The sequence below is a fragment of the Callorhinus ursinus genome, unplaced genomic scaffold (genome assembly GCF_003265705.2).
Source record: "Callorhinus ursinus isolate GAN/ISIS: 27379988/994484 unplaced genomic scaffold, GSC_fseal_2.0 scaffold1, whole genome shotgun sequence".
Lineage (NCBI taxonomy): Eukaryota > Metazoa > Chordata > Mammalia > Carnivora > Otariidae > Callorhinus > Callorhinus ursinus.
Window position 1 is genome coordinate 102,650,680 of NW_027397063.1, and position 67,251 is coordinate 102,717,930.

Here is a 67,251-nt window from a genome sequence, read left to right on the forward strand (position 1 = left end):
GCACCCTCCACATGTGGATTTTTAAAATCAGATCCCAGGTATTTATATCATTTCATTTATATTATTTCATCTGTCTGTGTACTTTAGTATAGAGTATCTAAAGACTGTAACTTTTATATAATACTGTTATCACACCTATTAAAATCAGTAACTCCTTAATATAATCAAATACCCAGTCAAGTCTCCTATTTCTCTGGTTGATGTATTCTGTTTGAATGAGAATCCATGTGAGATCCTACATCGTTACTGATGAAATGGTTACATCTCTTTTAGTCTATAGATTCTCTCTCCATCTCTTTTCTTTCTCTCAAATTCTTTATTCAAAAACCCAGATCTCCTATAGCACTTTCCTGTAGTTTCATTGCATCTCCAAACGATCACTTGATATAATCTTCTGCACCTTGTATTTCTTTTAAATCTGTGGTAAAGACAAGAGGCTTGATCGAAGTCAGATTTGACTTTTTCTTTTTTAAATAAGGCTGCTTCATAAGTGGTGGGGGTATTATGTCCTTCCATAATAGGAAGGACAAAATCAATCAATCAATCTCTATTGGTTATGTTATCAGCCGCTGATAGACCATATCCACTTATTAGGGATTAGATAATGATATTCCAAATTCATCACTCAGTCTTTATTGGCTGGAAAACTTCTATAGTAAGAAACTTCCCCTTTTCAACTATTTGAAGGTACATTTTTCAAGGGAAAGGTAAGATAAATGCTTATTTTCCTTCATGAGTTTACAAAACAGTGAGATGATTTCTTAGCATCCTCCAAAGTAACCAATGAAGTAACATTTTTTCAAATACCATTATGTATCATGGATTTAAGCATTTTTTATGTATTTCAATCTATTGCAGTTATTATCCTTATTGACGTTCATACCATTTCATCTTGGCCTGGTGAATGCTTATTCAGCTTGATTCCTGGGTCCTTTTCATATGGCCTAAATAGTAGTCTTTAATGTTCCAGGCTCATCTCATTCTTTTCCTGCCTTCAACCTAGAATCAACTATGTCTCTGAGGAACCTTCAATTCTTTTAATGGGAAATAATAATTCAAGACCACAGCCTAACGTTCACTGCAGCATTACAAGCATACCTCAGAGATATTGCAGGTTCCGTTCCAGACCACCACAATGAAGTGAGTATCACATTAAAGCGAGAAGAATGAATTTTTTGGTCTCCCAGTGCATATAAATGTTTATACTATACCGTAGTCTATTAAATATACAATAGCGTTATGTTTAAAAAAAGACAATGTACATAACTTAATTAAAAAATAGTTTATTGCTAAAAAAATGCTAACCATTATCTGATCTTTCAGCAAGTTGTAATCACTGATCACAGATCACCATAACAAATATAATAATAATGAAAAAGTTTTAAATATTGCAGGAATTACCAAACATAACACAGGGACATGAATGAGCAAATACTGTTGGAAAAATGTCACCAAAAGAGTTGCTCAACGCAGGGTTACCACAAACCTTCAATTTGTAAAAAAAAAAAAAAAAAAAAAAGGCAATATCTTCAAAACACAATAAAATGAAGCCAATAAAATGAGGTATGCCTGTATTCACAGTAGCTAAGACGTGGAAACAACCTAAATGTCCATCAATGGATGAATGGATGAAGGAAATGGGGTGTGTGTATGTATATATACATATATATATATATATATATACATACACACACAACGGAATATTTATACAGCCATGAAAAGGAATAAAATCTTGCCATTTGCAACACCATGGATGGAACTTGAAGGCATTATGCTAAATAAAATAAGTCATACAGAGAAAGACAAGTACATATGATCTCACTTATATGTAGAATCTTAAAAAAAAAAAAAAAAGCTCATTCATACAGAGAAAAGATCGGTGGTTGCCAGAGATGGGGGTAAAGTGGGTGAAAAGGGTCAAAGGCATGCATTTCCAGTTATAAAATAAACAAGTCATGGGAATGTAACGTACAGCATGGTGACTATAGTTAACACTACTGTATTGCATATTTGAAAGCTACTAAGAGTAAATCCTAAAAGTTCTCATCATAAGAAAAAATAGTTATATGTAACTACGTATGGAGACAGATGTTAACTAGACATAGTGGTGATCATTTTGCAATATATGCAAATATTGAATTATTATACTTTGCAGCTAAAACTAATATAGTGTTATATGTCAATTATACTTCAATAATAATTTTTTTAAAGATTTTATTTATTTGAGAGAGAGACAGAGAGTGAGAACACGAGCTGGGTGAGGGACAGAGGGAGAAGCAGACTTCCTGCTGAGCAGGGAGCCTGATGCAGGGCTCAATCCTGGGACTCCAGGATCATGTCCTGAACTGAAGGCAAACGCTTAACCAACTGAGCCACCCATGTGCCCCACCTCAATAATAATTTTAATAAAATTTATTATTTAAAAATTTTAAAATTTAAATTTAAAATTTTAAAATTTTAAATTTTAAAATTTATTATTATTTTAAAAAGTAATAATTTTTTAAAACTAAAATGTTTTTTAAAAAATCACAATCTAGGCAATAGGAGCATTCCCTTTATTCTTGAACCAGTTTGTATGGATTTTATGCCAAATAAACTTTGACTAGAATTTTCAATGCTTCCACCAAAATAAATGACAAAGAAGCCAATTAGATCACACAAATCTGATTTAAAATCTTCCCCTCTTTTTAGACAACGATGCCAAGACAATTCAATCGGGATAGAATAGCTTTTTTAACAAATGGTGCTGGGATGATTGTATATTTACATGCCAAAGAATGACTTTTGATCCCTACCTCACACCACATGTTAAAATTAACTCAAAATGGATCAGAGACCTAAATGTAAGAGCTAAAGCTATAAAACTCTGGACATCATCAAACTGGACATCATCAAAGTTTAAAATGTGCTTCACAGGATACCATCAAGAGAGTGAAACATAGCTCACAAATTTTTTTTTTACAATCTTACATCTAATAATGATCTAGTATTCAAAATATATAAATAATTCTTTTTATATATATAAATAATTCTTACAACTCAACAAAAAGACAACCCAAATTTAAAACATTGGCAAAAAATCTAAGTAGACATTTCTCCAAAGAGGATATACAGATGGCCAATAAGCACATGAAAAGATGCTCAACATCATTAGCCATCAAAGAAATGCAAATCAAAGTCACAAAGAGGAATCATTTCACACCTTCTAAGAAGGGCATAATAAAACAGACAGATACTGATGATCATTGGTAAGGCTGTGGAGAAATTAGAAATCTCATATATTGATGGTGGGCAGTTCTCCAAAATGTTAAACATAGAGTATCGTATGACACAGTTCTACTCCTAGGTATATATCCAGAAGAAATGAAAACATATGCCCACACAAAAACTTGTACATGAATGTTCATAGCAGCATTATTCATTACAGGCAAAAAGTAGAAAAACTCAAATGTACATCAACTGATGAATGAATAAACTATAGTATATTCATATAATGTATTATTCATCAGTATAAAGAAATAAAGCATGAATACATGCTATAACACAGATGGACCTTGAAAATGTTACCCTAAGTGAAAGAGCCAGATAGAAAAGGTCACATATTACATGATTCCATTTATATGAACTGTACAGGATAGGCAAATCTACAGAGACAAAAAGTAAATGAATGGTTGCCTAGTGCTGGGGATATTGGGAGCCAGTGAAGAGTGACTGCTAATGGGCATGGAGTTCTTTTTAGAGTGATGAGAATGTTGTAAAAGTGATCTTAGTGATGGCTGCACAACTCTGAATACACTAAAAACCATTGAATTGTATATTTCAAATGGGGAATTGTATGGCATATGAATTATATCTCAATAAAGCTGATATATATGTATATGCATACATATATACACATACATACATGTGTATATACACATATACATATACGTACCTATGTATACATATATATATATTTTTTTTTTTTTACATCTCCCCCTGGTGACTTTGTGCCTCTAGGCTTGAAGCAATATTCATTCATTCATCTGTTTATTCAATACATATTTACTAGGCATCCACTATTGAATCATTCATTTATTCAACAAATATATATTGACTACCTACACTGTGCCAGGCACTGTTTCAGACACAGAGGATTCAGCAAAACATACAAAAAAACCTAGCCTTTTCATGGATAAAAACAGGCAATAAACAAAATATACAGGAGGATTTTATACAGTGTAATACATAGAAGATAACTGATGCTATGGAGGAAAGTAAAGCAGGGAAGGCATAAAAGTAAAGCAAGGTCAGTGGGGAAACAGCAGAGGGGAAGGGTTGCAGTTATAAATACGGTGGTCAGGAAGGGGTTCACTGAGAAGATGAGACATTTGAGAAGATTTGAAGGAGGTGAGGGAGTGAATCATGGCAAATTTCTAGAGGAAGAATATTCTACGCAAGGAAAATAGCCAGTGCTAAGGTCCTGGGGTGGACGTGCCTAGTATGTTAGAGGAATATCTGGGGAGCAGAGTCAGTAAGAAGGAAAGTAGACTATGAAGTTAGAGAAATAAGGAGAGAGACAACCTCTACTATTCTTTTGAGGTAGAGCTGGGTGGAGTGCGTCCATCTAAGAAGAGCAGAGATTATTCTGGACACTGGTCCCATGAGGGGTGCATATGCAATCACTAAAGTTACAATCACTGGTGTACTGACACACTTTTTGAGCGAATTTTTGAGGAATCCGGAGATTCAGTTGATAGACACAGCTATTATTAAAAATCAAATTTATAATAAATTTACAATTAAATAAATTATGTTAAAAACAGAAGCATTAAGTACTCCCGCTTTCCCAATTATTTTTCTACATTTAACTATTATCTAGGCTGCTGAGGTTATTCATGTCCATTGTATCTGTATGGCGGAGATACGGAGATACTAGGAAGGGTGAGCTATGTAGTGCTTCACCTCTCAACTCGGCATCACGCTCAGTGATGGTGCATTAGCTCACTTGAAACGGGTCATGGTAGGAGTATTTATACCACAGAAATCAGCAAACGCTCCACACTGTGGTTTGATTTATTGTTTTGTTTTGTCTAGACTTTAAAAAGTGAGGGAAAAAATGCTAGTAGTACAGCTTTAACAAAAAAGTATGTCATATTAAGAATCATTACATAGCAACAGAACAAAATAGTGAGGAAATATTTTTCTAGTATTTTGAAAACTATTACATAATTTAGCGAAGAAGTCACTCACATCATTGATGACATTGATAAACTAGTGAAATTCTGACATGTGTCTTTGTTTCTTCACTCTGACCTTACTATTATCAACCTATACTTAAGTTGTAACTACACTAGCTCCTCAATTTCAACCTCAGCTTGGTACAGATAGGTGAGCTCAGCGAAGAGCAATGAAAACATTCTGAGGGAATCAACTGACTATATAGAATTTACAGTAAAGAATACTGTATATTGGGATGTCTGGGTGGCTCAAGTAAGCATCAACCTTCAGCTCGGGTCATGATTCCAGGGTCCTGGGATCAAGTCCCACATCGGACTCCTTGCTCAGCAGGGAGCCTGCTTCTTCCTCTGTCTCCCACTCCCCCTGCTTGTGCTTGCTCTCTGTCTCTCTGATAAATCAATCAATCAATCAATCCTTTTAAAAAAAGGGAAGAAAAAAAAATTCCCAGGGAATCAATCAACTATATTGAATTTACAGTAGAGTACTATACATTTTTCTTTGTAACTTGCGTGCTACAGGTCATTGCTATCAGTAAGATGTGTACTAAGTGTGTGTGTGTGTGTGTGTGTGTGTGTGTGTGTGTGTGTGCGCGCGCGCACATGCTTACATTTATTTTTGGAGAGCTGGGTGTTAAGCATTTACCAGCTACCAGCACTGCTCTAGCTCCAATCCAATGTCAGATCGGTGATTACAGATCTTAGGAGCCCAACAGATAGAGGGAAGACAGGCTTCTCAGGACAACCAATCAACTGAAAGGGATGGAGTTATTTTGAAATCCTTCTGCTCTGATATTCAGTCTGCCAGGCTGGAGGCCAGAAACTCCTTTGCATTTCTAGGGATGGTTACCTTATTTACGGTAGGTGAGTCTCGCTCTCCATTTATGGTAGTGATACAGTTTCCTTTTCAAAAGAAAACTGTTTAAAGTACCAGGAAAAAAAAGGTCGATTTCCAAAAGGAAAACATTCAGTCAATGATACAGGTAAAACACAGAAGGGACAAAAATTCATATGGCGGCCTGCAGTTGACCACACTTTGAGCAACGCTCACTCAGTGCTGAAGAAGAGAGGCTGTGAAGAGCTACACCGCGGCTCCTATTCAGGCATTCCTAACGACCCCTGGCTTTTTGAACTTACAGCCTCCATGTCCTGGTCTGGACCACAGGGACCTGAATCGGTGAGAGGCGGGAAGCCCAGGGCCTGGCACCCATGCAGCTGACTACAGAGGGGCCCCAGGGAGGAGCCTGGGCTGGGCCGGGCCTCCTCCCTGTCCCACACCAGGCACCGCCTTCCACCTCCTCTCCCCGAGCTGAGCTGCGAGCTGCGTAAAGTCCATATTCACACACACACAGCAGTTTTGCTCCATAATCGGTGATGGCCTGGACACAGCGGCCGACGCCCTCTGGCCGTGACTCAGCATGCCCAGCCCAAAGCCGCCTTTCTGCTCGGGGCTGTTCGGGCAGCCGGCTGCCCCCACGGGGCAGAAGAAAACTCCCACTACCCCAGTGCACTCTATGAGTCTCACTTTTTCATCTTTTTTTTTTTTTTTAACTTCCCTAGGTGGGGGATTAGGTAGTCTTCAAGTAGCTAAAGTAAACGTTAATAGATAAATACAGTTAAACATTGGTTGTAAGAGATTTCATCCCTCTGTCTGGGCTTTAAGGGTGGGAGACATTGCTTGTGGTTTAAATAAAAAGGCCTAATGCTTCTCACGGGTTCCTTCACTGATGGCCCATCAGAGCCCTGGGGGACGCATGCCCGGTCCCATGCCAGGCACTGAGGATATAAGGCCCAAAGGCCTCCATCCCCACCCGCGGAGTTTTGGCCAGCTAGGGAGGGGACCAGCTGTCGATAGCACAGTGCCATCTGACTGCCGCCAGACCCGGTCTCCCCTTTTTGCTCTCTGCCGGCTCTTCTCCGTGCTGGGCAGTTTGGCTTACAAGGAAGGGACATCAGTCGAGTTCTGAGGTGACAGGCATTTGCTGTCATCATCATGATGGTGGCAGCAGCCGCGTTAGTGGGCATTTGTGCCAGGTAGACCCCACCGTCTCCCTGCCCTTCACCCCCACCCCCACCCCCTTCCCCCCCACCCCCGCTCTGGGCCCTGACAGGCAGACTTCTGTATTATGCACCCACCTCCCTGCCTCGCGCTCTCGCCTCCAATTGGATTGGTCTTTGGGTGGCATGGGCAGGAGATGAGAGGGAGGGAGGAGAGGGCTTGGGGGTCTGTACCCCCTCCACTTCTTCCCTGGAGGGCCGACCGGCCCAGCTGCACACTTGTCTAGAGCCCACGGTTCCTGTCTAGAGACTAGGTGTCTGGTAACTGCCCCTTCCTCCCCCCCTCAAGCCAGGGACGGTAAGGGCTCCTGCAGGGGCTGGCCCCAGGGGACTCCGCCACCCCTTGCTGCTGTCCCTGTACCTCACCCACACCGTTTGTCAGCGGTCCCTTCCACTCTCCTCAATTACCCAGCGGAGGGTCCCGCCCAGACCCAGACTGCCCCCTGCTTACAGAGAGCTCCCTGGGCGCCTGGCTCCTCTCTGCATGCACTTATCCTTTAATTCACGCAGTCGCCACAACCACCCCGCGAGGTGGACACCCATATTAGCCCGGTTCACGGAGGAGGAGACTGAGGCACAGAGAGGGCAATTAACTGCCCGAGTTCACACAGCAGCAGGCGGCAGGGCCGGCACCCAGACCCAGGCAGTGCAGCTCCTGACGCCATGCCGGGTCAGCACGTGTAAGGGGGCAACAGCGTAGGCGTCTGGCTTTGGCCCTGAGAGCTCAGGGCCAGCCAGACGCACAGGCTGCTGGAGTCCGGGGCGGAGTGCAGAAACGGAAAGATCCTCCAGGCCACTCTGCGGGGCCCTCCCTATCGCACAGCCCCCGGGACTGCCGCATCACTGGGACTCAGCCACATTGCCTGGGCCCACCCTGTCACCAGCACCCTGCTCCTCTCCGCTCTCCACTCTTGTTAAGATTTTATTATTTATTTATTTATTTATTTATCTGAGAGAGAGAAAGTGCGTGGGGGGGGGGCAGAGGGAGAGGATCTCAATCTGCCCCCCCACCTCCGCCCCCACGTGTGGAGCCCGATGCAGGGCCCGATCTCAGGACCCTGAGATCACTACCTGAGCCCAAACCAAGAGGCAGTGCTCAATCCACTGAGCCGCCCGTGCACACCTCTGCTCTCCTTCTCTTGTCCTCACTGCTTCTGCCCAGGGCCTTCTCTGTGTGTCCTTCAATTTCTACCCTCCACCAACTGCTGCTGACACTTTCAGGGGAGGGTCTGCTTGATTGGGCCAGTCACCAGTCTGTTCCGCTCCGAAAGTCATTGGCCTGGCCCTGGGCCAGAAGCTGCGTGGCTACCACAAGGGGATGGGGGTCCTGTGGAAAGCCACCAACAGCCCCCACTGCAGGACTGCTGCACGCAGAGAACACAGAAACATACACAAGCTAGAGTCTGCACAGCCGGGGCCGGGGCAGAGATACAGGCTTCTCCTGGGGGAGGAAGAATAGACCTTCTCACCACTCCCAACTGTTCCAGAGGCCCTGGCTTCGTGCTGGCTCTCCTTGAGAGCGAGAAACTGATGCCAAATAACCCTTGCACATTACCACGAGCTAGGTGTGGCAAGACTCAGCTTCTCAGAGCACCCCAGCAGACTTAGGCCTCAGGCCTGTCCCAAGTCCATCCCTGTAGACATCTACCCTGGTTGATGGCTATGGCCAGAGTGGGAGGGTCACCTAGTACTGAATGACAAAACCAGGCCGGTCACACATAAGCAGCCACTCCGGGGCCCTTCTCAGACCTCTCCAGGTGTAGCAAGCACCCAGATCCCGACAGACTCCTCTGGGCACATTCCTCATGTGCCCTCCACTCCAGTCTCCCCGAACTTTCCACAGGTTCTAGACATAAAGCATTCATGACTCGGGGCGCCTGGGTGGCTCAGTCAGTTAAGCATCTGCCTTTGGCTCAGGTCATGATCTCCGGGTCCTGGGATCAAGCCCCATGTCAGGCTCCCTGCTCAGTGGGGAGTCTGCTTCTCCCTCTCCCACTGCCCCTCCCTGTTCCCCTGCCCCGCTTGTGCGCACTCTCTAATAAATTAATGAAATCTTTATTTAAAACAAACAAAAAAAAAGTATTCATGAGTTCCTGTCTGCCCAAACCATTCCCTCAGCCCCAAAGGTCTTCCTCAACTTACTTCCAGCAAACTACTTTCTATTCAAGAAAACTCCCCAGATACCCCAAACTGGATCAATTGTCCTATCGCCTGTGCCCCCACTTCTTGGTTCTTTGGAATAGCACTCACCATGTCCCACCGCCAGGTTTTAGCTGCCTGTCTCCTCTCTTAAACCACGAGCTCCTCAAGAACAAGGCTAGTGTCTGATTCATTTTTATATTTTAGGGCCTTTCCCCAGACCATGAACATACTAGATGGCCCCCAAGTGATACTGATAAATAAGTAATAAAGATAGATAGATAAGTGATATTAAAGAAATGAAAAGATGAAGAGCCAGGATCATAACCAGAAAGTAGCAAATAGGAGGCTGACTGTTATTTCCCTGCAGGGAATAGTGGTGAGGGATGGGGAGGAGCGGACCAGGCAAGGAGGGAAAGCCAGCGCAGGGGTACGAGATCAGCTGGTCACCACGTGGGCCTCAGGGGGCCTCATCTCGCTGGAAGCTTCTGAGGAGCCACACAGAAGGACCTCACAATTGCCCACCTAACAGACGGGGCGGGGGGTCTTCACCCTTCAGTCCCATGCCCCATTGATTGAAGTTTGCCCCACAGCATGGCGGGTCCCTCACACATCCAGAAGGCAACCAGGAGGCAAGTGTGTCCACGCTGCAGGGTCGGGGAGACACCAGGCAGCAAGTGAGTGATTCCCAGCACGGCTAAAGTGAGAGCTGTTGGGCCGCAGGTGCAGAGAGCTGTCTGCCACAGCAGTGGCTAGAGCAGCAGCTGGGCCAAAAGGAGGCAAAGCATCCATGCGGGTCTCCGGAAGGCATAGATATTAAGGCTGGAAAGGCTGGGTGAAGGTTATACTGCAGAGGGCCTTGAAAATCAGTCCTTAAGGCTTAACTGGGTAGGCTTCCCAGAACCGCTGTGAATTTCTGTGCAGTGCAGAATATAAATGGCAGCACCAAGGGGTGGCTTGAGTCATTTGTGGTACCCTCCCTCATAGGCCAATCTGCCCTCTCCCCAGACCTCGCCAAATAAACCTAGAAGTTAGTGAAAACCAGTACAAGTGCTGTACCCTTACTCCCATCAATCAATAGCCATGCCTGAGCCCCTCGAGGAGACAGAAATACTAAGCCCCAGTTGGAACTGCTGCCTCCCCACTCCCATGAGGAAATCCCTATATTTTTAAGTACTGAGTTCTCTGTGTACATCTTCAAGATCTAAAGAAAGAGGAGCTTGGGAACCTTTAAGAAAAAAGCCAGTCACGAGAGATTCCTGGTTGCACCCCACCAGGGTCGTTAGCTGCTGAAGAAATAGTTCCATTCTAATTTCCAAAAAGGTTTAGAGAAATGATAGATGAAAGGGAAAAAAACAAAAAACCTTCAAACTGGTGAAGAATCAAGAGGAATGCACCTGGAAAACACCATGACATTAATTTTTCAACTTCTTAAACAACTCTATTAGGACCTATACAGTGAGAGCCGGCCTTTGGTGCACCTAACACTACGCATTCCCCTATCCTGGCTCCGGACTCTGGTGGCACATTCATCTGAGTCTCCTCCGGAGCAGCCTTCTTTGTCCTTTCTAGATAAACTGGATTTTCCTGAACAGTCCAAGATCAAAGGGAAGAGGAGAGATTAAGATGTATTTTCTTGTGTGAGACATCGCCTGGATCACCAAACACAGAGTTCACCAAATGTTTTGAGTGGTGATGACACTACGCAGACAAGATTACAGAGTTCTGGTGTGATGTTTAATTAAAACTTTCCATCCGATCAAGGGCACTGTCACTGTTGGTGACAATGTAAATTACCCATCACCCAGAAATCCTGCTTCTGGGAATTTATCCTAAGGAACTAATAAAGAATGTGGGGTAAGATTTAGCTACAAGGATATTCACTAGACGGCTCTTGAGAAGAAAATTTAGAAACAACGTAAATTCCCAAAAGAGGGGGATTAGCTACAGATAGTGCCATCATACAGTGGAATTCTATGTTCCCTACTGCCATCAATGTAAACGCTGTGTGTGTGTGTGTGTGTGTGTGTGTGTGTGTGTACATACACACAGAGACACGTTTATAAATTATGCTCTGACACAGAGTGAAAAGAATCTGTGGTATTCCCCAGATTTGGGTAGATGGGATTAGGAGCATGTTAAATGTTCTCTTTGCTTGATTTTTTCCATTCTGAGCATGAACTGCTTTTGTACTAGAGAAAGAATCATTGAAGACTAGTCCTACTCAGGGGAGTCCCATTGCTCGTGGACAAGGTGGTCAGAATTTCCCTCTTTTTCCAGGCTCAGTTCAAGGACTAGTTTAGTCTAATAGATATTTAACCAGCTTCACTAGGTCATGCCAAGCCCTGCAAATTTCTGGGGACACCATGGTGCAGGTGAGATATGGTTCCTGGCCTTGAAGGACTCCGGTCAAGTAGGAGCACATATACCTCAACAGAAACTCATCAGCAACCTAAGGGGAGCCTAGGATTTGAAGCGCAACCGCGCCCTCCAAACCCCAAGATCAGATACTACCGTAGAGTGCTTTGAAAGGCAGCACTGTACTAACATAGGCTCCCAGACTCCTCCTCCCATCAGAGCCTCCCATCAGAGGGACCAGCTCGCAGGAAAAGCTAAGTGTTCTCATGAGATATAGTATATAGAGTGTATATAGAGTGTACCCCATGTGAGGAAATGGTTATAAGCCTCTTTTTGGCAGCCATATGTAGGTAGAATTTGAGTAATGCTGTGGTCAGCCTTCTAGCAGCAATACCCTTTGATATAGTAATATTTCCCTCCTATAGAAGAATACTACAAGACACTATGTTAAAGAAAGATATTCCACTTTCCTTTATACTAGATGTTTTAGATCTGGTCTGAGTTTCAAATGTGCCATTTTTTTTTTTTTAATTGCAGTTGCATGTTGCCCCCTCGTGTTCATCTGTATTATTGCACCCTGCTGTAAGGGTGAGGAAGAAGTGGAGGGAGGTCTGGGCCCTTGACTTCCCAGAAGGGGAAAAATAAATGTAGTGGATATGTGACAGGGCTTGCAAAAGTACACAGATAATAGCCACTTAAACTGTAAAATATAAGCCATGGCTCTATTTTTTTCTGTAACAACATAAACTGTTCCAGTTTTTGGTCGGAATAATAAGAGGTAATATTTAGTGTACACTTACAGGGTGGTCGAAATAATAAGAGGTAATATTTAGTGTGCCAGGTGCCAGGCACGATATTAAGTGCATTGCATTTGTTAACTCACTTAATGCTCACAACAATCCTGAGAGGGGAGACCTATTAGTTGCTCGGAGCTCACAATTCAAGGGAGGAGACAGACATAAAATGTCACATCAAAACCAAGCAAACAAAGCCAAAGGGCCTATGATCTGCAGAGAGAGGACTGGAATGGAGAGCCAGAAGCAGATGGCAGGGGCTGTGTTCCATAATCTTGTTACATTCACTATCGTGGATGATGCCTGGATGATGTGCTTTCAGTCTACCCTCAAAAGTAAACCATCTTGAGGCGCCTGGGTGGCTCAGTCGGTTAAGCATCTGCCTTCGGCTCAGGTCATGATCCTGCAGTCCCAGAATCAAGCCCTGTATCAGGCTCCCCCCTCTGCTTCTCCCTCTGATCCCCCCCCCATTGCGCTCTCTCTCTCTCTCTCTCCCTCTCTCAAATAAATAAATAAAATCTTTATTTACATAAAGTAAACCATCTTTTCTTAACAGCTTTACTGAGATATAATTCACTTATCATACAATTCACCCACTTAAAGGAGACAACTCAATGGCTTCTAGTATGTTCATAGAGATAGGCAACACCACAGTCAATTGTAGATCATTTTTATCACCCCTAAAAAAAACCCATATATCCATTAGCAGCCACTCATTTCCATAAACCCCACTGATCCTAGACAACCACTAATCTACTTTTGTCTCTATAAATTTGCCTATTTTGCCTATTCTCTATTCTATAACAAAGGAATCACATAATACAGAGTCCTTTGTGACTGGCTTCTTTCACTCAGCACATTTTCAAGGCTTAGCCATGTCACAGATGGGTAAGTACTTCATTTCTTTTTACTGCCAAATAATATTCCGTTGTATAGATATACCACATTTTATTTTTTTAAGATTTTATTTATTTATTTTACAGAGGGAGAGACAGAGAGAGAGTGAGTGCACAAGCAGGGGGAGCAGCAGGCAGAGAGAGAGAGGGAGAAGCAGGCTCCCTGCTGAGCAGGAAGCCCGACGTGGGGCGCAATCCCAGGACCCTGGGATCATGACCTGAGCCGAAGGCAGACGCTTAAGCAACTGAGCCACCCAGGCACCCCGAATATACCATATTTTAATGATCAGTTTACCGGTTTATAAACATTTGGATTACTTCCATGAATAACGCTCATATGAACATTCATGTACAAGCTTTTGTGTGGACATGTTTTCAGTTCTCTTAGGCATATTTCTGGGAGTGGAATTGTTGGGTCATATGGTGACTCCATGTTCATCATATCAAGGACCCGCCAGACTGTTTTCCAAGGTGACAGCACCACTTGCATTCCCACCAGCAGTATACACGAGTTCCAATTTCTCCACGTTCCTCCCAACACGTGTCTTTTTGACTACAGCCATCTTAGTGCGTGTGAGGTAGTGGCTCGTGGTGGTTTTGTTTTGTATGATGGCTGATGATGTTGCATGTATCAAACCATCTCCTTTTGATACCGGTAATATGGTAGCCACACAGGCCAAATTCACATAGTCTAGTCTGATTTTTATGAAGAGTCTCAACATATTGGTAAAATAGGAGTAAGGAACAATCAGAAGAGATGGAGTTGAAAATTCTAAAGATGACAAGTCATGAATTCATTCATTGATATGAGCCCCTGTTAGAGAGAAGAGACTGTGTGGGGTGCTGGAAACAGGGCAGACAGCCACGCGGGAATAGTTTCTGCCCTTGTAGAGCTTCACATTCCATCAGAGGACGCTGACCAAGCAACTATCTACATAAGGAAGTGATTACAATCATGAACAGCTCTGTGAAGGAGAAGTAGCAGAGGCTCTGAGATACAGCAGAGGGTCCTGACCCCGTCTAAGGGCTCAGGGAAGTGAAGTCTGAGTGGACATCTACAGGATGAGTTCAGGGTCAGAAGAGGGGGTGGTGGTATAGGCTGAAGTGGAGGGGGCCATGCAGGGTGGGGAAGCTGAGCAAGCGGGAGGGACAAAAAGGTGGCCCGTGTGGCCTGTGGCCGCAGTACAGACATCAAGGAAAGGAGGCCGGAGACACAGGGCAGATCACAGGAGGTATTACAACTTGTGTTCAGGGTTTGACCTTTCTCCCAAAAGCAGTAAGAAGCCACTGTTTGAAGGGTTTTAAGTTGGGGAGCTAGATGATAGGATTGGATTTGCACTTTTATTTTATTTTTAAAAACCTGAATTATTTTATTTTCATTTTTTTAATTTAAATTCAATTAATTAACATATATTATTATTATTTATTTCAGGGGTACAGGCCTGTGATTCATCAGTTTTATATAATACCCAGTGCTCATTACAACACATACCCTCCCCAATGTCCATCACCCAGCCACCCCATCCCTCCAACCCACCTCCCCTCCAGCGATCCTCAATTTGTTTCCTATGATTAAGTCTCTCATGGTTTGTCTCCCTCTCTGGTTTCATCTTGTTTTATTTTTTCCTCTCTTCCCCTATGATCTTCTGCCTTGTTTCTTAAATTCCACATATGAGTGAGATCATGTGATAACTGTCTTTCTCTGACTGACTTTATTTCACTTAGCATAATTCCCTCCAGTTCCATCCACGTCATTGCAAATGGCAAGATTTCATTTTTGCACTTTTAAATGATGACTCTGGCTGCAATCTGAAGAATGCAAAAATAAGAAGGAATGTAAGCAGATCTTTCAGGAAGGGATGTTAACTAATCCAGGCCAGAGACAAAGGTAATTTAAGTCTAGAATTGGGGACACTAGAGAGATTTGAGAAGAAACTAGGAGAAATTTTGAAGAAACTTCGTGAATGATTGGATTCAGGGGCTAGGAAGTGGAAGATGTCAAGGATGACTCTGCGGTTGGATACATAATGGCACCACAGATTTGATAATGTGGGGGAAGGAGCAGGTTGCGGATAAGGGAGCTCCTGAGTTCATTCCAGAGAAGCTAAATTTAGGTGCCTAGGAAACACCGAGCGGAGAGGTGGAGTGGACAGTCTGATATACAACTTTGGAACTCAGGGGATGCTCAGGGTGCAGATGGTAAATGTGGAGCCTTGGGTGGAGATACGCTGATTTAGGGAAAGGGTGTGGAATTAGAAGAGAAGGAGCCTATTGATGAAGCATGAGTCACTGCAATATTTAAAGTCACATAGAAGAGAATTCACCAGCAGAAGAGGCTAAGGAGAGACGAAAGAGGTAAGATGAGAATTGGGAAAGTTACTTGAGTCAAGAGACAAGAGTTTCAAGGAGAGAGTAATCAACAGTATTAGAAACAACACGACGACCACTGGATTTAGCGACAGAGAGGTCACTGGTGACCTCAGCAGGACCTAATGTGTTGAGTGGGAGGGGCTGAAGTCAGGCTGGAGTGAGGTGAGGAAATTGAGAGGAGGTGAGTAGGCAACTCCTTTAAGAACTAAGTGGGTAGGGGCGCCTGGGTGGCTCAGTCGTTAAGCGTCTGCCTTCGGCTTGGGTCATGGTCCCAGGGTCCTGGGATCGAGCCCCGCATCGGGCTCCCTGCTCCGTGGAAAGCCTGCTTCTCCCTCTCCCACTGCCCCTGCTTGTGTTCCCTCTCTCGCTGTGTCTCTCTCTGTCAAATAAATAAATAAAATCTTTAAAAAAAAAAAAAAAAAAGAACTAAGGGGGTAAAGGGCATAAGAGGAGGAACAGCCAGAAGGAGATGTGCAGTCATGGGAGGGTTGCATTTAAGACGGCAAGCTGAAGCATATTTAAATATGGAGGAGAAAGACTCACCCTATTGATAGAAACAAGAGGATGAGGTACAGAGGCGACAAAGCTGAGTGACAAAGATCTCAGCTTCTGAAGCCAGACCGCTTGGGTTCAATTCTGGCTCCTCTAGCTGCGGCCTGTGTGGCTTTGAGTGGGCTCTTTGGCCTCCCTGTGCCTCAGTTTTCTCATCTCTAAAATGGAGGAAAAAGGGGCACCTGGGTGGCTCAGTTGGTTGAGCATCTGACTCTCAGTTTTGGCTCAGGTCATGATCTCAGGGTGATGGGACCGAGCCCCACGTTGGACCCCGTGCTCAGTAGGGAGTCTGATTGAGATTCTCTCCCTCTGCCCCCACCCTCAGCTCACGCATGTGCTCTCTCTCTCAAATAAATAGAGAAATCTTTTTTAAAAAAGAAAATAAAATGGAGGGGGGAAAACGGGACTACTGTTGGAAGGGTTAAATAAGAGAGCATATGGAAAGGGATGAGATTTGGATAGAGTCACTTTGCCAGTTCAGGATTCCAGAACCACACTGATCATCTTCACCAGTCTCTGGAGCTTTGCTCTCAGATAACCCCCTCTTGCTCCCCCTTTAAATTCTGACAGCAACAACCAGCTTCTGATTCAAAGGGGGTGATGGTAAACTATTTCTACAATTAAAAACAAAGCACCAACAGAATGTGAACATAGGCTCACCAGAAGTCGTAGACTAGAAAGTTCAGAGCAGCATGATTCACAATAGCCTCAAGTTGGAAGCTATTCAAATACCCATCAACAGAATAATCAATAAACTGGTATATTCAGACAATGAATACCGTATGGCAACAAGAATACACAATCTACAACCACACACAGCAATACATGAGAGAAGCCAGATGCAAAAGTGTGTGTGTCGTATGGTTCTATTTATATAAAGGACAAAAAGAGACAAAACTCATCGTCACTGTTAGAATAACAGGACAGGGATTTCCCTTGGGGGTGGGTAGAGACTAGAAGTGGGGGAGGTTTGGACAAAAGGGAGTTTCCTAGGGGGTTGCTAATAATAATAATACTTTTTAAAAAAACGTTAAATAAAGGACATATTTGGAAAAATTACTGCTTGATGATGCTCTATAGCCATCTTTCAAATTCAAGTTTCTTTAGCGGGTTGGTGAAAAAAATACATCCGTTCTGAAATGCAAAGCGACACAAGTTTTTGCATTGTTCCCACAAAGGCAATGACCCCAGACTCTATAAAAGGTGTTCAAGAGGCACCACTTTACAGAGGAGAAAAAACAAAACAAAACAAAAACTTCCAGATGAGTAGCTTTAAAGGAAGCATCTTCCTGACTGAGCCTCAGGGAGAGTCAGTATGTCTGGCCAGGCAGTCTCACCCATGGGTTTGAACCAGCGTCTAACTGCTGACCTTCTCTCTAGGACATGCTTGCCCAGAAACTAGGAGTTCTGACTGACAGTTACTTCTCATCCGACATCGAAATCCCTGGATGTTTCCGAGACAAAGCTGAGTTGCAGCTGTAGCCCTAACCCTGACCTTCTCCTGAGTCTCTTGATCTTATTTTGCTCTTCATTCAGAGCTTTTGCCTGGACTTCTGACAGAATGACTGGAGTGACCTAGCTCTGAAATTAGTATCAAACCTTTGCCAAATTTTCTCTGAAACTATACCTTCAGCTCGTTTCCATCATACTGGATTCCCTAGGATTTGAGAAAATAAGAACTGCACTGGGTAGGTCACATGCTGCTTGGGACCCGACCTGAGTGATGGCCTCTTCCCTGGGCCCTGCTTCTGTTCCTACTTGTCCCTTATTTCTTGTTCTCTTCATATTTGGGCTCCTTCCCATTTTCCCAGGTGTGTCCCCTAATGTCCTGCTTGGGGCCAACTGTGATACTACAGGGTTAAAAATTTCCCCTTTCTCTTTCCTCCACCTGCCTGCTTAGTGCCGAGGCCTATAAATAGATTCCTTCCAGTTTTTGGTAATTGCCTCAGGAAACATAATTCCTTTTTCTTTCTTTCTTTTTTTTTTTTTTTTTTAGAGAAAGGGGGAGAGAGCATGTGGGCAGGGGCTGAAGAAAAGGGAGAGAGAGAAGAGACCCATGCAGGGCTCAGTCTCATGACCCTGAGATCATGAACTGAGCTGAAATCAACAGTCAGATGCCTAACTGACTGAGTCACCCAGGTGCCCCAACATAATTATTTTCAAATTGAGCTGCCTTTGTTTTTGACTTCATTCCATAAATTAGTATTTGGAAATTCAACTACCTCACTTAGCCAATTCAAGAAGGGAGGAAGTAACTAAATAAATCACGTTCCATTTTGTCCTGAAGAACCAAGGCCTATATTAATAAAGTTCTCATTAAAATATGAATAAACAGCTATAAAAATAACACACTGCACATATCTTTGTGAAGTAAACACACAGTGAAATCTGCTTATCAGAGATGCTTCAAGTGAAGAGGTTTAAATGGCTTTGCAAGATATGCTATCGGAATTAGCCTGGAGAGAGAAACAGAATATTAGGAAATCAAAAGTAGAGTGGTTGTGCTCCTTTATGGTGAGCAGTTGATCTAGTCTAAACTGCAATCATCTCCTCAATAATATAATGGTGAAGGATTCCAGAACTTCACAACTGAAAATGTAGGGCTCAATTATATTATTATTGGTATACGAACCCGTCTTTGTTAATTCCTACAAAACCAATCCAAGCATGTTGGCGCAGAGTGCTCTCAATGTTTGATCCCCAGACCAGTAATATCAGCATCATCCAGCAAATTGTTAGGAACAAAAAATTCCCAGAACCACCTCTGACCCACAGAATCAAAACCCCAGGGAGTGATGCCCACCAACCTATATTTTGACAAGCCTTCTAGGTAATTCTGACGCACACTCAAGTTTGACTCGAACCCATCTTCCCCTAGCACACAGAAACACCAGGTGCCCCTCCTTTTGTGTGCAGTCATACTGGTGTCTCTCCTCCGTGTCCTATTAGCCCACCTGGGTATGAGACTTCATTCTCTACCTCTCTTAACCAGGGCCATGATAGAGACTGCTGTCCTCAGGACCCATTCATTCCTTATCCGTCTTACAATTACAATCATCACCTACCCCATTCCACAACTTTTAACAGGTCACCGGGCTTTCCAGCAAGAAATTACATATCCAATCCTCTCTTACCTCTAGAGATGACTATGCAAATAATTAGTCTGGATCAAGAACACATGAATGGAAGTGATGCATTCAACTTCCAGATTATATCTTTTTAAAAATCCCAAACAACCTGGTTACCCTCCCTCCTCCCCCTCCCCTCTCCCCAACCGGAATGCTAATATGGTTATTTGGCCCTGAGGGTGAGGACCACTTTGCTCTGAGAGAGAGCTGCAAGATACAGGACACCTGGGTCCTTGGATGCTCCTAGACCAGAGCTGCCCCAAGAACCTCAACTACATTCTTCTGGATTGTTAAACGAGAGAGAAATAAATACACTGTGATTTTACTGCTATCTCTCTCTCTGTTACAACCTAGCCTATTTCTTTAGTGGGCAGAGCTTCCTTCCTAGAGCTTCAATCCTATTTCCTTTCCTAAGGCTGAGATTTCATGCCTCATTCCCATAAATCCACCTTTTATATACATTCCCATCCAAGACAGTTGGCACTTTACATAAAGGACTTCCAGTCATACCTGGGTTTGGTAATTTGGACCAACTTTCCCACTGAGGACCTCTACAAAAGCCAGACACATCTACTTAAAGTCATTGAAGAGGTAACAAGGCAGTTTAGATAGCTAAGCTGAGATAATGGAGAAGAGGGAAATCCAAAATGGTACATTTGGGCTTGCTTTTTACCCAGGCATTTGACAATTCTGGAAGAGGTGACTGAGAGGCTGAGCAAGATTTCTGACAGCCTTGAATGGGCTAAGGAAATTTTTAAAGAAAGAGAATCAGAGTCCACCAACTACGGGAGAGAGGTGCCGCTAACCCCCACACTTGAGACGAGGACACTGAAGGCTGCGTTCCAGCATAGGATGAAGTGGAAGTAGAATAATCCTCGTAGGGAGGCAATCTAGCTTTGAATCACGGTAATCACCCGAAATTGGATTAAGGTAATCCTGGATTACAAGCCTTTCTAGATTCCTTCTTAAAGCAAATGTAATTCCTCTCCAGAGAAAGCTAATATTTTATAAATCTCAAATTACTTCTACAATTTTTCCAAATAACAATGTCTGGCACAAGATTAAAAAAAAATAAATAACCAGGTGTCACAGTGACAGATACACTTGTGGTGAACAGAGCATAACATATTGAATCACTATGTTGTACACCTGAAACTAGTGTAACATGTGCGAACTATATAAAAAAAAAAAAACAAAAGAAAAAAACCCATGTGTTTAGAGACAAGACTACATGAATAATAATAACAACTACAAAATGATCAGAAAAAGAAACAACAGAAACATACCTGGAGCATTCTGGATATTGGAGCTACCGGACATAGGCTTAAAAATGACTATGCTCACAAGGTTAAAAGAGACCAAAGACAAGACCGAATTTCAACAGGGGATCTGAAAATATTAAAAAGGACAAACAGAGTCTTTTTTTTCTAGAATTTCTAGAATTCTAGAATTTCCAAATAGAATTAGGAATTTCCTAGAACTAGGAAACTGTGGGCTGACTCCTGTTCATGGAGAGAGATTTTGAGGTCATCCTCATCTAAATCCCATGAACTGGGTTCTCCACAAGAAAGGTGAGTAGAGAGAAGGAATGCTGGGCCACCAGGAACAATCACTACCCACCAGAGGGATTTATAATGACAGGGACAGAGAGTGGATAGCTAATAAAATTAAACAGGGAGACATGTCAACTTTCAGAAAGTTTCCAAATTAAACCCATCCTTAGTAAAGAACTTTAGGGACCTACAGTATCCTCTATGCTCAGCCAGGTTTTCTTTCCTGCATGGCCCCTGCTTTTTGTTTTTTTTGTTTCTGGAAATCCCAGACCCCATCTGCTCTCCACTATTCTGCATTCAAAACCTAAGCTCCCACAACTTTCCCACTGAGTCATCCAGTGGAAGGAGCTTCTGAGTCAGCAAATGGGCTTATGGAACAAGCCCCTGGGCACTCCCCCCGCCCCAACCCCTCCAAAGACCTGAAGTTATTTCCTCTCCTCTAGAAATAACAGAACAGGTCTCCACTTCCTCCTCTTTCCCTTTCTCCCTCACCTTCCCTCTACTTCCCTGTACCCACCAATGGACACAAGGACTGAAAGAGGGCAGAGAGCTTCCCAGGGCTGCCGTGAGCCTCTAACATTTAGGCTTACAAAGAGGATCTCCTCCCATCTCCTGAGGGAAGGAAAACCCCACAGGGCTGTGTTGAGAGGGAAGGGGACTGGGTCCCCCAGGCCACAAGTTGGGGACATAACAGAAGCTCCTCAGCATGATGTCGATATTTATTTAACCAGTGATTACGTACAATCCACCAAGTGTAATCCGTCATGGTGAATCTGCATACAGTTTAAATGTATTCAAATATTTTGTATTCTGGAACGCCTGGGAAGCTCAGTCAGTTAAGCATCTGACTCTTGATTTCACCTCAGGTCATGATCCTGAGGTCCTGAGATCAAGCCCCTCGTCAGGCTCCATGCTGGGCGGAAAGGCTGCTTAAGATTCTCTCTCTCCTCCCTCTGCCCCTACCCCCTCCCCGCCTTCAAAAAAAAAAAAAAAAATGACTCAGGTGGTATTGTGAATATATATTTACTGCAAAAACATCTATATAGAGGTGTATACAGAGCTAAAATTAAAGGGCTTCTTCATTCCCCCCACCCCTAACTCATTCCTATTCCCCAGGGGTATTTGTTACTAACATTAAAAAAAAAAAAAGCCCTCTCCTCTACGTATGTGTATACACGTGTATGTATCTCCATCCGTACCTAGGATGCTACCGTACCTGAGGGGTATCAAATGTGTGTTTATTCATTTTAGAGAAGTTCCAGCTACTGCACTATCTAGGCTACAACAGAAAAATCACTTTTAACTCTGTCATCTAGTGCCATACAACAAACCACCGCAAAACTTAGGGACTCCAAAAACAAACCAAAAAACTCACCATTTTATTTCGTTCACGATTCTGTAGTTCAGCTGTGCAGGTCTTCCGATCTGGGCCAGCTGGTTCATCCCTGTGGCCAGTTGGAGGGTGAGCTGGAGCTCTCCTTCACGTTGGGCTGGTTGGCAGCCGGTAAGTGTAAGGCCCCTCAGCCGTCCCAGCTTGCCCCGGCTCCACGTGGTCTCACACCCTGCAGCAGGCTAGCGCAGCCTCATCACACTGCGATCTCAGGGATCCCAGCAGCAACAGCTGCCGAGTTTCCCAGCCCGTGCTCTGGGCTTCCGCGCCCACGTCACGTTTGCTAACGCCCCATTGGCCAACGCAAATCACGTGACCAAACCCAGCTTCTGGAGCGGAGAGGTGGGCTCCCTTCTTGATTGCAGGAGGGAAACTACATTGCAAAGGAGTGTACGGACGGGGGTGGGAATTTGCAGCCTATTTAAGCCGCCAGACTCCTTGAGGGCATGGGGAGGGCACCTGGGAATTCCTAGGGACGTCTCTCCTAGAAGCCGTATCATTTGGTCAGAAGCACAAGTAGCTCCGTTGTCTTCTCAGACCTTTTGGGCTCTGGATATTTAAGGGAAAGGTCTTCCCTCAGGTGCACGACCTCAGGAGAGAAGGCTGACGGGACTCCTGGGTCTGAGAGGTGGTGGATCCTGGGACCTGGACTGGGGCAGCTATGATGGGAACAGAGGGGGGCTAAGAGCTATATCTTTATGATCCTAAGAGAGGGGCACTTAACGACGAGAATGGATGATCCTCTCTGGAAAGTCCAACACAGCTGCCTCAGCAGGTGAGTTACTTTAGGGGCTTCAGTGATTAACTGGGAAAAGAAAATGTGACTATTTCCCACCAAGTTTATGGAGTTTATACTAATTATACATATTTTAGCTAATTGCGAATCATTAAAGCTTGTCCTAATGTGTTTACTTTGAGAAATTTGCCAAGCTGTACACTTATAATTTGTACACTTTTCTATGTGTCTATTTTAATTAAAAGTTTGTATTTTTAAAAAAATTGGCCCAGGTTGATCATAACAGCTAGAAGGACACGTGGACCTTTTGTGGTGTTGGGCAGACAACATTTCCTGGGAGCCAGATGACTTGAGTTGTCATCCTCACTACTCCTGGCCTGAGACAAATCACTGAGCTTCTCTGAGCCCAAGTAGTTCACCTGTGAAGTGAGGGATTCTAACTTATACCTAAAACCCATTTAATTTTCCGTGATTCAGCTCCTTTTATTAAGTACCTACTAGGCCTTCTGGACACACTGGAGGACAACATAGAAGCATTTCCTGCCCTGGTGGGGCTTACAACCTGGTAAGTACAGACAGACAAATAGACAAGCAGAACCTGTCTGTGATCTGTGCCATCCCCTGAGAGGAGTCACAGAGGGGCAGTCGGGGTGCTGGGGGAGCCTTGTGGAAATCACGAAAGATGTGCGTTAGCCAGGTGAGGCACAGGGGAAGGGTACATGGGAAGCAGGAACAGCATGCCTCAGGTCCTGAGGGAAGGATGGCAGGTGCATTTAAGGAGCGCAAAGACCTCGGGTAGACCCTGAACACAGGGGTGGGTAAAGGTCTCACGTGACATAGCAGAGACGTAGGGGCCCACAGGTTATTAAATCCGCCTGCACCTGAACCCTGGCTGAGCCGTTCACCAACAGAAGTCCCTGACAGGGCAGAGTGAACACGTAGACAGTTTATAATCAACCTGCCACTTCCTTCTTGGGCCATAAATCTATTGAGATAATAGATTTATTATCTATTCCTGACCTTTAGTGCGGGGCTAAAGTCTGCATGTTGTCAGGGCTGGTTCCTTCTAAAGACTCTAGGGGAGAATTTGAAAAAAATAAAAGAGGATGATGTGTTGGAGGCCTGGGGGTGGTTCCCTGTGAGGAAGTGCCACTTGAGGTAAATAATAGATTTATTATCTCTTCCTGACCTCACTTATTTTTCAGATCACTGACTGAATGTTTGTGCCTTCCCCAAATTCCTTATATCGAAGCCCTAATTCTGAGGGTGGTTATATTTGGAGATGAGGCCTCTAAGAAAGCAATCACAGTTAAATGAGGTAAGAGGGTGGGGCCTTGGTCCAATGGGATTAGTGTCCTTATAAGCAGAGACGCCAGAGAGCCCACCCCCACTCCCCTGGGCTCATGCAGCAAGGAAGAAATGGCCAAGCAGCCGTCTGCAAGCCAGGAAGAGGGCTTCCACCAGAAACCATATTTGCTGGCTCCTTGGTCATGACTTCCAACCTCTATAGCTACAAGAAAATTAACTTCTGTTGCCTCGGCCGGCCAGCCTGTGATATTGCGCTATGGAAGCCCTCGCCAACTGATAGAGTGGGAAAACCTAGCCCTCCACCTGCCCTCCACTGCTTTGTCAGTTTTCCTTTCTCCTGTGGTCAGAAGTCTGCCATGAGTGCGGGGCTAAAGTCTGCATGTTGTCAGGGCTGGTTCCTTCTAAAGGCTCTAGGGGAGAATTTGAAAAAAATAAAAGAGGATGATGTGTTGGAGGCCCGGGGGTGGTTCCCCGTGAGGAAGTGCCACTTGAGGTAAGAGCCCCCTGAGGAGGAAGCAGGCACGTAGAGAGCTAAGGGGAGAGTGAGAGCGAGAGCCTGGAGGTGGAAATAGCTTCGTGTATTGGTTTCCTGTCGCCACTATAATAAGTTACCACAAATTTGGTGACTTAAAACAGCACAAATTTACTATCTTACAGATAGAACTGCTTATTTATTTGTTTCCTTCTTTGATGTCTTTGTGTAACTTCCTTCCAGAATATAAACTTCATGAAGCCAAGGGCCTTGTAGGTCTCACTCCCAGCCATATCCTCCGAGACTAAAGCACTGAGGTCAAATATTTGTTGGATAATTCTCTAACCGAATGCAAAAATTACGGAATAAACTGCTTGATGTGGCAGAAAAATTAAATGATTAGAATATTTATGATGTTATGTTCAAATGAAGAAAAGCATGGTACAAAATTATATATACTCACAAGATGTAAAACAAATAAATATTCAGAGAAAGATGACTCAGAAAATACCTCAAAATGTTAATAGTGTTTGTTTCAGGATGCTAGAAATATGGGTAGGCTTTTTTTCCCCCCTTTTACCTTTATTTCTGCATTTCCAGATTTTCTGTAGTGAGTGTGTATTACTTTTTAAATGTCTGGAGCTCTGGGTTAGAAATAATCTACCAGGTCACACCAGGTAATGGCTGCCTCCTTCCCGAGTGTCTCCTGATTCCCCTCCCCTTGGTCCCTACCCAGGAGCAATCTCGTCAAGCTCCAAGACATCCTCTGTGCCTGTCTGGCAGCCGGCCACACGTTTCATCTTCTGTTACAGTTATCAAAGAACTTGTCACATCTCCCCTCCCTCTCGGCTTCCTTATTCATCTCTATATTCCCAACAGTATTTCTTTGGCCCTAGGGCTGCACTTCAAACATACTGCCCATTACCATAACCTTTTATCTCTATCCTCTCTGATCCTGCTCTCCCAAAGTCTAGTGAGTCTAGCAGAGCCTAAATGTAACCACACCTTGCCCAAAGCCTCCAATGGCTCCCCGTCTTCCCCAGAGGAAAAGCCAATATCCCTCCACAATTGATCACTTGCTTCCTCCATTCCAGCTACACTGCCCCCCCACCCCCGCACTCCCTCCCTGTGCCTAGAATACTCTTCCCCAAGATCCCCCGGACCAGCTCCCTCACTTACCTCAGGCCTCTGCCCAAATATTACCCTACTAGAGAGGTCTTCCCTGCCCCCCCCATCAAAAAGCAAGTATTCCTGCCCACAACTCTGCACCCCTCCTACACACATTCACTTTATGTTTCTCCATAGCACTTAGGACCTTCAGACACACTATCTATGGTGTGGTCTTCCTCCAATCTAAGCACCATGAGTGAGAGCAGAAACTGTGTATGCCACTGCTTTCCCAGAGCCTGGAATGGTGCCTGCTATATAGCAGGCGCTCGATAAGTATTTTTTGAGTGAACAAATTACTGAGTGTACTAGATGGATGGATGCACGGATGGAGGGATGGAAGGAAGGGAAGTCATGTAGGAGGCAGGAAGGGGAGGGATAGCCCTCAGTAGTTAGCTTCAGCAGGGATAAAGAGCATCTACTTCTCTGTAACTGTAGGGACAGTCCAAAGACAAGAAACAATAAATAGAGTTAGGCTTACAGATTGAAAGGGGTGGAAGCAAAAGGGCTATAAGGCCAGGCCTGACCTCAAAAGAACTAGTGAGAAGATAGGAAACCAGGGCGGAGAGGGAAGGAGGATTTAGGGACTTCGGGCAGAGACAAGTGTTTACTACAACGCCTTTCCAAGGCAGTCTCTGCTTCACACATAGCAATCAGGGGGAGATAGCGTTTGATATAAAATATTAAAGGGAAAGGGAAAGTGGATGTCACTGCTAATTAAGAGGCATTAAACATGCTTTCAGAAATCATCTTGTGAAACGAGCTTGTGGGAAGGGGGGGGTCTGACATTTAAAGATGCCTCTCATAGCTAATTGTTATGGTCTGAATCCTTGTGTGCTCCCAAAAGTCTCATGTTGAAATATTAAATAAAGCCCAACGTGATGGTATTAGGAGGTCGGGCCTTTGGGAGGTGCTTGGGCTCTCCTAGAGCCCTTGGGAATGGGATTCCTGTTCTTATAAAAGACCCCACAGAGCCCCCTCCCCTGCCATCACCTGAGGACAGAGTGGAAAAAACAGAGGTCTATGAACCTGGAAGCAGGCTCTCACCAGACACCCAATCTGCCACCACCACATCTCCAGAACTGTGAGATATGAAGGCCTATTGTTTATAAATAAGCCACCCAGTCTGTGGTATTTTGTCATAGCAGCCCAAATGGACTAAGACACGAACACAGCCAGGCTCATTCTTCATCAGCCCTCATCAGGGCTGTGGTTCTTGCTATTGTTCCTCCACTATGAATGAGAGCAATGCTTAGCCACAGCATTCTGAAGGGACCCTGTGCCTTCCTTCTGAACTGAGAGCTAGCTACCAAAATATTCTGCGTGCAAATAGTGTTTGCACTGGGCAAAAATTCTCTCTCTCGCCTTTCTCAAAGTGGACGTATCCATGTCAGTCTTCTGAGAGACAATGGTAAATAGAAAGAGAAACAATATACCAAATGATGACAACAGAGAACAATTATATAGGACTATATACTTTTGATAGGAAAAAAAATTTTAAATCGACTTAGCATTGGAAGCACCTAAAACATTTACAGATTATAAAAGTAACATTTTCTAAACAAAACTGTGTGGTTGGAAAAGTAAAACACAAGGGGCACCTAGGTGGCTTGGTCGTTTAAGTGACCGACTCTTGATTTTGGCTCAGGTCATGATCTCAGGGTCCTGGGATTGAGCTCCACATCCAGCCTCCGTGCTCAGGGGGGAATCTGCTTCCTTCCTCCCCCTCCCCCATCGGGTGCACACTCTCTCTGATAAATAAATCTTTTAAAAAATAAAAAATTAGTTCTCAGTAAGAAAATGTTTTAATAACATGTATAATATAATAAAAATAATAAATTGTGTCTCAAGGTGTTCCCGTGAATTAGATCAGAAATCTCAGATCCAGGGACTGAGGCTGAACAAGCTCAGAGTCAGTTAGTGAGGGGTGGTGCCTGGTTCTCCAATCCCAGGCCCCCAATTTCAGAGAGTACCTGGACCAGGGGAGAGGAACAATAATGGCCCAGTGCCATCTTGTCTCTGGCCAAAACAGAGAATGATGTTCCATTAGGGGAAATAAATTTCTTTGTAAATGGATCCAAGGGAAGGGATTCCTAAGACTTTCAAAAAGGCCTTAACAAAGGTCCTAAATAAGGCTTACTTAAAAATGAATTCACTACACAATTGAAAAAATGCTGGAACAGTCACTGAACCGAGGTAGGGGCGGGCAACTCAGAATAAGCACAAGGACTTTCACCCTTGCTCTCTCCTTCCCACCCCCCACATCCTCATTTCCATTCTGCTCTCTGAGGACCTTGGGAACAAACAAGCTTGCCTCCCCTGGAACAAGTCACTTCCCCACCTACAAGCAGCTGGTGAATTGCATGACCTCCAAGGGCCCTTCCAGCATCAAAATGCTTTTATTGCCCAAAAAAGGGTTGGGCTGGTTTTTTTCAAATACCACTTATCTTATTTGTACCTCGACCTCTCTACCGCACTTCCCTGGGCCAGCCCCCTTTCCTGCCCTAAGCCTGTTGGCATTTTTGACTGCTTTTCACCTCCTCTCCTAACACCCACATTTTACCCTGCCTTCCAGAGCAGCTCATCTTCTCTCATCTGTACCGACTGTTTTGCTAGCCTACGAGAACTCTCCTTCTTCCAACAATATTCCGAGTATCTTTCTCTCTGATTTTCCGGAGTGCCTGGGCGGTTTTGTGCCTTCACCTGCCCTGTCCTGCCCCAGTGCCCCATAACTTGCCGGGCCCCTGCCAAGGCGCAGGCGCTGTCAGTGCGTGGTGAGGGCAGGGACAATGCCTCTCCTCTTCGCCGCCATGGCCCAGCACCCAGCAGAGGGCTAGCTCCTAGTGCTCATTAAATATTTTGACAGTCATATTGCTTGTGATTCCAGATACCTAACTTCTCACTTCCTGCTCCCTTGAGAGCCCTGTTAGTACAAGTCTTCGGGCCTGGAAAGCTCATAAATGGGAGTCCCTGATGCCAGGAACTGACCAGATATTCACAGCTAGCTCTCATGATTATTACAAGCTGGTCTGACACAGCCAGGCCACTTTGTTTTCCTGTTGGACAGAAAGATTCTGGAAGAATAATAACCTCAGACAAGATGCTATAGACTAAATGTGTACTCTTAAAATTCTTATGCTGAAACCTGATTTCCATGGTGATGGTATTTGGGGTGGGGCCTTTGGGAGGTGATTAGGTCTCAAGGGGAGAGTTCTCATGAATGGGATTAGTGCTCCTCATAAAAGAGGCCCCAAGGAGTTCCCTTGTTTTCTGCCACATGAGGACAGAGCCAAAAGACAGAGGTGTATGAACCCGAAGCGGATTCTCACTAGACATCAAGTCCACCTGACCTTGTTCTTCCCAGCCTCTAGAACCATAAGAATAAATTTCTGCTCTTTATAAACCACCCTGTTTATGGTGTTTTGGTATAGCAGCCCACACTAAGTAAAACACAAAGTGACTCTGACACCATGATAAAATGAAATAAAACAAAGCCATCTCATAATTTTGTCTAATCATAAAAATAAGGTCACTGAGCCACCACAAAATACTCCATCATAGAATAGCCCCCACTTTCTGACAGCGTCCAATTCAGAGCAAGAGCCTGCTTGCTTAGACCCTCTCCCAAATCATATAACTGAAGGCTACACCCTACCATGCTCTAAGACACCTTGCTGTCATTGGTGATAAGGTATTTAACTACATGTGTGTTCCTAGGGTGGTCTTTGGCTGAAATGCACGGACAGTTATAGGCTGTCATTTCACATTCACTGATATCCACAAACATCTTAGGGGTAAAGTATTATTATTCCCAATTTACCCCCAGGGAAACTGAAGCTGAATGAGGTCAAGCGATTGAACAGATATCATACAAGGAGACTGCTAGACCTAACCCTGTTCACTTAATATCAGGATCAGTCCAGGCCCTTTTTACAACACCCAGATGTCCTCAGCCACAGAGAATCTCAATTTGCTTCCTTTACCTTAGAGGTGAAGTCAAACAGCAAAAACACAACTCCTCCCACCAGGAGCATTTTTCAGACTTAAGAGGCCTTTAAAAGGAAGCTGAACTCTACAGTGAAGATGAATACTCCAGTCTGGGTGGTAAGTAAACGGATGTCCCTTACCTATGTTGTCTACCTCCTTGTGTGTATACAGATATTTTACAAAAAAAAAAAAAAAAAATACAATGAACTGAAAACAAAGCCCCCCGGAAAGACACAGGTGGTACTTAGCGTAGCAAAACTGCGACCCAAAGGCCGGCGCCTGTTTTTGTAATAAAGTTTTATCGTAAGTTCCAACAAGCATGTGTCTACTCAAAAACCAAAGTCCAGCATCAACAATACCAAGCGGCCTCGCAGTGTCACTAGTAGTAGTGGCTCTCCCTACCCCACTCAAACAAACACTCTTCAAAGGAGCTGAGAGGAAAGGGAGGTCAGTTCGCCACAGGCTGCTAGGGGAAAGCAGGTGAGAAAGCTCCTGAGCAGCTCTCGGCCCCGCCGCTCCTCTCCCCGCACCGCGGGTCCTGCCGCTTTAAATCACAGGGGCTCGGAGGCGCGCGGCGGGCCGTTGTCCAGGGAGACAGACGCACAATAGCGCGCACGCTCCCCGGCCCGGACCCGCGGCCGCGCTGGCCACTGCGCTAGCGGCCTCTTCCTCCGCTCCCCGCCAGCCGTGGCCAACTTGTACGCGCGTCGCAGCTTCAGAAAGCCCGAGATGGAGGAGGACAGGCAGGAGGAAGAGGAAGAGGAGGTGTTGGTAGAGATGGAGGAGGAGGAGGAGGTGAAGGAGGAAGAGGTGATGGAGGAGGAGAAAGAGGAGGAGGCGGCCGGCGACGCGGAGAAGACGTTGGAGGTCCATGGGACGTCCAGCGATGAGTACTTCTGGAAGGTTGTGGACGTCGGTGATAGCAATGGCGAAAATTCAGAGCCCTTCCTTCCCCGCTTAGCCAGCATCGTCAGCCCCAGCCTGAGCCCGACCCCGCCGCTCAGCCAGACGTCGAGCCCGTCGTGGAGCGAGACCCCGAGCTGGAGCTCACAGTGGAGCACGTCCTCCCAGAAAAGTACAGCCCCTGCTCGCCCCTTCCTCTAAGGCTTCCCGGGCCCTAGGGGCCGCCGGTCCCGCGACTCCAGAGCCTTGGTCTCCTCGCGCGTCTGGTTTCTAAATACATGCACCACTCCACACACAACCCAGTCTACCTCCGGCCCTTCCGTCAAAGGCGCTGAAATCGGCTGAGCCTTTGTGATGGCTCACAATTTCGGACATCGTTGAAACGCTTGGTGAAACTGGAAGCTTGGGTAGTGCCATACGGAGCGCATTTGTAGTACTCCTTTGTGCATTCACGCCCTGACTGTGTTCTCTCCCCACCCCCGTTCTCCTCTCTCTCTTACACACACACACACACACACACACACACACACACACACACACTCCTGGAAGACTAGTGCCTTCAGTGTTGTGCTACTAAGACAATCCTGCGAAAAACTCATTTTTGTGTTTAAGTTCCTGTGCTAAAACCACTTTAGTCACTTCCTTTAAAAAGAGACGCAGAACAGTTATTTAGAGTAGGAATCTCAACCTCCCAGTATTGACATTTCTGTCAGGATCCTTCTTTGTTGGGCGGAGGGTGGGAGGGGGCTGTCCTCTGCATTATAGATGTTTAGTCGCATCCCTAGCCTCTAGCGGGGACTATGCCATTAGCCCCCACTCTTAATGATAATCAAAAATGTCTTTAGACGTTGCCAAAGGTCTCGTGGGGCGGGGCGGGGGGGGCATAAATTGTTCTTTTGAGAACCACTGATATAGAAGGAGTGGCTAAATTTTTTAATGTTTCATTCAACAGGTTTTCCTAAAATATTTCAGACATTTAGGAAAGACTTGTCTGGAATGAATTTAGATAGGTAAGAAAGGTTTTCATATTATTTTTGGAAGCTTATGATGTTTACCTCTTGGATAAACATGTCTGGAAATAGAGTAAAATAATCCAGAGCACTTACAACTAATTTATTCAAAAGGTTTTTTAAAAAATCATACTGTTAGACACTTTGGAGATAGAGAGCAGGTCCCTGTTCATCTACCTGCAGAGATGGCATGTCCTCTTAATATAACATGAAATAATAACACCCTGCCAGGTGGGCAATAGCAAGGGCTCTGAACGTTTAGGACACAGGTCTCTATTGGCTAAATGAGAGACCGTGATTATAGACACCTTCTGTGAAGGAGACTGGAAATTATGGTCTTTTTTTTCTCTCTCTTATTGTTGTTATTGCTATTAGTCTTCAAGCACAGGAAGACACCAGAGAAATACCTTTTGGAACATCTTTATAAATCTTCCCGGAACTCTCACACCAAACCTGAGTCCACAGTCTTGAATTACTGTTCACCAAAGCTTTGCTTTTACAAGCAACTTTTAAATTCCTAAGCATCGGGAGGATTGTTCTGTCCCATTTTTACATTTTTATTTATCCTTTTAATTCAACTTTTTAAGGAAAGAATAATGTGTACATGGCTAAAATATTAAAGTATACAAAGGTATAAAATAAAAAATCTCCATGCCCTTCTTCATCCCCACACTCCTACTCATCAGTTAACATATTGTTAATGATTTGTTTCTAATATAATTTTATTTTTATTTTTTTAAAGATTTGATTTTTAAGTAATCTCTTCACCCAGTGTGGGGCTTGAACTCACAACCTCGAGATCAAGAGTTACATGCTCTACTGACTTTGGCCAACCAGGTGCCCCTTCAATATAATTTTAAATAGCATATTTTCATTCCCTGATTTATCCATTTTTGACATGATTATGGGCTTCCCACCCATGAAAGATGAGGAATATAACTCATACTATTTCCCTCCTCTTCATTTTTGGTAATTATGTTATTTTTAGTTTTTCTAGCCTTTAGGACTTTAAAGGTATTCAAGTCTCTACTATCAAATTTATCAACTTTAGTGACTACCTGTTAACTCTTATTATGAGAAGTTAACACACTAATGCACTTGTGCTTTCTTCTATCCTCTCACCCCTTCCTCCTCCAATTAACAACAAATTATATACATTTTATAACTATATTAATGTGTAATATATATTCATATAAAGTCATTTTACTTTGCCAAGGTTTGTTAAGTTCATATTATGTTTTATAATCATAATTAACTCAGTACAGGTTAATTCTAAAAATTGAAAACCAATCAACAATATAATTTCATGCTAAGAACCCAATAATGTGATTGGATTCGTGCACCAAAAAAAAAAAAAAAAAAATCCTTTGTCAGTAAAACTTGGCTCCTAAAAGGAGAACTTTTCAACTCTCAGTTGTTTTTAATTGTCTTCAGTTTTCCTGAGTTGGGTGCAGTGGCCACACTTTCTTGATTCCCATATTACTTGCTTGCTTCTGTTCCTTTTCCCTTGCCTGGAGAAACTCCTCAGGTAATTCTCTCATGCAGATCTCATGAGTAGTCAGACTTCTGAGTTCTTGCCTGTCTGAAGATTTCTTCATTTTACCCTCATACTTAATTAATAATAGAACCTGGCATAGAAGAATACATTTAAAACCCTTTTCCTCAGAGCTCTGAAGACATTGCTTCTTTGCCTTCTAGTACCCAGTATTGCTGATCATTCTGATTCTCAGACACTAGTGATGATACGTGAGTACTTCCTTCATTTGTCTCTGCCCTTTCCTTTAGGACTCCTACTAGATAGCTGTTGGGCCTCTTGGATATCTTCAAGATTTGGGGTGTTGATATGATAATATGCAGCCCTTGAGCAAAAATTTTTATTTTGGTATTCATTTTTGTCATTTCGAGGAGCCAGATCTTGTTCTCTTTTGCTGTTCAAATAGTGGTTGCTTTTAACTCTCTTTTGAGAGTACTCTTTACCAAAGTTCTTTTTTTTCAGGGTTAGTTCTGTTTATCTTGGTGCTTCTCTTCCGTACTATTGATTGCCCTTAGGTTACTGATAATCCTTGGTTATCGATTTGTATTTATAAATGAATGGCCAGTAGGTAGCCAAAATGGCATCGTTCTGCAGCTGAGTAGTTCCTCACAGGGCTTGCCTGGAAGGTTAGCTGTGAGTCCTATGTGGGTGGATGGGGGGATATCAGAGCCAGCCTCTTGTGGAGTGTCTGCAGGAAGCAGGCAAGCTGGATGCTCCACTATTACTAGATAAGGACATGTCACTCTGTGGTTGGAGTTCTTCATGCATTTCATTTCTGGATGGAATGTCCCTTCCTCCTTTCTCATCCAGGTCTATTGGGCAGGTCCTCTGGAACCTCATACTGTGCTCTGCTTCTCTTTCAGACCTAAAGCCTCCCCAGAGAGGCTGCCCACTCTTTGTAGGAAGCAGTTCTTTGGGCTTCTTCTGGAAATAAAAACAACTGCCCTGTGTCAGGGGAGAAGAAGGGGACCTGCCTGCCTGCCCAGTTGCTTTGGGTTGACTTCTTTAACTCCTCCAATGGCAGTCCCCAGCTCCCTCCTCGCTCACTTGGTTGAGTCTGAGCTAGGAACTTCCCAGAAAAATTTGACTTACCTCTTTTGTCTGGAGCTGTGGTGTTCTCCACTGTGGTTTTCCATCAAATGAAAGCCATTTATTTTCATTCTTTAAGGACTTCAATATTACTTGTCTACTGATGACACCTTTCTTATTTTAAAGGGCTATTTTTGTATTTGTTTGTTTGTATTTGTTATTGCAGTAAGATCTTGGAAAGGAAGGGAATTGGGTGCTCAACTGCCATCTTGACCTGAAATTCCTAATATATGGGAACATCTCTTTACTTGATCAAACTCCTAATTGCTTCTCATAAATCTTCCTAAGAAGGTGCTTCTTTTATATTTCTAAGCATTCTCTGGTGAATTTGGTGAGACTGTGTTTTTAAGGAAATCTGTTCTTAAAAAGTCAAAAAATGCAACCAATACTGACTCACCTTCTATTCTGAATTGCTATTCTCACATTACTATTCTGGTTGAAAACGGGGCCAGCTGTAGATGGCAGATGAATGTGGAGAAACACAGGTTTTGAAGCCAAACAGGTCCGACCCCATCTCCATCTGCCCCATGCAATGTTTCAGAAGTTCCCTAGAGCCTCAGTTTCCTTGCCTAGAGAAAGGGACTATTAATACATGCCTTGATTGGTTTTTGTTAATATGAATGAAATAACATGAGTAAGGCAAGTACTGTGAAAGTACTACTCCACAGTAAGTTCTCGGTAAATGTTAATTTTGTTATCCTCAGTCACCTGCCATCTTTACACAGAATTTCAGAAACAATCTTTGGGGTTGGTTTAAGGAAGGCAAAGAGACCTTGATGAATAATGTATTGATTTTGCTAACCATTGAATTGGGGGAAAAAAGCCAAACATGAAATGTTGTGTAGGGATTGCTCTTTAATAAACCCTTGGTCCCTATAACTTGTTTCTCTGGGGGGTGCGATAAACAGGGCTCCCCCAGAGACTTGCACGGGTGGCTTTGGCAGAGTTATTCATCACTTATTACAAGACACGGTCATTTCAGAATTATAACACCCCACTGATGCAACATGCCAAGGAACCAAGCATCCAAAAAGGAAGGTAGAGACATAAGAGAACTAAGAATGGGGGTGGGGGAGAAGGGACAACCTAAAATTGACTCAATTATTTAAAAAGATTTGATAATTTTAGAAGATCCAGCAAATTATTACAAAAAACTGAAATTCAAAGAGGCAAAGGAACTTGAAGCAATAGTTATTTACTTGTTACCGATAACGGTCATTTTAACTAATAAAAATCAATAAATTTCTGCCTTCCTATCATGTCAGTGATAAGTAACTGAACTACTTGTAGAAAGAATAAAAATTGTTTGATTACGATGCAATTAACTTCAAACCTCTTAAAAAATTTTGGATTATTTTTAAGCTATTTAATTGGGGCTCCTGGCTGGCTCAGTCGGAGGGGCACAGGACTCTTGATCTCAGAGTTGTGAGTTTGAGCCCCATGTTGGATGTAGAAATAACCTAAATAAATAAAATGAACAATATGTCTCATTTAAATTCAAGTAAATGCTTAAACACACACACCGTCCCTGCTGCCCCCAGCACACACTCACAGATATAGTGGTAGTAATTCATTCCCCAGAGCAGGGGGCAAATACGGTATTGGGAGCCTCTGGGACTTAGGAGCGCTTTTCTACGATGCAAACACACTGCCTGACTTTACTGAGACATAAGAATGGAAGAAAATATTTCAAAGAAAATAGAAACCAGAATCTTCTCTGTACATGCATTATTTGACTGTTAAAATGTGCTATATTTGGAAGAACTGCTAACAAGTATTTAGGTATACTCAAAACCAACCCTTTGTCTAAACTTCAGGACTATGTATCACACTTTGTATCCAGGAATCCCAACATCAGTACAAACAGAAGAAAGCTGGCTTCAAGAATTTTCTGGCAAAAGGCAGAGGAGTGAGTAGTTTATTTCTTAGCCTTTGCTGGGCTATAGGCTTGCACACTGGAAAGAGCGTGGCCGGAGGTGGTGGGAGAGCCAGGTTTGAATCCCAGCCCAACACAAACTGACCTTTGCCCCACAGAGTCTTAGGCTCTTCATGGGCTGGTAATAAGAATAATACTTCCATCACAGAATTGTTAGGAAGATCAAAATGAGATTAAATCTTTAAACTCTCTGGCACCTAACCTGTGATAAATACCAACGTTTATGTTCACATCAAGAGAAATAATCTGCCTTTATGTTTTGATACATATCTTAATTTTTTTATTAAGAAGTAACACGCATGCTGTTTCTAAATGCCAACCATTAAGAAATATGTAATATAAAAGTAAAAATTTTAATTTATCTCAGTATAAGGAATTATGAATAGCTTTTCCTTTGAACTTTTCTATTTTATATTATGTCACTTATTCATCAGATGCTTATTGAGCACCTACCACGTGCCAAGCACCCATCATAGTCCAAACCCTGTTTTAGGGAAATGGCAATGGAAAAAAAAAAAAAAAAAACCCCGTCTCAGTGATCTGGTCTTAAAGTGTGCAAGGTGTGCGGGGTGGGGAGATAGGTAATACACACAAAAAAGCAAATATGTGGTACATTAGGCTATAGACGTGCTAAGAAGAAAAAGCAGAGGAAAGGACAGGAAATGTTGGGTGGGAAGGGTGCGAGGTTACATGGGGTGCCGAGGGAAATCTTCACTGAGAAGCTAAAATACTTGAGCAAAGACCTCAAGGCTGCAAGGGAGTGAGCCAGGATGATCCCTGGGGAAAGATGTTCCAGGCACTAGGACTAGCGCCTCCTCCTAGAACAAGGGGGCAGTCGGGGTGGTTGCAGCGAAGTAAGCGGGAGGAGAATCTGAGGGGAGAGGGTCAAAGGCACAATTGAGGACCAGATCTTTTCCAGTGGGAATGAAGTGGAAAGACACTAGAGAGTTTGCACAGAAGAGTGACACAGTCTGACATAAAAACGGACCAAATACTAAAAAGATGTTAATAATTCCCAAATTAATCTGCACAGTCAGTGTAACTCTGATGGGATTTTTCAACGGAATGTGAAAAGTTGATTTGTTGCCCTGGCTTAGCAGTGTTAAAAGACAAACTGAGGCATTTTCAGATTTCTGAATTTGAGCAAACATGGATTGAAATGGACCAGTGCCCAACAGGAGATAATGAGGAGCGCTCCACAGACAAGAGCGAGGGGAGAGGTTCTTACAGAGAAGACACCGGAGCAGAACAAGAAAATTTTTTGATTGGCTAGCTTACGGGCTTGAGTTATTTGGAAAGCCTAGTTGGCTGTTCTTAACCTTGAGGCATTTACAGGAATTGACTGGCACAGATCTTGGTTTGCTTACCCAGGCTACCAAGGAAGGCTTTAGAGCTACCTCATCTGATGGCCGCTCAGTCTGAACCAAGCAGGAACCTAGTGAGCCTACGTGTGCCTCTCCATTTCTTTCAGATCTTCCATAGTTTTATGGGGGTTTTTTCCCCATAAAGGATTCATACAGCTCTTCCTAGTTTATTCCTAGGTATTTTATAGTCTTGTACTGATGTAACAATTGGACACCTTTTTCCTGTTATATTTTCTAATTATTGTCAGTGCATAGGAAAATTATTGATTTCTATATATTAATCTTGTATCTGACACCCCCCCTTGGTGAAATTCCTTATTAATTGTAATAGTTTATACGTTGAAAGCCTATGAAACAATTAACATTTCCTGTGAGTAATGGCAACTTTATCTCTTCTTAAGCTTTTTTACTTAGCAGTGCATCATGGACATCTTTCCATGTCATGAAAGATTGATCTAATTCATTGAAACAACAGCATAGTGTTCCCTTTTATACCATTATTGTGGGTTATGTAATAAAGCTGATTGCTAGATATTTCAGAGTTGGGTTGGTTTGGTTTGATGTTTTGAGCTCTTCCCCTTAACAACTAAATGCCTTAATAAAAATCTTCGTGCATTCGTTTTTTTTTTTTTTTTTATACCTGTGCTGGTATTTCTGTTGGACAAAATGCCTAAAACGTACTTAAAATTTTTTTCAGATACTTCATATAGGAAGTGCATCATTTTCTGAAGCCCACTTCTTTCTCCAACAGCAGTCCTTGCTGGCCCTGGCTCTGTGAGCAAATGGGCCAGCTCCCTCCCCTTACCTCTGTCCCATTGTAGGTTGATCTGGTTGGTTTTCATCATTCCAATTCTATCCGTTTAAATCTTCTAGACATTTATTCAAAGTTGCTGATGGTCACCTTCCCCATTTCCAGTACTGCCATGGAATCTGGGAAGGGAATAATCCTCATGGTTGAGTTCAGTGTCTTAAAGGAGGACCCCCAGCACCCTTTGACCTGAAAAGTCTTTTACAGAATACCAGGCATAAGATAGACAAAGTAGTACTTTAAAAAAAGCAGAAAACAAAAGAGTCTGCAAACCATGTTTATAATCAAGTACAGTGTGCATCTCCATAGTAGTCTAGGACCAGAAAGGAACAGGGAAACATTTTTAAATGTGATCCATCAGTGGTGGTTTTCCTCTGTTCCCCACTGTTGATAAAAAGTTATTTGGAAAAGGCAAAAAAAGTAAAAAGTAAAACAAACACAAATAAGCGTATTTGTTTTTCCAAAGGGCATATTTTCTTTTACATTAAACTTCCTTCCTACTTTGTCAGTATTGATGACAAATTGTACATTCATTTTACAGGGAAGAAAGCATCCTCTGTAATTAAAGAAACTGAACATGAAAGTCTGGCTTCTAAGTTAAGAGGTAAATGGATGTTTGGAGACCTTCCCTTTGCCCACGAAGGCAAACTGCCACTGGGGAACAAGCTTTGACTGGGACAGTGCCCACCCCCTCTCGAAAAGCCCTCCCCTAAGAATCTATATGAGGAGGTGGTGAAAAGGCTTCAGGGCATTGTAACTGTGTGTGTGTGTGTGTGTGTGTGTGTGTGTGTGTGTGTGTGTGTGTGATGGGTAGTAGGTGCCAAGAAAGTATAAGACCCTGTTATGAAGGTTTTAAACTTTATTGATGCTTTTCTCTTCAGAAAAATGGGTAATTAATCCAAAAGAGCGAAGACTGAGCATTTTATGTGAGCTGGAGGTAAGAAATGTTTATCAGTCCAATAGTACACAGTGTTCGTGGTAAATATCATTTATTCAAACTTCAATTCTCTCTCTTTCTAAAAATGTAGTTTAAAGAAGACTTCATAACCCTGTTTGAGCCTTCTCTGAGAACATTGCCTAGCATCGGGCCACCGTCCATTCTGACGTTCAAACAAGAGAGTTCCAGTTTAGGCATTAACTTCAAGGTGATTTTAATGCATATTATTTTAAAATTTTGAAATTTTGTTTATTAATGAATGATGTAATAAGCCACACGACGATTTGCACAGAAGACTTGAACATACTTTAAAAAAAACAAAAATAGGTGAAGAACTCTTCCCTGGAACAGCACTTAGGGTGGCTGTGTCCCTCTGCTGGGGCTGCTAGAACAAAGTACTGCCAACCGGGCGGCCTAAAACCACAGCAACTTGTTGTCTCATGGTTCTGAAGGCTGGAAGTTCAAAGTCAATGTGTCAGCCAGTCCAGCCTCTAGGGGAGCATCTTTCCTTGCCTCTTCCTAGCTTCCGGCGGGGCCATCGAACCCTGGCCTTCCTTGGCTTGTGCCTGTTCCACTCCTTTGTCCGCCTCAGCTGTCCTGGCATTCTCTGTGGGTCTGTGTCCCAGTGTCCCTCTTCTCCAAGGACACCAGTCATGTTGGATTGTGATCTGATCACCTCATCCTCATTTGATGACATCTGCAAAGACCCCATATCTACATAAGGCCCCATTCCCAGGTACCAGCAGTTGGGACTTCAAAATATCTTTTCAGGGGACACAATTCATCCCATGACAGTGGCCACAGGGCCTGGAAACAAAGGTGAATGTTTGCCATACTTGAGCATCTTAAGTGACCGATTAATGCCTCTGCCTGATGGGCAAGGGAAGGGCCGCCCTCCTAATTCCAACAGTACCGCACACCGTCCTGCGGCACCAGAGCTGTGAGGGACTGATTGGTGGTAGGATTATTTCCAAACTCAGATGGCCTGGCCATGTGGAGAAAGCTGCACGCTCCCCAGATCAGAGCCCCCTTCATTATTTCCTTCGGGGTACGCTAAAGGTGCAGGCTTACTCCCTGGAAATAAGAGCCAGCAACCGTGGGAGACGGCCTGCGGCAGGTGTGTGTGCGGCGTTGCTGGGAATGCTGGGTGGGCGCACTCCGTGCTGCTCATGGCCGCCTTGGGCAGTGCATTAAACTATACAAGTCTAAATATGCCACGTAATGGAACATCAGTCAGTATTTGCTGCTTGTATTTGTCCTGGCCTTTCTAAACTTTAGGGTCACCCTTTAGACTCTTCAGGCTGAAATTCTTTATTCAAACATAGCTCCTTCCTCTTTCTGAACCACAAAGGCTTGTACCCAAGGAAGTGTCTATAGAGTTTTCTTCTGCTAACACCCAGAGATGGTCCTGAACATAAGGAAAGCCTGGTGGCCTTTCTTCCAGGGGAGTTGTCCCTGTGCTGGCCCCCAGATCTTGGGCAGATCTTTCAGGCCCACTTACATGGGGCTTTGACAGGGACAGCGGTAGCTGGCCTGCCCACTCTCCTCTCCAGCTGCACCCTCTTCGGGTGCAGATTCTGCCCTGCTCATGGTCTTTGGAAGCATCCCCGCCTTGCTTCCCCTGCAGGTGAAGGGGTGAAGGGACTGTGGGCTGAGGAGCTAATTACCAAGACCCTGGTAGGGAAGTGGCCTGGCCTCACCACAATTTTTGTGCTGTCACCTGAGAGACAAACTAGATGTTTCACCACCATCTCTCCAGGGCAGGTCTTTACCCTCCCCCTCACACCCCATGGTTCCACTTTCAGCCATGTGCAGTACTGATTATCGGGTAGTTTCTTTCTTTCTTTTTTTTTAAGATTTTATTTGACAGAGAGAGACACAGTGAGAGAGGGAACACAAGCAGGGGGAGTGGGAGAGGGAGAAGCGGCCTTCCTGCTGAGCAGGGAGCCCGATGTGGGGCTCGATCCGAGGACCCTGGGATCATGACCCGAGCTGAAGGCAGACGCCCAATGACTGAGCCACCCAGGTGCCCCTATCAGGTAGTTTCAATAGCCTCAGGATAGTGGCCATCACTCCAGAGTGGTGAAGGCCTGGCTGCACTGGCCACTTCAGCCACCCTTTGGCCCCACAGTGGCCATTGTGCCAGTCCCAGAGAATGGCAGATACAGCTGGCCTGGTAGTGTTCATGACCTGCGAGTCACACATGAGTCACACACGAGGTGGGTTTCTCCTGGAGGCCTATGCTGAGACTTGGCTGCTTGCCTGCCCAGGAGCCCCTGCAGTCACAGTGGTGACCTCAGGCCACTCACATGACCATAGCGCCTCAATCCTTGAGTCCCTGACTCCAAGTCTCCTGTTGCTTCCCTTGGCCTCCCACACCCCTTCTGAATTACCCTCACCGCACAGACAGGAGAATTCAGAGCCCCAACCTGGGGCTCGTGTGTGTTATCCTTTGCCTCCTGCATCTAGTCACATACTGTAACCCCCCTCCCCCACAAGGGACTCTGATGTCAACAGTAAAGTCAATTGTGCAACTTTCTTTCTTCACTGAGGAGGCATCCTAAGGACCCACGAGCTCCTGATGGGCTCAGCTGCGCTCTGGTGAACCAGACAGAGGCCCTCAAAACACCACCCCTGCCTCTTCAGGCCTCCCCAGCCCCTGAATAGAAATAATGTCTCCTTACTGGAATATACAGATCTTGCTGGCTTGGTGCCTTCTGGTATAGGATCTCAGCCCCCTGCAAGTTCCCCACCAACTATTTCAGCCCCCAGGGATTCTGACAGGTTGGCACAGCCCCCACCACCCCTTGCTCCCCTACTGGACGTTTGCTGGCCCTGCCCAGAGCCCTGGATCCTACTGCTCCCAGAGGCTGTGGGCCTCCTTGTGGGCACCGATTCATTTCTGTTTTCCTTTCTCTGAAGGAAGAAGAGGAGGAAATATCACCCCAGTGTGAATTTTGTGGGTGCGATCTAAGAACATTTCTTTCCAATATGGATATTTTCTCTGATGATGATAACTCGGAATCAATAGAAGAAGTAAGTTCTAAAGCGGGTTTATGGAGGAAATTGTATTATTTTTCAATGTATGAAGTATGTTTGCATCTTCCCCTGCACTTCAACGCTTAAAAGAGTTACATGTTAGCTGGTGGGGAAATATAAATCATAGTCACAATGGGATACCGTTTCATACCCACTCCGATAGCTATAATCAAAAGGATGGATAATACTAACAAATGTCGGCAAGGATGTAGAGAAACTGGAAGACAATATGGTGTAGCCACTTCGAGAAACAGTCTGGCAATTCCTTGAAGAGTTAAATACATGGTTACCTATAGCCCAGCAATTACACTTCTAGGTTTATGCCCAAGAGAATTGACAACCTCTATCGACACAAAAACTTGTACACAAATGTTCATAATAACATGATTCATAACAGCTGAAAAATGAAAACAACCCAAAATACCCATCAGCTGATAAACAGGTAAATAAATGTGGTGTATCCATACAATGGAATTTTATTCAACCATAAAAAGAACTGAAGTACTGATACATGCTTACATGCTACAACATAGATGGACCTAGAAAACGTTATGCTAAGCAAAAGCCAATCACGAAGTACCACAAGTGTATGATTCCACTTATATGAACTGTACAGAACAGCAAATCCGTGCAGACAGAACACGGGTCGGTTGCTTCCAGGGGCTGAGAGGAGAAGAAGGCGGGGGGTGGGGGGAAGGGTTAAGGGATAAGGGTTCACGTTCTAAAAAGTGGCTGAGGTGATGGTTTTGCACAACTCTGTGAGTTCACTAAAAACCATTGACTTGTACACTTGAAATGGATGCGAATTACGGAATGTGAATTCTATCTCAAGAAAGCTGTTACCAAAAAAATGTACCATAGATCATTATCCAAAGTTCATTAGCCATTTTGGGTTTTCTCCCCCCCTAAGTATCTTCTTCGAGGACTGGTGAGATGAAAAATGACCTCTCTGTTTTTCAGGCCTCCTGTTGTAGGTATTTTCAAAATCTGATTGACTACATCTATGAGGAAAAAAAAAAAACCCAGGGCCCGAAAGAGGAATTAATCTGTATTAACCCTCACGCAGCTCACGGCAGTGAAGTTGATAGACTCAAAGCAAAGGAAAAAGCCCTGCAGAGGTAACACTGAGCCTTTGATATTGAAACTCAGGCCCACTGAAGTAGAGAGCTTTTGGTCGATGAACCTTGTTTTTTTCAAAACTTATAATTTTGAAGAGGCGTTCCCAGGAAAGAAATAAAAATTGGGAGCCCCTGGGTGGCTCGGTCGGTTAAGCGTCTGCCTTCGGCTCAAGTCATGACCCCGGCATCCTGGGATCGAGTCCCACGGCGGGCTCCCTGCTCAGCAGGGGGTCTGCTTCTCCCTCTGCCCTTCACCCCACTTGTGTGCCCTCTCTCTCCCTATCTCAAATAAATAAATAAAATCTTTAAAGATAAATAAATAAAAGATTGGCCAAAGCAAACCCATTAAAATTCCTGGTAGATGTTTTTGAGATTCAGAAGCTCCCAGAAACTCTGTGAATTTTTTAACGATTTAAGGTAGAAATCTACCAACTGCAAATTCTCAGCTCAATTTAGAATTCCCATGTTGGAGAAATTTGTCGACTAAAGAGAGTAGAGACCCATATGTACTGATTAAATGCCTGGATTCCCAAGTAATGATAGGTAAAAATAATAAGGGACAGCATTTGAACAGTTAAAATTTGCACTAAAATTCTGTTTTAAGCTTCAAAACACATTTCAGACTTTTGCATCATATTTTTCAATTTTGTAGAAAACAGGAGCGACAAATGGCCAGACAATTTACAATAATGACAAATGAACAGCCCAATTTTTCTGAAGAAGGTGAGTTCCTCAACACTGATGCTATCGATCAGTTCTACATCAGAAAGCTCAGATGTTTGACCAAGAGCTGAAATTGGTATATTTAAAATGTTCATTCCAAGGGTGCCTGGGTGGCTCAGTCATTAAGGGTCTGCCTTTGGCTCAGGTCATGATTTGGGAGTTCTGGGATTGAGCCCCCCCCATCAGGCTCCCTGCTCTTTGGGGTGTCTGCTTCTCCCTCTCTGCCCCTCCCCCTGCTTCTTCTCTCTCTCTCTCTCTCTCTCTCTCTCTCTCTCTCTCTCTCTCGTGTGTGCGTGTGTGCGCACGCACGCTCTTGCTCTCTCTCAAGTAAATAAATAAAATCTAAAAAAATTGTAATAATTAAAAATAAATAAAATGTTCATTCCAGTCAATGCATCGGTTAAGATGGTTCAGAAAATCTGGTATTTCACTTAAGTGGCTTCCGCTTACTGTTGTTATCGATCGAAATAAATTAGCAACATCCATAGAGCACTTTACAGGTAGCTGCAAAGAGCTTATGAGTTGCTATAGTATGGATAAAATTGAAGGAGCACTGATTTTTAGAATCAGAAGTTCTTGATTTATCTCCTTGCTTTTCTCCCTATAGGCTGGCTGATTTGGGGTAATTACTTAATCTTTCTGAGCATCAGGCAGCAACTCTACCACTCAGGAGCTATTGAAAAGATACTTAGAAAAGATAAATGTTTGTTGTGGTTTAAACTAAATCCCTAGTATAAAGTTCCTTGATATTCAACTATTTCCTACTAAACATAAGGCCAGAAAATTCATCTTTCTTCTTTTAACAAAGGAATGTTTTCCTTTTTTAACAAAAGAAGGCACTCACTTTAATTTCATGAAGGACCTCATTTTTCTTCCATTAAAAAAAAAAGTCTGATGAATCAATGAATTTGTAATAGGGTTTGAAATTTCATTTTAGGGAGAGGTTTTGGAACATTTTAAACAAATATCTACTTTCATATGTTTTTTTTTTCCTTAGATTCAAAGCACTTAAAAACAATTTCTTATCAACTTTCCATGGATATTCCAGAAAAAGAGCTAATTGCTGACAGACTACTTGATTTCCAACTAGAAAATAGAAACATTTCCATCGTTTGCTGTGATGCTAGAATAGCATGTGGAAAGGTGATTCTCTTGTAATGCTTTTACTCGTGACTCTTTAAAATCAGTTTTTCCTAAAATCGTAAAAGCTGTCATAATGAATATAACAGGTTGGCTACATAACACATTTAACTCTTTGTCAAGAAGAAATGGTACACACTTGGCTCTTTAACTTCTACTAGACTTTATGTTTTTTTAGTCTCCATTGGATAAATTCTAGTTCACCACTCTCTAAACCGCGTCTGTGAGAATTAAAAAGTCATTTTTGAGGGTCATAACCAGTAGAAATCAGACCAGGACTGCGTACTGCTCTTATTTTGGATGCCGGGGCCCTTGGGATGTAGCTGAAGACTGTGTCATCTTCCTTGGAGGCCTCCTGCACTGCTGAGTTGTTGACATGAGCCCGCAGACCATTTTGGACTCTCTGACCCTTTCAGCGGTTAGCCCCGTCACCACCACTCATCATGCTTACATTGTTGTTGTTCTTAATAAAGCTTGTCAAAACTTTTTTAAAAAGTGCTTTTACATACATTTTATGGCAAGCTATTTTGGTTAAAGCCTTTTTACTTTAAAATGTGATCATTGGAACATTTGGAACCCTTAAAAAACTAGAAAAAAGGGGAAGAAAATCACCAAAAGCCTTAAGCACTTCCCCAAAATCATTGCTAATATTTCAATATTTTCTAGATCCACACTGCCCAATAGGGTAGCAACAACTACATATGGCTATCTAAATTTAAAATAACTAAAATTAAATAAAATTGAAAATGGAATTCTTCAGTCACACTAGTCTCATTTCTAGTGCTGAACAGCTGTGTGTGACTAAGGGCTACCATATTGCAGTGCTGATACAAAACATTCTTGTGGTCACCAAAATTTCTGCTAGACAGCACTGTTCTAGACTTTCTACCCACTGGTTTTGGTTGACATTCTTGTAATTATATTACACATATAATTTTTATCTTTTTAAAATTTATTATAAAAAATATTTCCATGCTATTATATAGCTTACATTAACAGCATTTTGATACCTATGTGCTTCTTTATGTGGTTTATCTCACCGTTCCCCTATTATTGGACAATACAGGTTAACAGTTTTTTTGCTATACTAAATAACATTGCTTTGAATATCTTTGTGTATAAATGTATGTTTATATAAGTATATTTTTTTCAGAATAGATTTCTATAAATTAAATTATGGAGACCAGATTTCTTTCTCTTGGGTGATATAGAATTTAAGGTGTGGCAGTGAACTGAGATTACGGACAGAATCAAATCCACATCCTGTCTGGGGGAAAGTCACCTGCCCGGCCCTCAGATTCCTCCTGCAAATTATACTTCAGGTTCAGTTACTAGCACATAGTGAAAAAGAATCAAGAATGCAAGGAAACTCAACACCACAATTAAAAACCCAGAGGAATAATATCTAATTAAAAAAAGACCTGCAAAGACTTTGGAAATTAAACTATGCTTGTAGAAATAAAATATCAGGGTGCCTGGGTGGCTCAGTTGGTTAAGTGACTGCCTTCGGCTCAGGTCATGATCCTGGAGTCCCGGGATCGAGTCCCGCATCGGGCTCCCTGCTCGGCGGGGAGTTTGCTTCTCCCTCTGACCCTCCCCTGCCATGTGCTTTCTCTCTCTCTCTCATTCTCTCTCTCTCATATAAATAAATAAAATCTTTAAAAAAAAGAAATAAAATATCAACTTGAAGGTATGTGGAGGGAACAGAAATCTATTGTGACATAATCAGTTTGTAAAGAAAAAATGGAACTTATAGAAATGAAAAATATAACAACTGAAGTTAAAAACTTAAAAGATGACAGTAACACAGGTTAGACCCAACTAGAGAGAGAACCAGTGACCTGGAAAAAAGGGGAAAAAATTTATAAAATTCTGGAAAAAAGGTAAAAAAAATTATAAAATTCTCCACGGGAACGAAAATAAGAATACAGAATATAAAGTGTATGATATGATATGAAAATGAGGTGTCTAAAACACATTTGTTCAAAATCCCAAAAGGAGAAGAAAAAGATAATCAGAAAGAGGCAGTATCTGAATTTCCTAGAATTGATAAATGGGGAGACCCTGCAGATTTTGCCCAGTGAATCCCAATCAAGATGAAATAAAGAAAAAAAAAATCCTAGACATGTCAGAGCAAAACCAAGGAACACAGAGGAAAAAAAAAAATCTTAAAAGCAGCAGAGAACAAAAAGTTCTGTTTATATTTAAAGAGAATTATACCATCGGATAACCCCCCAACAGCAACAATGGAAGCCAGAAGGCAATGGGAATATATTTAGGGTGCTTCAAGAAAATAGTGGTCAATCTAGAAGTCTATAACCAGTTAAAATATTTTTTAAGAAAATGTGTCCAAAAAGACATTGTCTAGTAAAGTCAAAGATAATTTGTCACTAGTAGCCCCTCATTGAAGGAAATTCTAAAGAATGTGCTTTGTGTAATTGGATGGTCTGAGATTCAAGAAGGATGAAGAGAGAAAGTGGTACGTTAGACCTTTTTTCATGCTGATTTATAAAAATTCTTTATACATTTAGGATACGAGCCCTTTGTATGTCATATTGCTGCAACCACTTTCCACTTCTTGGATTGTCCTTCACCATTTTAATTGTAATTTATCAAATCCTTCATGGATATTGCTTTTTTTATTAGTTGGTAAATCTTTCCCAGACCTGAGATAATACAGCTATTCTCCTATGTTAAAGAAATCTCTGTAGTTCTGCATTTCACATTTAGGTCTTTAATCCACTTGGAATTGATTTTTGCATATAATGTGTGGTAGTGGTCCTAATTTCATTTAAAAAATATGAAGGGGCACCTGGGTAGCTCAGTTGGTTAAGCGTCTGCCTTTGGCTCAGGTCATGATCCCAGGGTCCTGAGATCGAGCCCCGCATCGGGCTCCCTGCTCAGCAGGAAGCCTGCTTCTCCCTCTCCCATTCCCCCTGCTTGTGTTCCCTCTCTCGCTGTGTCTCTCTCTGTCAAATAAATAAATTAAATAAATAAGTAAATAAATAAATAAATAAATAAATAAATAAATAAAAGAATGTCTTGGCTCTTCTAAGTTCTTGATATTTCCTGTAAATTTTAGAATTGACTTGTGAAGACCTCCCTTACCCCAACACACACAAATAATACAATCTTGTTAAAATGTGAATTGCAGTTGCATTGGATCTAAAATCAATTTGGGAAGAATGTCATCTTTAAAATACTTAATCTTCCAATCCATGAACATTGGGTCAAATTTATTAGAGGGATTGTTCAAATATTCTATTGTTTTATTACTTTTTTGGTCTAACAATCCTTGCAATTTTTGAGAGTGGTAGGCTAAAATATCCCATTATGATAATGGAATTTTTAATTTTCCCTTTTCCTTTTGTGAAATTTTGCTTTGTATATATTGAAACTATCTTAATATGGGAAAAATATTTTGTAAGGTTATATCCTCCTAGTGGATTTAAACTTTTATCATTATGAAGTAATCTTCTTTATCTCTGGTAATATTCCTTAGTATTTTCATGTATCATTTTTATTTATAATCTTTTTGTATCCTTATATTTTAGATTTGTCTCTTGTAAACAATATATGGTTGGGATTTTTCCTTAAAAAAAGAACTAATCTGACATTCTTTGCCTATTAACTGGAGTATTTAGTCTATTTACATATAATTACTGACATTCCTTGATATTTTCTATTTGTTCCCTGTTATGTGTTTTTCTTTTCCTTTATCCTTTCTTGTCTTTTGGGGGAGTATTTAAAATATGTCATGCTATTTTTTCTTCTACCTCTAAAAGCTTGGAAGTTATATTCTCTGCTTCTATCATTTTTCTGGCTATCCTAGAAATTTCAGCAAGTAAACTTAATTAATCCAAGTCTGAAGTTAAGCTATATTATTTGCCCTTCTCTCACATATTATACCCAGAGATAGAATGGCTGAGTCCCAAGATATACCTGTCTTCACTTTACTAGATGAAGCCAAAATGATTTCCAAGTTTTTGGACCAAATTACATTGATCCACTAGAGGCAGACAATGGTGACTGTTGTTCTGCATCCTTTCCAATAGTTAGTACTATCAGATGTCACATTTTCTTTGCCAGTATGATAGGTATGTACTGATCTCTAATTGCGGTTTTAATTTTCCTTTCCCAGGTTACTAATGATGTTGAGCACCTTTTCATTTATTGACTGAGATTTCTCCTTTGAGAAGTGCTCAAGGGTGTTTTGAGCCCATTTTTTTCAAATGGTCATAATATCCAGGAGGAACTGGGTACCAGCATACTTGCATAAGAATGTTTGTGGTATCATTGTTTACAATAGTCAAAAACTGGGAATGACCCAAATATCTATTAAATAAATAGTGATAAATTCATACCATGAAATACTATACACAAATGAAAGTTAGTGGACCACAGCTACAAACTGGAACATGCATGAAACTCACATACATAATATTAACAGAAAGAAACAAAATATTAAAGATATTTTCTTCATGTTTCTACTTAGGTAAAATTCAAAATGAGAAAAAATTAAAGCTATATTGTTTAGAAATTATAAAAGTGCAAAGCAATGACTATGAAATCAGAATAGTGGTTATGTCTAGGAAAGAAAGGTATCGACTTTGAGATAGACACACAGAGGGGCTCCTCGAGTATTGGCATTGTTCTATTTCTTGACCCAGATGGCGATAACAATGGGTGTTCACTTTATAATTACTCATTAACAAAACAGCATGTTTTAGCACTTTTCTGAATGTATTTCATATTTCATAATTTTTAAAATGAAAAAAATGTGTTATCTTCCAAAATAAATGGCAACATTTACATGAATATTTCAGTGGTTTCATTGTTTAGCCCTAGAAATTCTTGAATCTATTTTACTACAATACAGGATTAGGAATAAAAAGAATCTTTAACTAGAAATGTTACTGGGGGTGCCTGGGTGGCTCAGTTAGTTAAGCGGTTGCCTCCGGCTCAGGTCATGATCCCAAAGTCCTGGGATCGAGCCCCGCGTCGGGCTCCCTGCTCAGCGGGAAGCCTGCTTCTCCCTCTCCCACTCCCCCTGCTGTGTTCCCTCTCTCGCTGTGTTCCCTCTCTCGCTGTGTCTCTCTCTGTCAAATAAATAAATAAAATATTTAAAAAAATAAATGGTTTTTATCACTGTCTAGCAAGCAAGGAATGCCTATTATTATCATAATTAATGCGTTGTATCTGGAACAATTAACAGTTAAGGGTCCTTTCATTTTCTGTGCTATATACATAGATCATGAGGAACGAGCTCTTAGAGAAGCACTACAAACATGGAAGCAAGTTTCTGACTTCATTTCCAGATGGAACAACACAAATATTGTATCCTTTCAACAAGTTGTTTTTATTAGCTTTATTTCTTCACAGAAAAAGAGAAAAAATATATAGAAAACTATAGAGAAAAAACAGATATTGCCCCAAATCCTACCACCCAGAGAAAAGCTATTAACATCTTTTTAATATATCTTTCCTTTTTTCTATGAGCATATATATATAATTCTTTAAAAATTAATTTAACTCATTATTCATATCTTTCAACTTGCCCTCTTTGTATAATAATATTAAATAGTAATGTTATGAGTATATCATACACAATAAAGATAGAAATACACCACCATTTTTATAACCACAGGGTATTTCATTATAGGGATGTACTATAATTCATTTAGCCTAACCACAAAGGCGGTTTCACAATTTTTTGCCGTATATACAACAGCTAAACGAACAGGTTTGTGCAGACTTTGTTGCATACTTATCACTTACTTCCTTGAATTGAATGTCTAGGGGTAGAAACTCTGGCTAAGAAATTACAGACATTTTAAAGCTTTGATAGATTTTGTCCCCCAGAAAATGTGTACCAGTTTACACATCCATGAGCAGCACATTATTTTTTAATACAAAAATTCGATATCCATTTTATGGAACACTAAGTTATTCATCACTTGAACTTCTGCCTGGTGGCCAAGCCATTTGCTATTTGGACATAAAGGCCATTTAATACATCAAGGAAAGTAAAAAAAACAAAAAAACTATGAAATAAGGAGAGCTTTTTGGTGAATGAAGGTCCCACTTTTATAGGAGAAAATCATGTTTACTTATAGTTTCCTAAAAGTTTAGTCAAACCCCAATAATCAACCAGAAAAATGACTTTCATGGCATAGGAAGTATATGAAGTTTTTGTTCAGGCCCTATGAGAAAAAGTGTAGGTTTTGTCTTATTTACATCAATAAATTTTCCATAACGCCCCCCAAATTTTATTATTAGTTATCATTTCATGCCCTGGCTTTAATTCTTAATTCTCCTGAAAGCTTTGGCTGCTTTTCAAAATGACTCAATCTTGTGTTTACTTTTCCTCTGGGCTTCACTGATCAGCTTGGATGGGACTGAGTATTAACAGTAAATTATCCTCAGTAGACTTTACTCATTTTGATGCTATTGTAAATGGAATTATCTTCTTAATTACATTTTCAGAATGTTCACTGCTAGTATATAAAAGTACAATTTAATTTTTGTACATCGGTCTTGTAGCCTACAATCCTGCGGAACTCATTTGTTAGTTCTAATATATTGTTTTGTGGATTCCTTAGGATTTTCTATATACAAGAGTAGGATAGTTTCACATCATTCATTTCCAATCTGGATGGCTTTCGTTTCTTCTTCTTTCATAAAATTTCCCTAGTTAGACCCTTCAGTGCAATGTTGAATAGAAGTGGGGATAGTAGACATTTTCATTTTGTTCCTAATCTTAGGGGGAAATCACTCAGTCTTTCACCATTAAGTATGATGTCAGCTGTGGGTTTTTGTTAAACACATCAGGTTGAGGAGTTTCCCTTTTATTCCTAGTTCATTGAGTTGTTTATCATGAAAAGGTACTGGATTTTGTCAAATGCTTTTTCTGTATATATTGAGATTATCATTTTTTTGCGCTTTATTCTATCAATATATTTCATTGATTGATTTTTAGATGTCAAGCCAACCTTGCATTCTTGGGATAACTCCACGTTGTCATTGTATATATGTTTTTTTTATATGTTGCTAGATTCCATTTGCTAGTATTTTGTTGAGACTTTTTGCATCTTGTAAAAATATTTTGATCCCATAAAAAACATAAAATTCTTTTTGTAATAACAGTAGCTCTCATTCCAGAATGGTTTCAAAGTCTCTCTCATAAATTGAATTTATTCCCAGAAGGACATTAGAACAACTCAAATGACCTTATCTGATCTCAGCTACCCATCTGGAAACCTAGCCATCATCCGAGTGCCCAACAAAGTAAGTGGTTTCACTTGTATAGTCCAAGAAGACATGCCAACTGACCCTGCGATCCTGGCATTGCTAGATTCTTCTGGCAGAAGTTCATGCTATCATCCCAATGGAAATGTCTGGTAGGCTTCTAGGTTTCTCCTGCTGCCATTTTGGGGGGAGGTGGTTGTGAAATTTTACTTTTTCTTTTATTTTTCCCAACTTTATAATTGATATATAACATTGTGTAAGTTAAAGGCATAAAATGTGTTGATTTGATACACTTACATATTGCAAAATGATTATCACGTTGCATTAGCTAACACCATTATGTCACATAATTATCACTTCTTTTCTGTGTTGAGAACATTTAAGATATACCCTCTTAGCAACTTTCAAATACACACACACACACACACACACACACAGTATTATTAACTATAATCTCTATGCAGTATGTAAATCCCTAGAATTTATTCATCTTATAGCTGGAAGTTTTCTTTTCCTTTCAAATGATAAAAATAAAAATAATTTAAGAATTATTTAAGTTAGTGATCTTTAGATAGTAATGTTCAACTCAGAGAAAATTTTTATTTATGTCATCCCATTTCTTCTCAGTGGAAGAATCCCAGGCAACTATGTAAAACAAAGCTCATCATATTCTTTCTATAAGATGTAAGAAAATATGAACTTTGTGATTTCAATATTAGAAAAAAGTCTCTAAACAAATTATATGGTCACCCAAGGGATTTGTGATATGAATCCAGGTGGTCTCTCTAGAGCCTATGCCTGTTAATGTTATACTACCTCATCTATGGAAATAATTTACAATGGATAGCTGCCACACTGTGTTGTTATAGTTTGTGTGTGTGTGTGTGTTATGTTTTGAGATATATCTATAACTATTCCAAGATTCCTAGAGCCACAACCAACAATAACATACAAACAAAATCTCAGCAGATCCTGATCTTATTTTGATCTACGAACTTATCTACTCTGTGACTTTGCATTATTTCATTTAGCCTGAGAAAGTGAAATTTGTGTTCTAACTTCAAAGGCACTTCCAACTTCCTGAGCTTTTCAGAAAGAGATACTATTCCCCTTTAAATTATTTACAGGAATAACAATCTCATCTTGAGAAATTCCGTTCATAATTGACAAAGTCTGGACATTCTGCCAGTACTTGAGAAAATTAAGACATTTGTGTTTTTCAGGTCTAATGCAGTAGTCAGTCCATTAACCCTATGTGTAGTGGAGAATTTCTATTTATCCTTCAGGGTTCAATAACAATTCTGTATTACATCTGGTCTGGTACTGTATTAATTGTCACCAGATATCCATTGGTTTCTAGGACATTTGCCCTGTCTGTGAAGTCCCCTGACCCACTAGTTGGATCCCTGGTCCTCTGATGTGACTTCTGCATACTCTCAGTGCCCCTTCTAGCTGCCTCTGCCTTTCGTGTAGCAAGCTCATCTCCCCTGCTGGCCCCATGTTCTTTGAAGGCATACTCTGAATCTTTGCCACTACAAGCATGTATCTGTACATGATATAGACTCAAATAATGTTTATTAAATGAACAATTTATCTACATAATTTTAGCCAAGTATTATTTTCATCCATATTTCAAGACAAAAGGAAACTTCCTCCTCCCACATACAGTAAGATCATCACCGCAATTTCTCATTTGTACTTTTGGTATTAGATTACTGCCATTAATCAACAGTGGGGAAATAAAATGTGATCTTACTCTAGGGCCCCTCATGGCCAATTCATCTAGTTTTAAAAATATAATTTATTATCAAATTCAGCCAACTTTCTAAATACCCAGAACTGTACCTCTTCCCTCTCCTCAAGAAAGCGATGGCGATCCAAGTTGGAAGAAGGTGAGAGAAGAGGAGATAACTAAGTAGAATGGCAGTCCTTAGTGCCACTGGAGCTCAGACTGTGCTGGGCCTAATATGCATGTAATGTAGTAAAATGTGGCATCAGCTATACCAAGAGACTGGGGAGACCCCGTTAGTCTAAGCTCCACCTTGTGCTCCATCACAAGGCTCTTCTTCACTGGCACTCTGAGCCATCTGAGAGATGTTCCCTGAGCCTCTCCTGCCCATACCTGGCCCTGATGAGAGCCCTCCTAGAAGGATTCCTGGCTCCCAATTGCTGGGTACTGTTAGAACACAGCTGTCCTGTACTGAGGCCAATGGGGCCTCCCCCAAGACTTAGAGCCACTGGTCTTCATTTTGTCCTGGGGAAAATCTAAGCACTGGTCTTCTCCCCTCTTCGGGTACAGCCTGCTCGCCTCTCCTGCATGTCTTCTTGTCTAGACTAAACCTTCCCTGCTCCCCCTTCATTCTTCCCAGCACACAGTTTTCCAGACCCCTTTACGATCCCAGTTCTGTCTTTGGGACCCAGTTTGGTTTATCAGTAGGTCTTGGATTGGATCCACCACTTTAACTTAGTATGAAATTCAGTCACAGTATTATCATTCCCACGATTACCTGAGGTTTTGCACTATTCATATGCTATTGGCTAGCATTAACTGTTGCTCCCCTTGGCTAGCAAGTGACAGGGCTAAATTTAAGGTCGAAGTATAATGTTACTGTTTATAATTTTTAATTTCCTTTCTGCCCAGGGTATACATCAATATCTTGGGAGGTCAATACTCAGATCAAGCTGGCAACAGAATAAGGGCTTGGAATTGGTCCAGTTCTGTCGCTTCCTCACCCTTTGTTTCATTTAAACCTGTCTTTCTGGCTTTGAACCATTACATTGGAATTCGCATCCTAGAACAAGACAAGATTTCAATCACTTTTCTAGCAATGGGCCAACAGGCAAGAATCAGCGTTGGGACCAAAGTGAAGGTAGGTACATTTTTGAAAACAGTTCAAAGCATTTAGAATAAGAGTAAATGACTTTTGTTAGTGTTATTACTGACAGATTATACTTGTGTGTAATCTACTGTCCACTAAGAGTTTTGGAATTCAATGAAAAAAACACATAATGAAAATTTCATATGGAATTGAGGTAAGCTTTTTGTTTGTTCTTCAGAAGTTCCTTTTAGTTCAGAGTGGATCCAACTAACATTTACTGTGTTTACTCTGTGCCCAAGTAGTGCTACTTTGGGGGTTTGGTTTTAGGATTTTGTATTGTGTATGTTTTTCCTTCGTGCTATAGCAGAAAGCCCTGGGCTGAGTCAGGAGACCCGGGTTCTAACCATGTTCAAGACCAAGCATTAAGTCCCATCTCCTTGGAGACACTTCCCAGACCTCCTAGCCCTTCGCCCAATCAGGGTCCATCATGGCTTTCCCTAGGGTATCCATGTACTCACCTCTGTCCCTGCGCTTGCTGGACCATGCCGCCTTACTTGCCCTTGGGCCTGCCTTTCCTACCAGATGGTGAGCTCCAGAAGGACAAAATCTCTGCCTTACTGATTCCTCTACCCCACCCAGGGCATGGCCTCGAATACATTCTCAGTAACTGGCAGTGGTTAAGAACATGGTCTTCAGGTTACAGGGACACAGTTTCATACCTCAACTTTGCCACTTAGCTAAGTGGGTGAACTTGAACTTCAGTTCCCTCTTCTATAAGATGAGGATAATGATTCCCACCAAATAGATTGCTGTGAAGATTCAATGCGAATGCTAATTACTTAGCATGGTGCTTGGTACCAACTAAGTACTCAGTAAACAATAGCTCCATATAGACTTTGTCAATTATATGTCAATAATGTTGAAATATATATAGATATAGAGATAGAGATAAATGAAAAAAATCGAGATTCCACTTTCATCCTTTCATCTTTTCTAACCCCTTTCCCAAAAGTAATCACCACCCCGAATTTAGTATTCCTCTGTTCAGTGTATTTATAAATTATTCCTACACATCTTTTTTAAAATAAAAGTTGAATCCTATTGCTTGTATTGTTGGGGGGATTCTCTTTGCTTTCATTTTCCATTTAAGGAGTACTAGGGGTTTTTCCATGTCTACATTTCCAAGCATATTTGTCTATTTTATTTTTAATTGCTCCATAACGTTTCATATGCACTATAGTTAATTTATGCCACATAGAGTGGCCTCCCAGTGGCACCGGCCAATTATTCACTTCCTCCTCCTGGAAGCATTTCTTGCCTTGCTTCCAGGACACTCCTCTCCCTTGATTTTCCTTCCACCTCGGGGACTGTTCCTTCTCATTTTTCTTTGCTGACTCTCTTCACCTCCCCATTTTCTACATATTGAGGGGCTCCAGGCCTCTCCCTGGGGCTCTTCTTCATCTCCTTAGGTGAATCACTCCCTGGGTGGTCTCATGGAGTCTCCTGTCCTTAAATACCACCTTCATCTTGATAACCCTTTCATCTTCTCTCCCATGAACTCTTAGCTTTGCACATGCCGGATTCCAACCCTGCATCTCTGTTTGCGTGTCTAAGACGGCATTAAAAACTTAGCGAAATTACATCTTAGAGCTTGCCCCACCCTCAGTCTTCTCCACCGTGGACAATGACAACTGAGTTCCTTCGGTGCTCAGGCCACTTTGGAGCAGTACTCCCCCTCTCCATGTCACAGCCTCACATCTGTTCCCTGCAGGTCCTCTAAACCCTACCTCCCATACAGCTCCCGTCTCAAACCCTTGGTCTCAAACCTTCTCATGTCCTCTCATACATCATCCTTCTTGTCTGCCTCTTGGGCCGAGTCCATCTCTTGTTTAGATCATTATAAGAGCTTCCTAATGAGTCTCCCTGCTTCTGGCCTTCCCCAGGTTGACTCTTAAGGCTCTGTCATTAGGAAATTCAAGATGTTGACTATCTTCCTGGCACCTTGTGCCTTCTGCCTTGGGCCGGCCTGATCTTCCACCTCACGCACATATTAGCTCTTCAGCTCTGCCCATTACGGGGCTCAGTGTAATCAGTGAAGTTCTTTTTTTTTATTTTGACAAATAGATTATAATATTATCAATATGTATTATTCCCAATGTCCCTACTAGTGACCTTTGCCTCAAATGCTATTCTGTATGATGTTAAATTGCTACACCCGCTTTCTTTTTTGTTAGCATTTGCTTGGTACATTTTTTGCATCCTTTGATTTTCGATGTTTTTATACAGTTTTAAGTTAGATGTGTCTCTTGCAAACAGTATATAACTGGATTTTTTGCTTTCCCCAACCTAATAGACTTAATCTTTTAATACGTTTTATTTTAATGATCACTCTAAAATTGTTAACACCTCTTTTTTTCTATATGCCTAGAATTTCCAAGTCCTCTAGTTATTGCTTCTCTTTGACAACAATAATTTTCTCCAATCCCTCAGAAGATATTTACCATATATATCCCAGAGTCTTCCTCTGGCTACTGTCTCCCTGAGTATTGGTATCTCTGACAGGTAAATCTGGCCTCTCTCTCACGGCCTCAAATTTCCTCAGATATTTGGTGATTCCTGGTTGTGTGTTCATTTTGTATTTGAGAATCCCTGCTTTCCTGCATGTTCTGCTTACTGAAGTTTGTGTGTGGGGACTGTGGGAAAGTGGTATGCGCTGTTGAGGGGTAGAAGGCTAGCCCCAGTGCCAGACTTCCAGCTCCAGCCTGTGCAGCCTGGGGGCACCAGGGTTGAAAAACGGGAACACCCCCACCCACGTAAGGGCTGCCTCCCAACTGATCAACTGATCCTTCTAATATTTACCTCAGGGCCCCTCCTCCTTCTCACTTCTGTTAACTTTGATCTCAGGATGTGTGTGTTTGGGTCAGTGGTTTCATTGGGTCGTTTATCTCTCTATGGTCGTTTATCTCTCTATGGCTATGTCCCATCTGTTTTTTGATATTCAGGAATTCCGTAAGATTATTCCTGCTGATCTAAATATTTTCTATTTCCTAGAACCATTATTGATTTACTCTCTTAAAAAGTTTTCTGTGATTCTATGGAATTCGGGATTGAAGGGAAGTTAAAAATGCTGGTGCATTCTTTGTTGCTCCTCCGTCTCACACTCCCTCCCCGGCCGGCCGTCCCTCCCCCCTTCCCTCCCTCCCTTGCGATGCCGACGCCGACGCCGACGCCGGAGGGAAGGCGGTGCGTTCCGCGTCTCTTGCAGGTGGGTGGTCCCTCGGCTCGCAGCAGGTAGTGGTTCAGCTTGCATTTAGCCCACCCCACTGAGGCTAAACGCCCCTCCTCCGCTGGTCCTGAATCCACACACGGGAAACACACAGAGGTGAGACTGTCCTGACAGAGCCATTCCCCTTCCTGCCGCTGCAAGGAGGCGACGTCCCCCTGCATCACCAAAGGCTGTGAGGCAGGGGAAGAGCAGAGGCCAAGGGAGGCTCAGGGAAAGGTTAATGCGGACCGGCTTCCTGGAGGTAGCGGCACAGTTTAGAAGGAACGGAGCTTCAGCCGTCCGGATCCTACTTGAAAGCTCGGCTGAGGTGCCGCCTTCTCTGAGGAAGGGTGCCCGCGCAGGGCCTTCCTAGCCTCCAGCCCAGCACTGACCACGCTCTCCCCACTGGGCGTCGCCCCGCGAAGGGACCGTGCTCGCGGCATCTTGGCGCTCCCCTCAGTATACGCTGAGACATTACTTGAATAAATTGTAAGCCTTTGAAAGTGTCCAAATTCTATGTGGTCAGGCCTGCTGTGGTCTCTCAAATCTCCAGAGCATTCTGGCTCATTCTTCCTTCAGATGAGATTAACACCGCTGCCCCCCCCGTTTGTAGATAATGAGACTCAGGGGATCCAGCTCCAAAATTAGTGCCGCCCGCTCACGTCCTCCCGCCTCCCCGCTGCCACAGGTGGACCCTGAGCTTCCCTTCTCTTTCTTTTTGCTGAAAAGCTCCCTAACCCTGAGGAGATTCCAGTTCTCCGGTACCTGAATGGGGATGACCTGCTGCTGCTGGCCAATTTAATAAAGATTCGACGCCTGTTTCATAAACTTGAAGGATGTGCCCATTTTCCCTCCAGCCAGGTTTGGGAAAAATTAAAGCAACCTTCCTACCTTTCCTCACTTTCTGTAAAACTAATTGCCCTTTGTCACAATTCCGGTATAAAGAAAGATACAATAAAAACAATATCAGCTATAATAAATGAAAACACTTAACAAATGATGGTGCCTTCATTTTTTATTTTGGGAGGGGGCCTGAGAGATTTCAAGAAAAATGTAATGAGCAGGGAATACCAAGAAATATGCTTTATTGCACGTTTAGAACACATCCTGAGTCACCAGTAGCTTACATTCGTAGTCGGAAAACCAAACTACTCACCTTCGGGACACCGGAGAATGAGCGTGGTCATTCCTAAGTGTCCATTATCAGAGTTCTATCAGGAAAACCGAAAGCAGGGAGGATTAGATGCTTCCAAAACCATCCGAAAGGCTCCGGAAGTGAAGGTCAAGGAAATCCCCTGCTGGCTCTTGGGAAATCCGGAGGAGAAGGAATCTCAGGAGGCCGTGAAGCCAACAGCAGCACCACAGTGAGCCGCAGCTCTTCGGACGAGCCGCAGCCGCACAGAGGAGCGCAGGATCACAAGAAGGGGCCATCTACCCCACGTCCACCCCTCCTGCCCACCTCGCAACCTACAGGCCTCTCCCTGGGGAACGGACAGAGGTTCCTAGACTCAGATCTTGATCAATGCTAAGTGTTCCAATTTTATTTTTGCCTTCTCCCCTCTTCCTTTTCACTGATGGATGAACTTTTAGTTTCTATCAAGTAAGACAAATATTAAACTAATTGAAGGTGTAGCTGTATAGCCCTGAAAAAAATAGCACATTAGTACAACACATAACAATCACAACAAAGCCTTAACTGAATCTGTTTTTTGTACATCAGTAAGAATTATTTTGGGAAGCTAAACCCAGAGTGGATACTGAATGAGGCCTTGATTAATTGGAGACTGGCAGGATAAAGAAATGACATCGTTTATCATGTGGCTTCATGTTTAGTGACAGAATGTTATTTAAAATTATCTTCACTTTTATACTCTGGTTTCTCTTCAGATCAGATAAAGCTTTCACCTTTTAAAATTATCTTAACTTTAAAAATAATTACATGTAGGGCGCCTGGGTGGCTCAGTTGGTTAAGCGACTGCCTTCGGCTCAGGTCATGATCCTGGAGTCCCGGGATCGAGTCCCGCATCGGGCTCCCCGCTCAGCAGGGAGTCTGCTTCTCCCTCTGACCCTCCCCCCTCTCGTGCTCTCTTTATCTCTCTCATTCTCTCTCTCTCAAACAAATAAAATCTTTTAAAAAATTAAAAATAAATAAAAATAATTACATGTAATAAAGAAATTGATGTTGCTTCTTTAAAAATGTATTAAAAATAAAAATGTTTCCAAGTGAAGAACATATCTATATCTATTAATCTATTAGGGTCATATCTCAAGGCAATTTTATTTATTTAAAGAATTGGGTTGTTAAAAATAACAATAATGATATATCTTACTTTGAGTATATATACAAAAAGTAGATTGGGGTATGCCATAGATTTTATATATATCAATGTCTGCTTTTTCATATGGTTGTTTTAGGCAATCTCAGTGGTTTTTTTTTAAAGATTTTATTTATTTGAGAGAGAGAGAATGAGAGATAGAGAGCATGAGAGGAAAGAGGGTCAGAGGGAAAAGCAGACTCCCCGCTGAGCAGGGAGCCCTATGCGGGACTGGATCCCGGGACTCCAGGATCATGACCTGAGCCTAAGGCAGTCGCTTAACCAACTGAGCCACCCAGGCGCCCAGTTTTGAATAATCCACTCTGCTAATTCATGGGTGGTTTTTCCTTTTTTTCACAATAACAACCTCTTCAAAAAAATTAAACTCTTATGGCCATAAAGTTGTCATATACTAACACTACATAAATTGAAGGAGAAGAAAACACTTTAAATGTGTAGGTTTTCCCAGATGTAAATGTTAATTACTGATCTACTTAAAGCTTAAAGGAGTACTACAAATCTTTGTCTCTCTTCATTTCTGATCTCAGGATTATGACTTTTATTTTTATTTTGTTTATGCATATTTTAGATTTTATGTATACATTTCTGACAGATAAAATGATCATATTTTAAGAAGACACATATATGCACTTCAATGTAACTGATAAGCAAAGAAATTACACTTTGCTCCAGGTAAAGTTGGCAGCAAAGTGTGTTCAGCAAAGCCCTGCCTGGATCAAGATGTAAAAATCATGTCCGATGTATCAGCCTACACAAACTTTTTATGATACATGAGCCAAATATTTTAAAGACATTTCATTGGTGGCCTTTTCTGCTAACAAAAGTAATACCAACTTGTTGTAGAAAATCTGGGAGATTACAGAAAAGTATAAAGATTTTAAAAGTACTCATAATCCCACCACAGGGAGACAGTCATCTTTAATATTGTGCTCTATTTCTTTCTAGTCCCTTATCTGTATTTATGTATGGATATTTTTTCAAAGATTTTTTATTTATTTGAGAGAGAGAGAGAGCACAAGCAGAGGGAGAGGCAAAAGGAGAGGGAGAAGCAGGCTCCCCACTGAGCAGGGAGCCCGATGTGGGACTCAATCCCAGGACCCTGGGATCATGATCTGAGCCAAAGGCAGACGCTTAACCAACTGAGCCACCGGGGCACCCCTGGATATGTTTTGAAAAAATTTTTTTTTCAAGCATGGGAATCAGTCATTGCCAATAAGCATTTTGAAAGCTGGAGCAGCGACTCTGGAAAACAGTATAGAGGTTCCTCAAAACGTTGAAAATAGAGCTACTGTACAACCCAGCAATTGCACTACTGGGTATTTACCCCAAAGATACAAATGTAGTGATCCGAAGGGGTACATGCACCCCAATGCTTATAGCAGCAATGTCCACAATAGCCAAACTGTGGAAAGAGCCAAAATGTCCATCAAGAGACGAATGGATAAAGAAGATGTGGTATATACATACAATGGAATATTATGCAGCCATCAAAAAGACCGAAATCTTGCCATTTGCAATGACGTGGATGGAACTAGAGGGTATTATGCTAAGCAAAATAAGTCAATCAGAGAAAGACAAGTATCATATGATCTCACTGATATGAGGAATTCTTAATCTCAGGAAACAAACAGTGTTGCTGGAGTGGTGGGGGGTGGGAGGGAGGGGGTGGCTGGGTGATAGACATCAGGAGGGTATGTGCTATGGTGAGCACTGTGAATTGTGTAAGACTGTTGAATCACAGACCTGTACCTCTGAAACAAATAATAACATTATATGTTAAAAAAAAAAAAAGGATAATAGGAAGGGAAAAATGAAGGGGAAATCAGAGGGGGAGACAAACCATGAGAGACTATGGACTCTGAGAAACAAACTGAGGGTTCTAGAGGGGAGGGGGTGGGGGGATGGGTTAGCCTGGTGATGGGTATTAAAGAGGGCACGTACTGAATGGAGCACTGGGTGTTACACGCAAACAATGAATCATGGAACACTACATCAAAAACTAATGATGTAATGTATGGTGATTAACATAACATAATAAAATTAAATTTAAAAAGATAGGAAGAAAATTACATTTCTGGGCACCTGGGTGGCTCAGTCGTTAAGCGTCTGCCTTCGGCTCAGGTCATGATCTCAGGGTCCTGGGATCGAGTCCCGCATCGGGCTCCCTGCTCCGCGGGGAGCCTGCTTCTCCCTCTCCCACTCCCCCTGCTTGTGTTCTTGCTCTTGCTGTCTCTCTCTGTCAAATAAATAAATAAAATCTTTAAAAAAAATTACATTTCTACTCCCCAAAGAAAGTTGTAGAAATTAATCTCTACTAAATGGAGAGCTACTAAATAAGCCAATAAATTAAATGCACACTATTTTTTAGTAAAGAAACAAATACCTTCTGGAACTGTTAGTATTTCCATTTTCACAGGTAAATTCACTACCAGTTTATAAAAAAATAAATGAATGAATAAAGCAAAATCTTTTCAAGTTTAAATTTTAATGAAGGTACTAAATAAAATTGGTAACGGGTAGGATGCCAATCACATATTCAGAAGTAAATGTTATACTTTAATAATAATTTTTTAAAACACAGAAATGAACTGTGCTTTTCTCCAACTGTGTTAGATAACATACAAAGGGTGATTTAAAAATATATTTTACTTCAAACTAAGTAATTTATTATGATCATTCTACTGTTTCATTTTCCTACAACAAATATTACGTATGTATATTTTGTGCTCTACCTTATTCCAGAAACAATGTAAGGAATCTTTTAGGAATATATTCAATTTAGAAAAAGAAAATAACTTTAGAGCATGTAAATATAGCTGAGGCACTATGAAATGGGTTAAACTGTTTCAAAAACACATCGCCTAGTCGTCTTGCTGAAGCCGGCACAAGACAACCTAGAGTGAAAAGATAACTCTCCTCAAATTACACGCTTCTTTGGAGGGAGTGTCTTAGCAGACACTACACTTGATCTTAGCTAAAAGGCTGAGAAGCTATGGGGAGCGATGGGGCGTGTCTTGTCATTTTTTCCCCTGTGACACAGAGTGAAATGCAGGAACTAGGAATACCCTGGTTGGAGCCAAACTGGCAAATCAAAAGCAGGTGATAAAGAGACTGTATGTGTGTCCACAGCCAGAAAGAGAACCGCTGAACTCTCTCTGTCACACCTCATGGTGGCCCAGCAGTAGAAGCTGCACAGAAAAGTCTAGGTGCAAACCAACACTGCTCTCCTCGCCCACTTTTTACACACTGCTCTACAGGACTGGCACTGAGAAACAAAAACAACGGTGGAACGTCCATCCAGATTCTTCAGAGATGATGCTCAATTGAATCATTTTCCAAATACCGCGGGCACTTCCTCTGTGTGAAACCATCAAGCAAAGTGACAACACAGTGGGAAAACAATCCGCCTCTTGCTTGCCTGTTCCTGGGAAAACCTACAAGCACCTGACAAATGCTGAATGAATCAACAAAGGGAAATCTCTACTGGGGACACACACGGCATGGAGCAGAATTCTGGGTGTCGCGTCGCTGCCCCAGCCTAAGGACAGACTAACAGTGCCCCCAATTCAAAGGCTAGTTCTTACCTCAACAGTGTGTGGAGAACCTGGTTTTCTCTGGAGCTGTGCTGTGCCTGCTTACAAATTTCTGTCACACAGCTGGTACTCTCTCTGTATGAATCAAATGTATTCATAAACCAGGTTTTCATTCCAGGTCTAGAATTCACCCCATTTATTTGTTCATCTGCTTAATAAACATTTATTAAATGACTCCTTTGTGCCAAGCACTGGTGATACAAAGTTTAAACTCATAGTTTCCTCTCCTCAGGGAAAAAGAGAGCATGACACATGAGGTAAGTGCAGTGATTGGAAGTAGTACAGGGAGCACCCAAAAGAGACCACCTGTCCCAGCCCAGGATCTAGGTGTCATGAGGGCACAAAGGTGAGCGAATCAACTGATCGATCTCAGAATAATCACAGTATTTTCTCCCAGAAGCAACAAGTAATCCTTTAGTAGGTCAACTGGATGCAGGAATCACCAGTGATTCAAATGATGCCCACAAAGTCACCACTGCCCAGACGATGAGTAAATGAATTATTCTCAGAGCCTTGAGGAGTCTTCCTCACCATCAGTTAGCAAGAAAGGGCCAGAGGTGAGTCAGGCAAACCTCATTCTTTACTAAGCACTTTACGGAAGCAACAACGACCTCCAGAAAGATGGTGGGAGTCATTGGTTCTGGGCATTGCAGGGCGGGGGGGTGGCCTGACTTTAGTCCAAAGAGGAAGGTTCAACTGTGGATAGAGTCAATGCCTGAGATCTTGGGACATCTCAGAAGGAAACAGATAGCACTAGACAGTGTGTCTGTATAGGATACCATCAGGGTCCTCTACATTCACCATAATCTATACATGCACCAGTGACCAGAAAAATGCTGGGACAGTGAATGTGGGAGAAGTGATAGGAAGGGGTAACAAGTCACCAAGTGGAGAAGGCATCAATGTGTACATTCATTCACTCAATAAAAATTTGGCGCATGTCAGGCATCGTATGTGGCCCTCATAGAGTTTATATTCCAGTGAGAGAAACAAAGTAAATAATTTCAAATTCTGATAAATACAGTGAAAAAAAAAAACAGTAATGTGAATGAGAGCTATGGGTTAAGTAGGAAGAGAAATAGGAGGACTACTTTATATTGTGTTCAGAGAAGGCCTCTCCGAGGGGCTGATATACAAAGGTTGAGAAGAAACCAGTCATGCTGGGCACCTGGACAACTCAGTTGGTTGAGCATCTGCCTTTGGCTCAGGTCATGATCCTGGAGTCCCGGGCTCGAGTCCCGCATCAGGCTCCCTGCTCAGCAGGGGGTCTGCTTCTCCTCTGACCCTCCCCCGCCTCATGCTCTCTCTCTCTCGTTCTCTCTCTCTCTCACATAAATAAATAAAATCTTAAAAAAAAAAAACGGTCATGCAATGAGCTGGGAGGAGAGTGCTAGGCAGAGAGAGCATCCAACTCTGAGGTGGGAATGAGTTTGCCAGTATGTTTCTGTCACAGAAAGAAGGCCACCCAGAATGAAGTGAGGCTGGAGAGGTTGGTCAGGCAAGGCAGGGCCGTGTGTGCCATGGTAAGGAGTTTGGATTTTATTCCACAGACACTTGTCCTTTTCTTTAAAAGGGGCTCCAATTTCCAGTCTGCGGAGTTGACCCTACACTTTTTCTCTGTCCTACCCAGTAATGACAGCTGGGAGCAAGGATGAAAAGCCATGGGGACACCCAAGTACCTTTGGAGAAAATATAAACTGGCAGCATCACTTTGGCCAGCAATCTACACTAATAAAGCTGAGGGTGTGTATACCCAACACAAGGAGACAAAAACAAGCTTGTGCACTACAGCAGTTTATAATAGCAAAACAAATTGTCCATCGACAGAAGAACAGGTAAATTGTGGTGTGTTATGGACTGAATGTTTGTGTTCCTCCAAAACTCATATGTTGAAATCTAATCCCCAAAGTGGTGGTCTTTGGAAGTGGGGGCCTTTGGGAGATTATTAGGTCATAAAGACCGGGCCCTTTAGAATGAGGATAGTGCCATTATAAGAAGAACCCAGAGAGTTAGCTCATGCTCTTTCCTCCACGTTAAGAATAAAATGAAAAATCAGTCTGCAACCCAGAGGAGGGCTTTCACCAGAACCCACCCATACTGACACCCTGATCTCAGACTTCTGGCTTCCAGAACTGTAAAAAATGAATTCGTGTTGTTTATAAGCTATCAAGTCTGTGGTACTTTGTTATAGCAGCCCAAACTATGACATGGTGTCTTCATAGACTGGAATTTCATACAACAGTGAAAATGAATAAACTAGAACTA

At 42.4% G+C, this 67,251-nt stretch overlaps 1 protein-coding gene across 1 annotated transcript; it reads left to right on the forward strand.

The window, feature by feature from the left end:
• The first annotated feature begins 30,735 nt into the window (after positions 1-30,735).
• On the forward strand, positions 30,736-60,055 carry ERICH6 (glutamate rich 6). Its single transcript, XM_025866933.2, has 14 exons — positions 30,736-31,199; positions 31,980-32,037; positions 36,478-36,569; positions 39,310-39,372; positions 39,650-39,705; positions 39,797-39,913; positions 42,628-42,741; positions 43,705-43,862; positions 44,515-44,585; positions 45,583-45,728; positions 50,977-51,062; positions 52,970-53,125; positions 55,615-55,843; positions 59,787-60,055. The coding sequence occupies exons 1-14, from the start codon at positions 30,854-30,856 to the stop codon at positions 60,048-60,050; spliced, it is 1,956 nt and encodes a 651-aa protein (XP_025722718.2). The 5' UTR covers positions 30,736-30,853; the 3' UTR covers positions 60,051-60,055.
• Positions 60,056-67,251: the final 7,196 nt, after the last annotated feature.

What these genes read in the sequence shown, in the direction of transcription:
- ERICH6 (XM_025866933.2), top strand. Translation starts at nt 30,854, where the DNA reads ATGGAGGAGGACAGGCAGGAGGAAGAGGAAGAGGAGGTGTTGGTAGAG. An exon ending in GAGCACGTCCTCCCAGAAAA is followed by an intron (nt 31,200 to 31,979) that starts GTACAGCCCCTG and finishes TTCATTCAACAG; the next exon opens with GTTTTCCTAAAATATTTCAG. An exon ending in CTAGAATAGCATGTGGAAAG is followed by an intron (nt 45,729 to 50,976) that starts GTGATTCTCTTG and finishes CTATATACATAG; the next exon opens with ATCATGAGGAACGAGCTCTT.